Source organism: Octopus bimaculoides, chromosome 4 (assembly GCF_046866305.1).
Source record: "Octopus bimaculoides isolate indiv1 chromosome 4, ASM4686630v1, whole genome shotgun sequence".
NCBI classification, from domain to species: domain Eukaryota; kingdom Metazoa; phylum Mollusca; class Cephalopoda; order Octopoda; family Octopodidae; genus Octopus; species Octopus bimaculoides.
The window spans coordinates 91456969-91529057 of NC_142931.1; the positions used below are offsets into that span (position 1 = coordinate 91456969).

General features: G+C 35.3%; 2 protein-coding genes across 7 annotated transcripts in view; one reads left to right on the top strand and one right to left on the bottom strand.

The window, feature by feature from the left end:
* Positions 1 to 25691: 25691 nt before the first annotated feature.
* Positions 25692 to 43727, top strand: LOC106875728 (small ribosomal subunit protein eS8). Its single transcript, XM_014923974.3, has 6 exons — positions 25692 to 27280; positions 28405 to 28511; positions 28619 to 28718; positions 38618 to 38793; positions 42647 to 42776; positions 43474 to 43727. The coding sequence occupies exons 1-6, from the start codon at positions 27277 to 27279 to the stop codon at positions 43581 to 43583; spliced, it is 627 nt and encodes a 208-aa protein (XP_014779460.1). The 5' UTR covers positions 25692 to 27276; the 3' UTR covers positions 43584 to 43727.
* Positions 43728 to 54740: 11013 nt separating this feature from the next.
* The window catches only part of LOC106875727 (uncharacterized), a 95289-nt gene continuing 77940 nt past the window's right edge, over positions 54741 to 72089 (bottom strand). For all 6 annotated transcript variants that reach the window (XM_052967234.2, XM_052967233.2, XM_052967232.2 and 3 more), the window contains 8 exons: positions 69508 to 71774; positions 68237 to 68502; positions 62818 to 63002; positions 60549 to 60641; positions 59699 to 59808; positions 59455 to 59563; positions 58168 to 58485; positions 54741 to 55721 (listed from right to left, as the gene is read on the bottom strand). In XM_052967234.2, coding sequence (XP_052823194.1) covers positions 55642 to 55721; positions 58168 to 58485; positions 59455 to 59563; positions 59699 to 59808; positions 60549 to 60641; positions 62818 to 63002; positions 68237 to 68502; positions 69508 to 71774 — 3428 coding nt within the window. In that variant the 3' untranslated portion in view covers positions 54741 to 55641. The remainder of the gene's footprint in view (positions 55722 to 58167; positions 58486 to 59454; positions 59564 to 59698; positions 59809 to 60548; positions 60642 to 62817; positions 63003 to 68236; positions 68503 to 69507; positions 71775 to 72089) is intronic.

Genomic DNA, 72089 nt, shown 5'->3' on the forward strand with positions numbered 1-72089 from the left:
TGACATTTTAAATTTGGACGCATGCCTACATGTGTTTAAAAGTTCGCGTCTTTGGTTTAGCGCCTTCTTATCCTGGAACAAGATATTCATTTTTTCCAATAAACAAAGATCACATTTCAATGGTCTCTTATGGGCACCGTACCTGTAAGGCGATGCTTTGCCTAAAATGCTCCATGTCACGCTGAAAGGCTGGGCTTCATTCTCCTTTAAATGCCAGACGTATTTTGCCAGGCTCGTTTTTGTTCTATTTTCAGGGTACCTAAAAGAATTTTTATGTGAATACAGTCTGGTTTTGAAAGAATTTTCTGTAGCCCCCGTATATGTTCTATAATCATGCGAGCCTTCTATCTGGACTTTGGCCCTATATACGATGCCTTTTTCTAGACATGGAGGATTTTAAGCAAAGCATCGCCTTACAGGCACGGTGCCCATCTTTCAGTTTCCGTCTACCAAATCCACTCACAAGGCTTTGGTCGGCCCGAGGCTATAGTAGAAGACACTTACCCAAGGTGCCACGCAGTGGGAATGAACCCGGAACCATGTGGTTGGTAAGCAAGCTACTTACCACACAGCCACTCCTGTTCCCTGACGATCCGTTGGGGTTGAGCTTCTATGTGCATTTGGGACATCTGTCACAGGACTTCAAACACTCACAATGAGGAAACGCGCGTAAGAACTTTAATACAAACTTGTGTATAAGATTATTTTTCCTGGATTTGCTCTGTAGCTCATAACTAATAATATTACTTAGTATAGGAGTTACTTCACAATTGTACAGAAAGCAGACTGGATTATGAAAAATCTACGTGGAGCACTAAGCATAAGATCTACTTGCACACACAATTTCTAATGTGTGTGTGTGTGTGTGAGGAGAGTCATATTGTCTTACTGCCTTATTATCTAACCCACTCGCCAGTTCAATTTCTACTCATTTATCATTTATATTTTTTCTTCCAAAATTTTCATTGTTTTTGGAACCTTATCAATGGATGTTGATTCTGTCCGTTATTGGAGCTGCATTCTTTTTTGTCTGTTTGTGCGCATGTGTGTGCGTCAGCGTGCATGTGTGCTTGTGTTTGCACATATGTGCGTATGTATGTATGCATGTATGTATGTGTACGTATGCGCGTGTGTATGTTTTCTGCATATTCATGTGTTTGTGTGTGCATGTTTGTCTATGTGTATGGGAAATATATTTGTGTATGTACCTGTGTCTCCTTGTGTGTGTGTGTTTGAGTGTGTCTATGAGCATGGGTTATTGTGACTATATACGTGTGTCTGTTATGTATGGATGTATCTCCATGTGTTTTTGTGTGTATGCATATGGTCAGGTGTTTTCGTCTCCTTCTGTATGTGTATGAGCACGCGCGTGTGTGTGTATTTGTATGTGTGGTTGTGTGTGTGAGTGTGTGTGTGTGTGTATGTGTGTGTGTGTGTGTGTGCTTATCTATCCGTATTACCTATGTACCTATCTATCAACTTACCTATGTATCTATGTGTTTACCTACCTATATATATATGTATAATTAATTTCTTTTTTTTTAAAACGGAGGAAAAAGACAAGATAAAAACAACAATGCGAGGACGTAACACATGCAAAGTATTAATAAGACGCTCAGAGAAGGAAAAGAGTGGTTGTTTTACATTTCCAGCATAGCTCTTCTTCAGAAACAGGAGACATCGGAAATTCGAAAGGAAATGGAAGAAGAATGGAAAAAAATCGCCAACAGTCCATGTGTAGTTACATTTTTGAAATGACCGGAAGTAGATGGACAAAGAGAAAGTGCTTTCTGGGACAGGAGAGTGTGAAGAATCGTTGGTGTGTGTGTGTGTGTGTGTGTGGTGGTATGTGTTTGTGTGATAGCGTATGTGTGTATGGTAGCGTGTGTGTGTATAGTAGCATGTGTGTGTGATTTGAAAACAAATATAAAAACACTTTACCTGTCACTTGTTAGTTTAACATATGTCGTTGGACATATTGTAAAAGTTTTGACAGAGCATACAATAGTTAATTCACTAAAGTATATGAGTTAAGTGATAGGTAAAAATTGAAGAACAAAGTATTAAAATTTGCTGTTCCCTTCAGTAAACACATTCTCTCTCACCCACCTTGTTCCTGTCTCTCAATCTCATTCCCTCTCTTTGTCTTGAGCGTAGGCTCAAAATGTAAAAGACTTTCTCACCTCCCTGAGCATCAAACTAATACACCTGCATGTTTTTTGTACACCTGTCTTTGTCTTTTGTTTTTCTGTAAATTTCAACTATATATATATATATATATATATATATATATATATATATATATATATATATATATATATATATATTGTTGTTGTACTTGGGGATGGTCATATTGCCAGTTTAGCCAATAAAAACACACGCACTGTATATTTGGTGTTAATTTGCTTCAGCTTTATATTACATTACATTACATTAATCCTATTTCGGCCAGAGTTCTTTAGAAGGGCCCTAGACAAACTTAAGCTAAGAATTAAGGTTGTTGAAAGGCCAGGCAACCCTATCAAATCCCTTATCAGTAGAACATACCCGTTCTAGTAGAACCCCCTGCACTGATAGGAACCCCTTGCACTGATAGGAACCCCCTGCACTGATAGGAACCCCCTGCACTGATAGGAACCCCCTGCACTGATAGGAACTGTACTGTATGTAGATTTAGCCCACAAATAAACTGTAAAACCAGAAATGTGGTCTATAGTATAAGATGTACAGAGGGACGATGCAGTAACAAGACAACGGCGTATGTAGGCGAAACAGCACGGAGCATAGGGGAGTGGGCAAATGAACATTGGAGGGAACTTAAGGAAGGGAAGAGCTCATCAGTTCTGTACCAGCACGCTGAGCAAGAACACGGAGGCTCACTCAACAACGTAGAAATTAAAATCTTATTCACACATAGCAGAGACACAGCACTTAGACAAATTACAGAAGCTACACACATAATAGAAGATAAACCTAGCCTGAATAGGAAACTGGAATGGAATACTAACACACACCCCTAACAAACCACAACATATGACAATAAATTCCTCATAAACCAATAACAATATGAACAAAATATAATACAATACAATACATAGATAAACAAATGGAATTAAATACTACATACGTTAACAAAATTAAATTAAATACAAAAAAAAAGTAGGTATAAACACATGAACAAATAAATAAATAAAGACAAAAACAAATGAACATGTATTAACAGAGGATATAGATAATACAGGCACTCCCCATACACACACATGCACTTACAAAACATAGACACACATTGAGGGATACGCATGTGTAGACACATACAAAAGGAATACAAAATACAAAATGGCTGATAGTTAGCAAGGTGGGACACACATAAGAAAGAAGAAAGCAAAGGACCACTGATGAGGTCACAGAAGTGTGACGAAAGAACTCTGGCCGAAATAGTATTAATGTAATGTAATGTAATATAAAGCTGAAGCAAATTAACACCAAATATACAGTGCGTGTGTTTTTATTGGCTAAACTGGGAATATGACCATCCCCAAGTACAACAACATCTGTTTCAACGCACGATTTCACATCAAAAATCTTGCAAAACAATATATATATATATATATATATATATATATATATTATTTTATTTAATAGAGTTCCAACTCTGTCTGTTTTTTATGTTTTTTATTTATATTCTTGTAAAATTTATGTGGGATATAGAATATGGAATATATAATATATAATATAAAAAAAGATGGATGGTACAATGAAATGAAGTATTGAATGTCTTATTGAATATATGGAATATGTCTTATTGAATATATGAAATATTGAGTGTTCAATATAAAGGATTAAATATATAAATATATAAAGGCGAATACGTATTTTCTATACCTTGTGGTATTTCATCATGGCCGGTATGACAGACTGTAACAGACTGTATATATATAAATATGTATATCATATGTATGTATAGTAATGTATCATATTTAATATATACACACTGTCGGTAGGCCATTTACTGCAGTATTTGTCCTGTAAGAGGAAACATTAACCGATATTCAAGTCAACATAATCATTTTCTGAAAGTTACACCTTCTCTGTAAAAGTTTAACTCCCCTGAAACTCAAAAATAAAGCTTATAGCTTTAAGCTGAAGCTAAACATTTTTTTTTTTTTAAGTGAGAGAAAAAGAGAAGTGATTATAAGATAATGAATCACTAGCAGAAATAGTAAAAGAAATGTTTGTCCAAAGAAAGAAAAGAATAAAGCTTTTAGCACTTACTGTGCATACATTATGAATTTTCCAACTGAACTGAATGACAAAGTGAACATGAAACAGAATTTCTCTAAACAAGAATTGAAAAACCTAAATAATCTACAAAAAGACATTGAAATTACAATTAAAGTAATCAATAAAAGTAATGCTGTTATTACCATGGATACAAATTATTATAAAGTATTTGTACTTAAAATGTTAAAAAACAATTATGATGAAAAAAGAAAAAGCAACAGACAATTATAAACAGTCAAATATAATGGGAAATCTACAGACTTTATTTAATATTACCACAAATATTTAACTCCTAAAGAATTTGAATATATAAGCAACTTCAGATGCAAAACCAACAATTTCTATAGCTAGCCCAAAATACTCAAAAACAGAACTATAATTGACACTTGTAAAAACTCTAAAACCAAATACATCAAAATAACATCTTCGGGTGAGTTAAAATTAAGACTGATTATAGAAGACACTGTATGTGAAACAGGCTAAATATTTTTTTAAAATTAATTGTGGTTCTACATAGAATATATACAAAGTTTTATTCAAAGGGATCTAAAATTACTTAACCCCTTACAATGAACCAAATACAATTATTGTTACTATTGTTGTTATTAATTTATTCACTATAATCCTGCACGTCTATGGAGCCAGTGCAATCAAACACCAATTTGAGTTGCCAGAACACATGAAGAAGACTACATTGTTGACGGATTGAGATTCATATTACAAAACAATTATTTCATATTTTATGACTTAGCTTACTGACAACTGTGTGGTAGATAACCATGAGAAGAAATGCATCATGAATCTACATATATTTGGAAACACATTTTACACATATCTTAAAAGCAACTAGAAAAGATATCTTGATCAGTGTTTCCTTTTATGGCAGGATAATCTTGACAAATTTATGGAATTTAAAAATCTTGTTAACAGCATAAACAGATTTATGGAATTGAAAAGTCTTGTTAACAGCATAGACAGATTAACAGAATTGAAAAATCTTGTTAAAAGCATAAACTATAACTTTAAATTGACATTGGATTTTAAGCAGAAGGAATTACCATTTGAGGCATATGAAAACAGGAGGAAAGACAGAAACGGATACCTACTATAAGCCTGTGAATTCAAAGCCATGTCTTCTCTTCATATCATATCATCCTATCGAATCCTACAGAATGTGGTCAATGATAGAAGAATTTGTAAAACTTATTCCAAAAGCATTTCCAAAAAATCTAATTACAAATGAAATCAAAAGGATAAAATGTATACATATTCAAGAACTAAGGATGGTAAAAATTGAGAATAAACTTTTCCCACATACATCAACAATTAACTGTAGAAATGCTGAATATTTTAGAATACATATATAAAAATTTATTGTATATGAAGATCAAGAAATCAAAAAGTTCTGGAATATCAATACATCATCAAAAGTGAAAGGTAATGCAAAACATTGAAAAATATACTAACTTAGGCAAAAGTTCATAACAAGTTTCAAAACACATAGTTAAACAAATTACAGTACACTTCAATAATGAGGAAATTTTTTTTAATTCTGTTAAATGAACAACATCTACCTAATTTTAAAGTATTACCAATTTATAAATACTTAGATCCAATTATAGATCAACAACTGTGAATAACTTGCTAAAAAGAACATTTTTAGGCAAGGACAAATGTTACACACTGTAACACTTCTTGGAATGGGTAGGTAAGATATTAAAAAGCAAACTATTAATTTTCTTAAGTCCAAAAGTATAAACCAACTGAGATCAAATGTAAAAATAGGGACAGGACAAATGGGTTGTGCATTTTCATCTTCAATCATATAACTTATAGAGAATATTTCACCTAATTATAAATGTATGCAATTGTGTGTGTGTGTGTGTGTGTGTGTGTGTGTGTGTGTGTGTGTGTGTGTATTTGTGTTTGTAAAAACATGAATGCAGAGGTTCTGTGTTAGCATGAAGAAGATAAAATCGAACATTATAAAAGGGAATATTAAATATTTTAGTACTATACTTTCAATAAAAAGAAGAGTATTAAAATATATAATATTTATTAAGCTGAATATTCAAATTTCATAATGCTAATTTCTCTTCTCCACTTGTCAAACAAAATTTGAATTATGAAATTGGAAACCGTTAAAATTAATAACCAGAAAATGAAAATTATTGTTTGTTTTTTGTGGGGTTTTTTTAATCCTGAAAGCTCATTAGAAGAAGTCTGCAACAAGACGGATGAAATAGCTAAGCAGAATAAGGAAAAACATCAATAAAATTGGAAACATTGATGTATTAGTTAAACAGAAAAGGAAAACGCAAAGCTAAAACTAGAAACAAAAATTTTTTCTTTACAGATTTTCATGGAGAGTCTACCTTATAAAAATTACATAACAACTTTTCCGATTTATGTAAACATATACTCAGGATGTTTTTACATGAGTTCGAGTTGTTTTCAGTCTACTTTATTTTTTAAGTAAAGAGGAATGTACAGTATCAATGTGTGTGTGTGTGTGTGTGTGTGTCTGTCTGTATGTCTGTATGTATGTATGTATGTATGTCTGTCTGTCTGTCTGTCTGTGTCTGTGTGTGTCTGTGCCTCTGTGTGTGTGTACATATAGCTTTTTCTACTGTTTCCAAATGAAAATAAAGATTTACCATTGCCACTATTTTACTCTAATCTCCAAACATATTTCAAAAATATGGTAGTAAATTTCTACTTTGTGTTGACCAATGAGTGCTTGTGCAAGTAAATTCTCATTTTAGATTTATTTTTTGTTAACCCTATGTAAGATTTTGGCTGCAAACCATCACCATTCAATTTTATCTTGGTACAGTATACCAATGAAGTGGCAAAACAACTTCCTTTAAGCAGGCAGTTAATAGAATATCTGCACTTTCATCTACTCTCGCTTTTGATATAACTGTTCCTTGACATGTTTAGCTTTAATTAAATTAATAGAACTTCTGAAATTTTTGGCAACAAAAGTAAAAACTATAATATAATTTCCATTTTAGATCTTAAGACACCTATGTTCTTTATTGAAACAAAACGTTTAAGTGAGACCAACTTAGGAAACTTCTGGGTTATATCTATTCTAACATTATATCACAGAATTTTTCTCTTTCTATTTCTATATTTAGGAGATGCAAACTGAGATAAATATTCTATCCTTCCTAAAAATCCACTTCTACTAAATATTTCATTCTGAAAATGTGAATCTTTTGCAAAAATATCTGTATCTGAGGCTAGTCATGATACACACATGCACACATGCACACACACACACACACACACACACATGTATACACACATACACACGCGCGTGCGCTGGCAAATTCACTTACAAGTGTCTTCTAATAGAGGACACTTGCCCAAGACCAATAAATATCTTGCCCGAGTTTGTGACTGTGCAATCAACAGCATAATCAGGTTAGCTAATGAACTTAAAGAGAGGTATGAAATAAGAGCTGATACAGATCCTCTCCCCAAGGAACATTGGTAAAATCTATTTATCAGAAAAACAAAATAAAAATATGGATCAGTTTCATTGAGAAGATAGTACATGGGTACTTGGCAAGAAAAATACAAACCATAGAAGTGATTGAATATGTCAAGAGTTTGACATAGAGTACCAACAAATTTCTGACATCCCACTTTGAATGTTACATCCATGCAATCCAAGAACAAGAGAACCCCACTAAATACCTACAGCATAAAAAGCTGAAACATTTAACAGGCATAGTAGGCTGTGCAAGACCAAGACTGAAGACATCAACTACATTATTTTCCAACTGCGAGAGAATGATGAGGTGGCCAGAACAGTTTGGAACAGAATAACAAAACAGAAAATACCTACAGAGGAAGCTAACTATATTGAGACTGATGTGTCAAAAGAATTTGCGTATAACTTAAAAATTAAAACAGCCACCATATTAAAATACAACTGGCAGATATTGTTGTGTGGGACCACAAGGAAAAGATATGCTCTGTTGCCCTCCAGACACCAATGGGTGGCACCCATGCCAACATCGTCTCCGATGGCACGTAAAAGCACTCACTACACTCTCTGAGTGGTTGGCGTTAGGAAGGGCATCCAGCTGTAGAAACTCTGCCAAATGCTGTGCGTGAGAAGACCTGGCAAGCCAAGCGAGACCTAAATCTAAGACCTCATCCAGTCCACTTATGCGTACCTTCCTTCATTGGACACTAAACTCCACTTGCGAAGACCTGTTGAGGCAAGTGAAATCGAAATCGAGTTAAATTTGATGACTGGCACACATGCCAACGTCGTCTCCCTCATTGGACATAAAACTCAGCTTGGGAAGACTTATTGGGGCAAGCGAAAGCGAAATTGTGATGGCACCTGTGCCCAGTGTCGCCTTTCTGGCACTTGTGCCCGTGGCATGCGTAAAGACTTTGGAGCGAGATCGTTGCTGGTGCCCCTGGACTGGCTCTTGTGTGGGTGGTACATAAAATACACCATTTTGAATGTGGCCGTTGCCAGTACCGCCTGACTGGCCTTCGTGCAGGTGGCACGTAAAAAGCACCCACTATACTCTCTGAGTGGTTGGCATTAGGAAGGGCATCCAGCTGTAGAAACTCTGCCAAATCAGATTGGAGCCTGGTGTAGCCATCTGGTTTCACCAGTCCTCAGTCAAATCGTCCAACCCATGCTAGCATGGAAAGCGGACGTTAAACGACGATGATGATGATGATGATGAAGACAAAGAGGACATCTACGGACTATTGATAAAGAGTTTGCAAATCCTGTACCCAAGATATACTTTCAGCTTTATACCTATTATTATTCGAACAACAGGATACATACCAACATGAAGGAGAAAAGTATGGCTGAACTTGGGATCTTGGGGAGATAATGCAAATCCTTAATTCATACACAACAAATAATCACAATATGTGAGACTTATAAAAATCTACAAGATCTTCTTAAGATTTAAAGGATGATGAACAAAACAAGATACTTTCTTTCACAACCTCGCTATCAAGCATGGCCAATCAAAATTTATTCTAAAATAAAAAAGGAAGTGAATATACAAACATACATACATGTAAATAAATGTATGTATGTGTGTGCTGGTGTCGTGTGTAGTGTATGTGTGTGTGTGTGATATCTTGTTTCTTATTTACATCAAATTACTTTACGTGTCATGTTATGAGGAAGGGTTTGTTATTTCAAGTAATAACCATTTCTCGGCAATGTTCGAATTTGTTTAAACAAACTTGATATACAGGTTTGGAGAGAGGATGGATGTTGTGAGAGAGATCATGAAGGCATTTGTGTAAACAATCTATACTGACATGTAGATTCTTCTGGCATTGACCGGTGATTCAGTTGTTTTTTTCAATGCCACATCAATCTTCTGATCAAAAACATTCCAAATATAGGCATTCCATCTTTTTATAGGTATTTAGGACTACATTATTCAATGCTTTCCTTTCCTTTCTTTGAAAACAGTAGTGTTATTTGAGGGAGATGCTATTACTAGCAGTTACCCACCAACTAATTCATGTTCCTCTTGTTACCTCCCCTTCACTTTCTCACTACATTTAATCTATTTATTCAACACTCAATAAACATTTCGTCTTTCTCCTCATCCTCATGGCAAAACAATTTAATCCTCTTTGCAAGCATATTTTACTTCTACAACTGACACTTCTCTCTACTACTAAACTACTTACCACATCCACAAACCCATCAAACCCATCTTCCTCATTCTTCCACTCATCATTTTTTTCCTGGATCTTGCTCCTTTAAAAAACCCATACTAAATATTTTGCCTAGTTATTCCTATCCTTTGGATTTCTTTCCCGCCCAGCATTTTACTTTTTTTTTTTTTTGCATAGCCACCAATTCAAACTACACATCAACTATCTATACTGACAAAAATATGGCCACCTTCATATTGTGACAAATATCCTTCATATTGTGACAAATCAATTTTTTTTAATCCCCCAGGGAAGATTGTTTTAACATCCATCTAATTGTGAAGCATTTGCTTAGTAATTCAGTGATTCAAACTCAAAATTTCCTGTCAAGATTCTCTTATATTGTAGGTCAAAAATGCATATAATCATTTTTTAAATCCATTCTAGTTTTCTTTTCTGCTCAGCATCGCATTACATATCTAAATATTGTTTATAATAGAGCAGTTTAGTAGATTTTCTGATATCTCTTGGTCAACTCATTTGATATTTCTTTTATTGGGGTTCCAATTTAATCTGAAGTGGAGAATTATTAAACCAGCAGAACATAAGTCAAGGGAGAAGTCTTTCTATAATTGTTACACCTGCTAGAATAGCAGCCAAATTTCCATCAAATCACAGTATTTCTCAAATGGCGGTCCAAAAAGTGTGATATAGATATTTAAAAGTATAATTTAAAGTTTTAGAAATTTTATATGAATGGATATCTTGAAAAAGGTGTTATTCGTAATTTCATCACATACAGTTATGAATTATAAAGCAAGGTAAGTTATAATTTTCTGTATGCGTTTAGTTTTTTTAATATCTCATGCACAACACAGTGTGAATCAGAAGTAGAGAACTAACTATTAATTATATAATTCTACAGTTCACTCTCGTGGCTAAGGTTGTCATATTTAAATTCATTTCAGTGTCTTTTGTTGTTGATTTTAACACAAAGTGAACTGGTAATGTTTTTATTTGATCTCCAAAGTACCACGAAGTTAGAAAGATTCAGAACCACTGGCCTAAAAATTTGACAAAATAAAACAAGTTGGATAATGGAGTCCTAGAAAGAAAGGGTGGTCATGTTTGGAATGCTTTTAATCATAGATCTGCTTGATCAGGCTTGTGCTAGGGGAAAACAAGGGCCTCGAAAACTTAATTTTTGTTTCGTCTTGTCTTGTTTTTATAGAAGTGGCATTCATCAATAATAATGTGGATCTTTCGTTCGAATAATATATCTGAATTAAGCAACACAAATAAAATTTCTTGCTATTTGATTTTCCTGCTTCTAGTATTTGTTATGAACATTCTACGAATAGCCATAATACGAGAGACAGCAAACTCCAACAACAGGGAAATAACTCTTTTCCGTATAAGGGGAACTAACTCAGTCCTATGCCTTTCCCTAAATTACCTCTGAAATTTTCATTGGCATGAATTATTCGAAATACACACACACACACACATACACACAATATATATATGTGTGTATGTGTTTCTTTTGCAAGATTCTTCATGCGAAATCGTGTGTTACAACAGATATTGTTATATGTGGTGATAGTCATCTTTTGCCAATTAAACACATGCCCTATTTATCTTCACTTCAGCTTTATTTTTATTATTTCAGTTTCTTTGTCAAAACGCTTCCAAATAGAATAAGCATTACAAGAGGAAACATGTGAGATAAAGAGTCGTCGATGAGGTCACAGAATATGTGACAAAGGAGATTTGACACAAAGAAACTAAAATGATAATAATAATAAAGCTGAAGTGAAGACGAAATAGTGCATACATTGAATTGGCAAAATATGATCATCTCCAAGTATAACAATATTCTTTACTTATTTCATTTGACTGTGGCCATGCTGGGGCACAGCCTTGAAGGGTTTTAGTCAAACAAATCAACATGAGGACTTTTTTTTTTTTTTTTGAAGCCTAGAACTTATTCTATCAGCCTTTTTTGCCAAACTGCTAAGTTATGGGAACGTAAACATACCACCACCAGTTGTCAAGTGGTTGTGGGGGACAAACACAGACACACACATGCACACACACACACACACACACACACACACACACACACACACACATATATATTGCTACAAAGGTAAAGGTGATGCATTAGATATGGATAACTACAGAGGTATCAATTATTGGATCAGGTAATGAAAGTCATGGAGAGGGTTATAGCCCAATTAATTAGGGAGAGAGTTAGTTTAGACCAGATGTAGTTTGGGTTTGTGCCAGGGAAAAACACCACTGATGCTATATTTCTGGTAAGACAACTGCAGGAGAAATACCTAGCCAAAGATAGACCTCTGTACCTAACTTTCATTGACATGGAGAAAGCCTTGTCTGGTGGTCAATGCAGAAACAAGAGATAGATGAGTGGTTAGTGAGCGCTGTACAAGCCATGTACAGTGATGCTGTCAGTAAGGTGAGGGTTGGCAACAAGTATAGTGAAGAATTCCAGGTAGGGGTAGGAGTCCACCAAGGATCAGTCCTCTGCCCTTCTTATTCATCATAGTCCTTCATGACCACTGAAGAGTTATAATCACTCTTAGTAGATTCTATTAAGCCTAATTCCAACACTCCTTGACTTCCTGCTCAAGAATTTTTAACTTGGCTGGGTGCATTCTGTAAGGCTGTTGTTTAATCAGCTTTCTATCAGTCAACTCAATATCATGCATCACAACTGTAATGTGCCCTAGATTGTCTGAAAATATTTCATCAAAGTCACTAAACAAACCAGTCAACTCCTCACTCTGCTCTGGAAGTAAACCTGTTACTATAGGTTCAGTAGAAGAATTGTCTACTTTGTAATCTGAATTAATGGACGAACCAAGTTCACTATCTTCCTGATTTTCCTCATCAACTTATTTGTCCTTAACCAGTATAACAACATTAAATGGAATGGTTTTAACCTGTTGACATGACAAACTTGTTGCCTCTTTCTATGATCTGGAGTTTCAATCACATAATCCAAATTGTTAAGTTGTTTAACAAGGTCCAGAAAATCTAGCCTTCAAGGGACTACCTGATACAGGAAGTAGAGCTAACACCTTACGATCAAGAAGAAAACTACACTTTTGAGATTATCATCATATCTCTGCTTCCTTTGTTTCTGACTAGACTCTAAGTTGACATGTGCAGTGTTAACTGCGGAACACAATTTCTCCTTAAACTCAAAAATATAGTCAATCAGATTACACTCAGGTGCAATGTTATCACTGTTCAACCAACTATCTTTTAGTACTAGTAAGGGTCCTTGCATGCAATGGGCATAGATCATGTCAAAGCTAGAGACCCCTAAAGTTTCCATGGGAACTTCCCTAGACGCGAACAATACTAGAGGGACATCATGATCCCAATCCTCCTCATGTTCCAAACAATAAGTCTGCAACATACTTTTCAACACTTGGTGGTAACGTTCTAAGGCTCCCTGTGCTTGTGGATGATATGCTGTAGAATGAAGCTGTTTGATCCCTAACTTATACATCAATATCTGGAACACACTTGACATGAAATTAGATCCCTAATCTAACTGAATTTCCTTTGGGAAACCAAAATGGGTGAAAAACTTCACTAAAGCATCAGCTACAGTAGTTGCAGAAACTTCTTTCAACGGAATTGCCTCTGGATACCTAGTCACCTGATCCAATACAGTTAATAAGTAGCGATATCCTGACTGTGTTCTGGGCAATGGACCAACCACATCAATAATAATCCTAGAAAAGGGTTCTTTTACAGCCAGAATGGGCTTTAAGGGTGCCTTGTCAATGGTTGCATTGGGTTTTCCCACTAACTGACATGTTTTACTCGTTCTACAATAACTAGCAACATCAGAAGATAAACTTGACCAATAAAAGTGCTGTAAAATTCTATACTTGGTTTTTCAAACACCTAAGTGACCAGCCAATGGAATATCATGTGCCAGATTCATAATATCCTTTGGGACTACAAATGATATTGTAGCTTGCCAATGATCAGATGCTGGGACATCATGTGGCCTCCACTTCCTCATTAAAACACCATCATGAAGATAAAAACATATTGGCAACTTCTCTGCTTCTTTCTCTGAGAAAGCTCTTGTATAAAGCTTGCTTAAATTGCAATCCTCTTTCTGCTTAAGGATTAAAGTTTTCTTGTCTGCTTTGAATTCAGCTTCACTAGGATAAGTAGGCTCCTCACTACCAGAATTCAGATCCACAAGGAAAGTATTAGACAAAGCTATGTTAACATCATTAACTGAACTAATATTAGATTCCTCCTTACTGGGACTAACACTAGCTTCACTATTAATAGGCTTGGTCTGGGACCTAGTCACTGCACATTCAGGAAATATTCCTGGATACAATGTCTCTAACTTTTCTGTCTCGTGATCAGTCTCAGGTTTAGACTGCACAATAGGAACTGCATAAACTTTATCACCTGCAATATCATTGCCTAACAAAAGATCCACACCATCAATAGGTAAAGTAGTAACTAATCCAACAGTAACTGGACCTACTACATATTTACAATCTAAGTGAACTTGATACAAAGGAATGGAATTGTAGTAACGCCGTGCGCATGCGTAGTCTCACGCATGCGTGGAATTCAACATCCAAGCTTTCCCGCTTTATTCTATCTCTTTCACGGCTGGCCGGCATGGAGCATGGACATGTCAAGCTATCTCTCTCCATCTTTCGAACTCACGCCACACAGCTCACATCAACATTCCGGCATCTCAGCAACCATGTTCTCACACACAGAAGGCGTCTCAACAAACAAGATTAAAGCTGCATATTTTCCACCATTAATAAATATTGTTATGTTGATAGTTTGGAGTTCTGCGTTTCGTTCAATTCTAATTTAATATAGGAAATTGAGTGTACACCTAATGGTGTATAACCAATTTCCCACAAACTGGTGACCCCGACTAAAGAACGAACGCGGCCATGGATTCTGGACTACCAACCAATAATACTATACGAGACGTAAAATTCATTTTTACACAGCGTCGTCTACTTGCTAAAAATAGCAGCAACATGCTCGTCACATGCGAACAATTTCACTCGCAACCCATAGTCTTGGGTTAAAAAAAAAACAAAAAAAAATCTCATCAAGGTCGACGCTAATGGTCGTACAGTGTGTCTGTCGACTGTCTGTAAAAGCGTACCTTTTCGAACACCACTGTCAACATTACCACCACACATACAGAACAACCAGTTTTACATTGACGACATCAACTACTACTACCAACTACAAGCATTCCCCCGATGTCGCCAACAGTTTCAACAGGACATCATTACCACCACACATACAGAACACAGCTATATTACAGTTCCTGCGCCGACGTCTTCTCCATCAATGTACTGTCTACCACAATGTCGTGCGCCAACAACCCCACCACCAGGGACACACCAGATCAACACACTCGGTTTTATCTTCACTGTATGAGTGGAATTTTCCCCTCACGCACAACAGTCAGAGCTAGCCGACTAGGATATTTAGTACCAGGTAACAGGTCGAAACTCGCATCGATGCTCAACTACAGCTCTGCCAACTGACCACGACTTCCTGTGTACGGACATTCAACTTGTGTAATTCTTTTACGAACTGGATATATAGTTTTTTGTCTCTACAGACACTTTTAATATGTTCTGTGTTTTTCTCACACACACTTGTGCACTCATATATTTTCTTTCCTTTCAGTACATTGCATGCATGTATCACACGAGTGTACATTTCATTTCTTTCATTTTTCTTTGTGTGTGTTTGTGCTACATCTTGTGGGTGGTTTTCAGTGGCCATCCTGCCTCAGGCGTTCCAACAGAATTTTATATTATCGTGCATTCTGCACTGGCAAGGGAGCCCTGTAGTAATGCCGTGCGCATGCATAGTCTCACGCATGCGTGGAATTCAACATCCAAGCTTTCCCGCTTTATTCTGTCTCTTTCTTGCTGGCCAGCGATTGAGCATGGACGTGTCTAGCTGTCTTCTCTCCATCTTTCGAACTCACGCTAGACAGCTCACATCAACATACCAACGTCCCAACAACCATGTTCTCACACACAGAAGGCGTCTCAACAACCAAGAGTAAAGCTGTATATTTTCCACCATAAATAAATATTGTTGAGTTGATAGTTTGGAGTTTTGCGTTCCGTTCAATTCTAATTTAATATAGGAGATTGGGTGTACACCTAATGGTGTATAACCAATTTCCCACAGAATCATATCCTACAGTAACATCCTTAATTAATACTTCCTTTTCTAAAGATGTCAGCATGCTAATAGGTATAGCATCATGCTTCAAGAGAGTTTGTTTGGCACCAGTGTTTCTAAAAAGTGTAACAGACTTAGGGGTAGATGAACTATCAGAAGTAGCAGTAATACTAGAACTATCCACAACTGAAGTCATAATTAAATCTGCATCAGCAGCATCAGAAACACCCACATCTGGGATCCAACTTAATCTTAAATAAAGCCCCTGTGTCCAAAAAACACTTAAAACCTGATGGCACAGCTAACTCTACAGAACCTACAACATTTGACAAATCACAACACTTAAAAGCTGCTTCAGGAACAGCTCAATCCCTAGACTGACCTGCTTGAGCTGCCTCCTTAGCCCTAAACTTTCTACAATCAGCAATTAACTGTCTGGGAATCTTACAGTAATGGCAGGATTTAGAAGAAGCACTATACTGAAGCCTTCTGCTGTATCTGACCTACTTCTGTTTTCTGAGTAACACCATCTGACTTGATAAACTGTTTTTTATTTTCATTCTTTTGTTGACACTTACCATGATTCAATGCATACTCATAGGCAAGTTTTGCTGCTTCAGCTAAAGTATTAATCTGCCTTTCAGCTACAAAAACTCTCACGTCATAGGGAGACTTATTCAGGAACTCTTCTATCAACATCAACTCTTCCAACTGACTGAAAGTATCAACTTTTTTTAGACCTAAGCCACTTACCCCACATGACATTTTTTCCTAGCGAATTCCATGTGAGAATTTTTCCAAGCATGCCTAAACTTTTGTCAGTACACTTCAGCTACTTGTTCATGACAATCTAATATCTTCTATTTAACTGAGTCATAATCTTTGCAATCAGCTACACTTATAGCAGAATAAACCTCTAAACCTTTCCCAGTAAGTTGAATTTGGAGTAGTATTGACCACTTAGTTTTAGGCCATTTCAATAACTCAGCTGTTTTCTCAAAAGCTAAGAAATAATTATCCAAATCACTATCCTGGAATCTCGGAACAAATTTACTAGCACTAGCAATGTTAAAGCATTTAGATGAAGTAACAACATCAGCCTCCTCAGACTCAGAATCAATTTGATTCGGTTTTAATTTTAGTTCTAACACTTGAAGTTCATGCGCCTGCTTCTCTTTACCGGCGGCACTTTTTTCTTGTTCTAAACTAATTTGCAGCCTTAACTTTTCAAGTTCATAAGCTATCATTCTTTCACTAGCTGATAATTGAGGGACAGCTGAATCAGAGTTTGTCTCATCACCGATGGCAGACATTTTACCCTCAACAATTAGGGCCTGTTTCACATGGGAAAAAATTACATTTTTAAAATTACTTGCAGATACCTCTAAACTTTGATTAACTGCTGCAGTTCCCTCAAAGTGATGGTATCTTTCAGCAGTAAGGCTTCCACCGTGGTGCACCCCATCCACGACTACTGTAGTTTACAATATGGTAAGACACCAGTTAAAACAGGTTTACATATAATATCACAATGGTGATATTTGACAAAAGGCTCTTTAACAATTTACAAAAAAAATTTTTTTTTTAAGAAAAAATTGGTGTGTACAACTTTTACTCTTTTACTTCTTTCGGTCATTTGACTGCGGCCATGCTGGAGCACCGCCTTTAGTCAAGCAAATCGACCCCAGGACTTATTCTTTGTAAACCTAGTACTTATTCAATCGATCTCTTTTGCTGAACCGCTAAGTTACAGGGATGTAAACACACCAGCATTGGTTATCAAGCGATGTTGGGGGGACAAACACAGACACACAAATACACACACACATATATATATATATACATATACATATATACGACGGGCTTCTTTCAGTTTCTGTCAACCAAATCCACTCACAAGGCTTTGGTCGGCCTGTGGCTATAGAAGAAAACACTTGCCTAAGGTGCCACACAGTGGGTTGGTAAGCAATCTACTCACCACACAGCCACTCCGAATCCCAGACGAACCCCCAATATGTTACGACCTGGTGGCCATAACCTGAATTTACAGAATCAACGAGGATAGGGTGAACCCAAAACAACACACCATGAAATTTTTTGTAAAATATTATTAACAATTGTCAGCATGGAAAAAAAACAGCCTACATATAAAACAAATATAAACACGAACAAAAAAACCAATGCCACACCAAACGTGCAGTCAAAATATTTACAAAGGTAATATATTGGCTTCACCAACTTGATTTCACAAACTTGGATCCATAACTCTGGATTCACAATTTTTGGTTTCACCAAAATTGGCCTCACACAGAACCTGGACTCACAAATTTGGTTTTTCAAAAAGATGGATTCCAAAAATTTGGATTTCATAAAATCTAGATTTCCATTTTAGTACAAATTCAGTTTTCAAACCTTGGATTTCGAACCTTGGACCCAGATGTGACACGGAAATTATTTTAAATTTGACAAAAGTTCTGGCGAATTCCTGGAGCATAAAATAAATCCCAGGAAGTTTTAAATGAATAGCATGAGACCTTTTGGTCTCTTCTGGCCTTCCTTTAGAATTCCTGTTGTTTTAGATTGATGTATAGATGTATGTATATATGTAAGTATACAGTAAAGTGTTAATATGTATGCATAATATCATCATCATCATCATCATTTAACATCCGCTTTCCATGCTAGTATGGGTTGGATGATCTGACTGAGGACTGGCAAACCAGATGGCTGCACCAGGCTCCAATCTGATCTGGCAGAGTTTCTACAGCTGGATGCCCTTCCTAACTCCAACCACTCCGAGAGTGTAGTAGTTGCTTTTATGTGCCACCAGCACGAGGACCAGTTAAGTGGTACTGGCAACGGCCACGCTCAAATGGTGTTTTTTATGTGCCACCTGCACAGGAGCCAGTCCAGCGGCACTGGCAACAACCTCACTCGAATGTTTTTTCACATGCCACCAGCACAAGTGCCAGTAAGGCAACGTTGGGAATGATCATGCTCAAATGATGCTATTTACATGCCACCAGCACGGAAGCCAGGCAGCTGCTCTGGCAATGATCATGCTTGGATGGTGCTGTTAGCGCTCCACTGGCATGGGCGCCAGTCATCGAATTTGGTTCAATTACGATTTAGATTTCACTTGCCCCAACAGGTCTTTGCAAGCAGAGTTTAGTGTCCAATGAAGGAAAGGTGCACATAAGTGGGCTGGCTACACCCCTGGCAAAGGCAATGGATTATGGTCTCACTTGGCTTGCCAGGTCTTCTCACGCTCAGCATATTTCCAAAGGTCTCGGTCACTAGTCATTGCCTCTGTGACGCCTAATGTTTGAAGGTCATGCTTCACCACCTCATCTCAGGTCTTCCTGAGTCTACCTCTTACACAGGTTCCCTCAACCGCTTGGGTGTGGCACTTTTTCACACAGCTATCCTCATCCATTCTCACCACATGACCATACCAGTGCAATCGTCTCTCTTGCACACCACAACTGATGCTTCTTAGGTACAACTTTTCTCTGAAGTTACTTACACTCTGTCAAGTATGCACACTGACATTACACATCCATCGGAGCATATTGGCTTCATTTCTTGTGAGCTTACGCATGTTCTCAGCAGTCAAGGCCCATGTTTCACTGCCATGTAGCATGCATAGCTGTTCATACACATGCATCATACACTCTGCTTTTTACTCTGAGCGAGAGGCCCGTTGTCACCAGCAGAGGTAAGAGCTCTCTGAACTTTGCCCAGGCTATTCTTATTCTAGCAGCTACACTTTCAGCGCACCCTCCACCGCTACTGACTTGGTCACCTAGGTAATGGAAGCTATCAACTACTTCTAGTTTTTCTCCCTGGAATGTGGCAGAAGTTGTTCTCTGTAGTTTTTCAGTGTTTATTGCTCCTGAGCATCTGCCACATACAAAAACTAACTTCCTAGTTAACCTTCCTTTGATATTGCTGCACCTCTTATGTGTCCATAGCTTACACTGGGTACATCTTATAGAGTTTCTACTTACGCCTTTTCTACAGATCGAGCAGGGCCATCTACCTGAAGGGGTTTGTGGTTTGTCTACCTTCCTATTAGGACTTTGGTTTTAGCTAGGTTGACTCTAGGGCCCTTCGATTTTAATCCTTGCTTCTACATCTGAAACTTCTCCTCTAGTTCTGATAGTGACTCAGCAATTAGAGCAAGGTCATCAGAATAGAGGAGCTCCCAGGGGCATCCTGTCTTGAATTCCTCTGTTATTGCCTGGAGGACTATGATAAATAGGAGGGGGCTAAGGACAGAACCTTTGTGGACCCCTACCTCTACCCGGAATTCTTCACTGTACTCATTGCCAACCCTCACCTTACTGACAGCATCCCTGTGCATGGCTTTCACAGCTCTCACTAACCATTCATCTATCCCTAGTTTCCTCATTGACCACCAGATCAGGGATCAGGGGACCCTGTCAAAGGCTTTCTCCATGTCAGCGAAAGCCAGGTACACAGGTTTATCTTTGGCTAGGTATCTCTCCTGCAGCTGTCTTGCCAGAAATATAGCATCAGTGGTACTTTTCCCTGGCACGAACCCAAACTGCATCTCATCTAAACAGACTCTCTTCCTAATTAGTTGGGCTATGACCCTCTCTGTGACTTTCATTACCTGATATAACAACTTGATACTTCTGTAATTATTTGTATCTAAAGTGTCACCTTTACCTTTGTAGCAGTTGACTATGGTGCTGCTACACCAGTCATTGGGTATGACTCCTTCATGTATCACCTGGTTAACAATACAGGTGATTAGGCTGTAGCCGACACTGCCAGATATTTTGAGCATCTCTGCAGTGATTCCTGATGGGCCAGGGGTCTTTTCCTGTCTTCATACTCTTAATTGCTTTATCTACCATGGTACTGTCAACTCGAATCGCTGGTCCTTCTGTTGGGTTGACATTCAGCAGACTCTCTTCCTCCCATTCATTCTCTTTATTGAGCAATTTATCATAGTGGCATCTCCAGACCTCTTTCTTTGCAGCTTCATTTAGTGCAAGCATACCATCATCCATGCGCACACATTTCTCTCCTACGACATCACGATTCTCTCTCACATACTGTCTTGCAACACAAAATACCTCAAGTCTTTGGTCCTCACGGTGCAGAACATTGGCAAATTTTTTCTTATCTGCTTCCCCTCTAGCTAAATAAACCTGTCTCCTAACTTCCCTTCTGGCAGTCTGATACAATTCCCTGTTACCACCGTTCTTTCAGTCCTTCCAAGCCTGTTTCTTTTCTCCAATAGCCCTGTCAACAACATTGTTCCACCACCACATTATTTTGGGTCAAGAGGGGACTTTGCACCATCCACAGATCTGGTCAGTGGCCCTCAGCAGGTTGTCACATAGAAACCTCCAGTTGTCTTCTACATCATGTGAAGCTATATCCCCTTCTATTTCGTCAAAGGCTCCAAGTAATACGTCTCTAAATCTCTGTCCATTTGCAGGAACTTTAAGCTTCCAGACCCTTCTCCATGCTGGTCATCTTCTGGGCAACCACTTTGCCCTGATCCTGAAGTCACTAACTACTAGTCTATGTTGTAGGGTACGTTCTTCGCCTGGGTTAAGTTTTGGCATTTATAAGCAGCCATCTTTCCCTTTGCCTGGCGAGGATGTAGTCAATTTGGCTAGTGCGTCTGCCAGAACGGTAGGTGACTAGGTGACTGGCAGGTTTCCTTAAGTTAGTATTGCAAACCATAAGGTCATTTGCATTGCAGAACTCCAGCAGCCTGGTTCCCTCCTCATTGCGAGAACCAAAACCATAGCCTCCATGTTCACCATAGAAGCCCCCTGCATGTTGTCCAACATGTCCATTGAAGTTACCAGCCACAAAGAGAAGGTCCCTGTCATTCGTCATTATAAAAATGTGTTAGTGTCATCTAATTTCTGAATAGTTTTGCTGTAGTTTGTTTATATGATTTGATTTCTTTATCCATCAGTTTCTACTAAGATAGAGATACAAGTAAAATTAGAGAAACAAAAATTAAATTTTGGAAACAGCCTAAAGGGAGATAATTGAAAAAGACTTGAAAGTCAATGTAAGAACATAATCATGTAAAGTTAAGTAAATATAACAAATAATCCAGAATCCTTGTCCAGTACCGGATTGATCCGAAAATCTAATCAGTTCATGCTAGTCACAAGGCCAAACGTCCCTGAAAGTTTCGTCCAAATCTATCCAGCGGTTCTTGAGATATTTTGTCCATGGACAAAGAAATACACATGCACAACTGAAAACAATACCTCCGCCTTTGCTAAGGTGGAGTTAATAGCGAGTATTTTCTTGCATTTAATAACTGACAAGTAATGAACATTATTGTGCACTGTCCTAGTACACCTCACTTTGCTTTATACTGCTGTATAACTGAAGCTTTCCATCATATGTTTCAGACAAGACAGTAAAACAAGAAACATATTTCAGTTTGATCAGCTATCACATGACAAATGTCTGTAACCCAATCCTAGACTTGGATGAAACTGAATTTCATCAGTTTACTGCATAGCTGTTCTCCACATTAGTAAATAAGCTTTGTTGTTGTTTTTTCTTTAATACTCCAAGAAGGTAGAACAGTCCTTTAAACCCTTCTAGACCTTCAAGTTTGATAAGGTAGATCATTGGGATGGACATTCAGCTTGATCTTCCATTGGTCAGTTTCTGTGATCAAAATTTGAGCAAAGAAGGAATCATAGAAATTCACAGCTCTGAAGAGGAGTGATAGGACAGTGTTTAATGGAACTGGAGATGAGAGACACTAAAGATAACAAGAGGTAAGCAAGCAGAGATATTAGGATGGGTATGTGATTTGCTAGTTCAGAAGTAGCTGACACTCTTCATAGATGTAAAATACAAATTACTGGTAGTGAAATAATCGTTGTATGTCAACAAGTTAACATTTGCTTAGCATTTGGGTGATTTGGAGGGGGGGGGGGGTTGTTAATGTTATCTCAAATATTTGTGTAATTAACCATAGTGCAACTCTAATATATTGGCAGTAGTCTAACTTGTGGGTAATTTATATCCTTTTGAGGGCCAGGAAATATCAAGGATGAAGTACTTATCTTTGAAGTGAAAGCCTGATATTCAGGATTTCACTTTGACAATGTTACAGGCGCATGATTTACAGTGACTTTGATGGTTTGAACTATTAGTTGTTACCAATTTGAAATGGTAACTTGTATATTTATATGTTATGTGTTGCAATTGTATTTAGATAATGTAGAGACAGGATTGCCATGTCTCATTAAATGTTTTTAAATCTATATTCACAGAAGTAATGAATGTTTTGCAAGAGATAATTTAACTTGTGTGTGTATGATGCTTTGAATGCAAGTATACTGAAGTAGCTAAGAGTGACAGTTTACATGTTATTTATGCACAAAAAACAAGTATTTGAAAGATATAACTGAATGTTGAGGTACATCATAGTTGACAAACTGTGGGTTTAAAAGAGAGAGAGAGAGCCCTGTAAAAATTAATTTTTTAAATGCCAAGACAAGAAGGAGCAATCTGAGAATTTTCAATCTAAGAGATGAGTTATGTGTACCATGTGCCAGACTTGATTAAAGTTTTTCTGGAAGAGTGTGAATGTGATCAGGTTGGGATATTTTAATCATAGGAATTCACCCAAATATTGGTTTATATGGCTGATATTATCACTCATATTAATATCCTGAGGAAATGTTTTTAAGGAAATGGGATTATATTGAAGGCTTAAGGGAAGTTAAATAACTTCAGAGATAAGTTACCTGTTAGGTGTTGTAGGATAGAAAGAAGGAGTTTGTCATGTTTCATTTTACATGAAAAGACAATTGATGGTGTTGGATCCACATCTCTAAAATGTATGAAGAAATTGGCTCTTATTTGGAAATGATGTCAAAACTGTTTGATGAATATTTTACTGCTGACAACCAGGAAATTTCAGAAAAATTGATTATGAACCCATATTTCTACAATTTGGAGAAAATGTCAGATAATGATGAACTGAAGAAAGATCTTATTTACTTACAAAAATGTCAAGCCCTTGAATTGCAATTTCAAGCAAAGCTTTGAAGAAATTTTGATGTTCAACACTGGATATGCTGCCAAGTCTTTGAGGTAAAGCACTTTGTGTCCTCATTCTATTTGTGATAACATAACTTATATGAATCTGAATTCAATCCTCTCTTGCCAAGACAAGATTTTAGAAGTACCTGAATCCACAGCCCAACCAGCAGATCAGTCAGTAAGAAACTTCCACTTCTCAGTGAAGTTAATAATGTGAGGCAGCCACAAAGAAGTTCTTGAATTTTATTTTCACAATTGTGATTAATTGTATTATTTACTTTTTTTTTTCTTTTGCTAATCACACAATTTACATTTGAGTTTTATGTACTAAATTGGAAGCTTACTTTTTTAGCTCAGTTTGTTCACCCCCTTTCCTGTATTTTTTCATTTAAAAAAATGTTATTTGAAAATTAACTTTCTTTTATCTTCAAATGTGATATTACTTTTGTGAGGAGTATCAAAGTTCAAGTATTGTAGAAGCTAAAAAGAAAGGGTAAAGATCCCCTTCAGTCATGAATGGTCATGGGATTGCACCTAGAAAGTTAAAACCCCAGAACCACATGTCTGGGCAAGGTTGTTTATGGAAGACCAGCAATTGCCCATGCATACCAGCCTACCCTCCTCACACCATCGATGTTATCTAAGGGAAAGGCAAAGGCCATACAATTTGGCAGCAATGATGTTGTAATTCATTTCTACAGCTGAGTAAACTGGAGCAATGTGAAATAAAGTGTCTTGCTCAAGAACACAACATACAACCCAGTCCAGGCATTGAACTCACTACCTTATGGTTGCGAGCATGACACTCTAACCACTGAGTCATGCACCTTCACTGGGGTGGGAAGAGGTTCAATAAATAGAGTATCATTCCAGGACAGAAGGTTCGCACAATTCCTAGAGCATTAGACAGCATAACTTGCAATATCTACTTCAGCTCTTTGAGTTCTGAGTTCAAACCCTACCTTGTGAAAAAAAAAAAAATATTGACACTTGCAACCAACAGTTAGTAATGAAAAAAAGAAAAGAAAAACCTAATGGTTATATTTTATGTAGGACTTTGGAAGTTTTGCAGTGTCTACATTCATGACTACAGAGCTGATGCATTCTGCAAATAACAATTGCATTTTTTGTTTTGCATATTGTTTCTAGAACTGAATTTCTTGATGTATTTCTCCTATATTTTTTATATGATTGGGAGCTTTGCTCTCTCCAAGGTGTGCATGCTTAAGTTTTGCTATCAGTGCACACCAAAGAAATTAATGTATACAAAAGATTAAGAATTGTTGCCTAAAAAATGTAGTAGTTAATAATCATATTTATTTCGTTTATACATACTTTTGTCATACACATACTTTATGCATACCTACAATGAAAAATAGTAGAGTAGTGAAGGGAGATTTAGGAAATTCCAACAGGTCAAACTGACTTATCTAGTGACTCCGTCACTAGTTAAAAACATATAGTGTCTATTTTTACCTATTTCTTTTCTAGAGGAATTATCACCCCAGAATTTTATTAGGGTAGGTTTGAAATAAATTTATATTCACTCATATACTTTATGGTGTATTATGTAATTATTTATTTATTATATTTTTATGTATCATTAGCAGCGCCAAATGATTCTTAAATAACAGAAATTCCCAGGGCATTATCAACTAATAAACAGAAATGGCAAAATTCTGGTTTAGACACCTCATAGCTTTTTTATTTTTTTAAATTTTCAGAAAATCTTTTGCGAATTTGTGGGAATTCATACGATTATGCAATTTTTTTTTTTACCCACCCCGCCCCATTTCTAATATATCATAAAATTTCTACTCTTTTTCGATTTGACATTTGTTTCTGTTTATAATTTTAAAATAATTTTTGTAATCCAAATTCAAAAAGTTCAAGATATTCGCGCATACGCATGGCCTATTATAGATTCTGGATCGAAGCAAACCATGTAACCAGTATTAACTTTGTTAGCTTTTGGTATTTTCAAAAACGGTTTTGCAAATTTGTATTCTATACAATGGACCTCGCACGATTTTGCAAAAAACATTCGGGGATTAAATTCCCCACTCCCACAGATCCTCAAATTAGACTTAACCCATATCGATTGGAGAACCTGAAGTCATTGCTGGCATTTATCCAGTGATTTTAAAAAAAGTTATGTAAAAGATATTTTAATAGCATACTTTTTGGTTAGTAAATGTTTTTTTTTTCTTCTAACACACACACATTCACTTGGTAGGTAGTGTGTAAAAATCTAAATTACACGTTGTTTTTTTGTTTTTTTTAAATCCCAGAAATGGATCACCTTTGGACGCATCACCATTCAATTACAGATTTATGTGGAGAAAAATATTCGAAAACATCAATACATGTCAGAGTAGCAGAGAAACGAGGAAGGTAATCGTGGGATGTGCTAGAAACACCAGCCAAATCTCCCTTTTGAAATTATATGAAAAGGGAGATTTGGCTGTTGTTTCTAGCACATCCCACGACTACCTTCCTCGTTTCTCTGTCACTCTGACAGAAATAAATGGCAGATTCGAACTGTCCGTATTTTAAAACTATGATTTTTTTTAATCGAGAGAAAGTGGAAATTTTATGATTTTAGGGCAGAGAGTTTGGATAATTAAACAAATTTCTTTTTGCACGATCGTTTGAATTGCAGTGTTTAGAACAGACATTCGCAAAAATTTTCAGAAAATTCCAAAAATAAAAATGTTATGGGATGCATTAACCAGGATACCGCCAGGGAAACTTATTTATAATTATTATATTCATTCATATTTACATGAAATTTTAACGATATTTCGATTTAATTTCGTTTCATGCAATAAATATGGGTTTCCTCTCAATTTATAACAAGACTTCGTAAACATTTTTCAATAACGTCACATGGTACAACCGGACATGACCTTTTACCAAATCTCATTTCCGTTTGGCTAATCTCGAACAAGCGAATTGTTCAACGTGATCACATGAGAGGTTCCTTTTACTTCTTACTCCATTATGGGTGAGTATCTGTTTTTCTTATCCTTTTAATATCCAGCAGAATCCTACATATGTTTTTGAATATATAACTGGTAAACTTGATATTGTTGAATTATAATCTTAAAGATATAATTCTTTTTTAATATTTAGTTTTTCTATATATATTTAAGGTAGTTTTTTAAAAAAAATTCATTACGAGTAATGCTTTTTCGATTAATGCCTCATGATCTTATCTAAGGCGGAAAATATTTGTGTGTGTACATAGCACTGGATTTTGGCATCTCAAGAAAAACGTTTTTTATTGTACTCGTACACACGTGTTTGTAACTATTTCAAGAATTGGCCGATTCTAATTATACATTGTTTTCGACAATGTCTTCGTTAAAAAAAGGGGGGCGCACATGGCGGTTTGATGAATTTTGCAATACTAGCTTGAAGTAGAATTGTGTTGGCAGTGTAACGACATCAGATCAATGGCTGACTTGATCAAATACACAAATCCAACAGTGAATTATAGGTTCGTGTATATCACCTCGTTTTGTCAATAATCTGAAGAAATAATTCACCTAATATTAAACCATCTTTATCAGCATGTAAGTTAGTAATTTTTTGTATTACCACTAATATGTAAAATAAATTTCTCGTACACAAACATCGGTACTCTTTCGTTTTAAACAGCATAGTTGTCAAACTCGATCAAATATGCTGTTTGTAATGAAAGAATACCCAAACATCGTGTTTTAGTTGGTGAAATTTTAGTCAATTTTCCGACCACAACTACTTTTAATGATCTATAATAGCAATGTGCTCTAGTGGAAGTATGTTTCGACTATCTAGCGCGCATCGGGATAGTACCTAATTATGTAGGAATCCAAAAAAAATGCATTTTTCTGAGAGTTATGATCATTCAAAGTTGGGGGGGGGGGTCTGTAGTCATGCCCGAAACAAATGAACGCTGTGTGGGCATAATGACACCCTAACACTAACAAGTGTGCGCTGCAAGAACATCGTTACGTAGATACATCGGGACCTCTGTATTTAGTAGTGTCCTTTATGCTCTGAAAAGGCTGCAGGAATAACTTTTTAAATTTTCACAATATCGCTGCTGCAAGTACTGAAATCAGCTCAATTTCCTCAATTTTTCAGGTATCAGTCGTGCGAATTGGCACAAGCGAAAAGCGACTGGGGGTCGTAAGGTTCAAATCCGCAAGAAGCGGAATTATGAACTTGGCAGACCGGCTGCAATGACAAAGGTAAGCAGAGCTTGTGTAAAATGAAAATTTGTAGCTGTCGTTATTCGACCGTGTTAATATGTTGTTGGTCCTACTAACAACGTATATTCTATGTGATTATATTCTAGCTGGGGTCCAGAAGAGTTCACACAGTAAGAACTAGAGGTGGCAACAGAAAATTCCGAGCTCTTAGACTAGACACAGGCAACTTTGCTTGGGGATCTGAAAGTAAGTATAATTTTCAATATTCTGCTTGGATAAGGACGGGAGCTGGCAGTGTCGTTATTGCGCCGGGCATCTCATTTCATCTGTCTTTACTTTTCTGAGTCGAAAACGTCTCGGGAGAATAAGTATGCTTTAATGGGTTGTGTTTTCCTTCTATTTTATGTTTCAGCCTTGAGGCTGTGGCCATGCTGGGGTTACATTTTGGTTCAATATTAAAATGTAATTCTGTATTATAGTGTGAAACTATAGTTGATGGCTTAGTCGTCATTATTGTTTGGAGCTTTTTAAAGGTTTAGTGCTGTTTCTTTTTGTGTTATTCTGACTACTTTTATATAACTGAGTGAAAACCTGTTCTTTTTTTTTAATTAAAACATTCAGAAATTAGCAATATTAGTAGTTTACTTCCAAACCACATGGTTCCGGTTTCAAGTCCTCTCCACCCTGCCCCTATTTGTCAGCGCGCATTTTTTTCTTCATAGTCGTTTACTACACATTGTTTTACACCTATACACTTCTTTTTTCATTTTTGTGACCGGGTATTAAAGTTGGGTTTTCGGATCCTCTGAGTTAGAACCTGAATATTCCAAGTCCTCTTCCCCAACCCCGTTCATCTGCGCGCTCTTTTTCCCTTTTTTTTTTTTTTCATATTTGTTTGCTACACTTTGTTTTAGACCTATTACACGTTTTTTCCCTCAATTTTGTGACTGGGTGTTAAACTAGAGATTAACCTTTTTGCTAACTTGTCTTTGTATATATATTTATCAAGTATGTCAGGCATAATTTGTTCAGAATATCGATTTTCGGGCTGATGCAGTTTCACACCTCTCCTTAAAAAAATGCATTTTTTCTAAAACAGCTATAAGTGCAGAGAATTATTTTTATACTGAAAGCCTCCGTTTTGGTAATTCTGTTTGTACTTGTAGTTTTAGATCACATGTTGGTAATTTTGCAGGTGGTCTATTTTCATTTACTTTTCTGATGATATTTTGCTAGGTGTGTGAATGTGCTGTTTTATTTTAGATATTTGATTTTATTGTAATCAATTTTAAGGATTTTTTCCCTTTTCCTGAACTCTCTTTGTCTGGAATTCTTGATTCTTTTTTTAAGTGTCTGATATAAAATTTGATCAACATAAGTCATTGTTTGTGTGGTGAAGTTAGTGCTAAACTTTTTTTTTAATTAGGTGGTATCCTTAGGTTCAGAGTGGCCTAGTCCATTGTGTACTAAAATGGGCTTTACTAAGATACCAGGTAGTGGTGTAAAACTACTTGCCAATTAAACTGTTTTGTGCTCAGAATACTAAGAAGCTGAACAAAAAGTTCAAGACCTTTTGATCTGATGTTTTCTAGTTATGCTAATCTGCTTACCATATTGGATTGGTTTAACCCTTTCGTTACCAAAGCCGCCCGAAAAAAATTTTGGTTCATGTGACCAAGCTGCCCGTAATCACCTATTCATATTTAAATGAGAATATCCGAGCAAATCTCGTTAGCACATTCGTGAAAACTCGTGATTATTTGTGTAAACAGTTCAGCTATAGTTTTGTACGACGATCAACATGTTTTTTTTAAATTCTGTGAATTTGTTCCTGTTGTGTTTTCAAAATTTGTAATCCTGACAAAAAAATGGATACGAATTTTATTCTGTCAAGCAGCGAGTCAGAATTCGAAGGATTCTCCGTTAAAGACCTTGATAAATCTAACTCTGTAACCGAAAAAAAAAAGCACGTGGTATTTGATAATGAATCTGAGGTTTCATTTTCCGAAAATGAAAGCAGTGAATCCGAGAGCTCCGATGATAGCGATAAAGAGAATGGGCACTATCATGCTATTAGCTGTCAGAAGTGAAAGTGCTCACTGATAGTGAAGTATCTGTCTGTTGCTGGCCTGTCGATTCTTTGGCTACTGACAGCTAATACCATGACTGGCCGGAGCGAGCTATATGTCTGTCTGTCTATCTATCTATCTATTACTCGAAAGTTCGCGCGTCCGCGCTAGGTAGTCGTGAGTGGTCGATCCTATTATTTTTAAAATTCAAACTTCATTTGTTTTCTATTTTGATAAATTCTCTCTGTTGAAAATTATATTTTTATATTTTAAATAATTTGCAATTTCAGGAAATATGTTTTTATATTAAATTTGTGTTTTCTACTCGTAATAGATAGATAGAGAGAGAGACACAGACAGACATATAGCTCGCTCCGGCCAGTCATGGTATTAGCTGTCAGTAGCCAAAGAATCGACAGGCAGACAGACAGATACTTCACTAGCAGTGAGCACTTTCACTTCTGACAGCTAATAGCATGATAGTGCCAGAGAATGAATTAGTACCTGAATGGAATGAAAATTTAAAAACTCCTTTCATTTATTTTTCTGAAGAAACTGGACCAAGTCACAGTCTTACCCAGGAGAGTAAAGCTTTAGACTATTTCTTTTTGCTTTTTCCGATGTGCCTATTTGAATTGATTACGGCGGAAACAAACCGTTACGCTAAATGTAAACAAAGCGTAAAAAAGGATAGTTTGAGGTTTCCCATAAACTTGAATGAAATTAAAGCCTATTTTGCCATAAATATTATTATGGGCATTAGAAAGTTACCTAGAGTAACAAATTACTGGAGTAGTGATGAACCCTTTGGCGACGAATACGTCTCAAGTATAATGACGAGGATACGGTTTTTAAAATTGACTCAATATCTACATGTAATAGACACGAGCAGTACGTGGAAAACCAGACTTTGATCCCTTATTTAAAATAAGACCCCTCATTGACTGTTCAAAGCACATATAAAACAGTTTATAGATAAGGATATGGTGGGCTATAAAGGCCGAGTGCGTTTTCAACAGTATATGCCAGGAAAGCGCACAAAATGGGGGATCAAAGTTTGGAAAAGATTTGTGAATCAAATACTGGGTACTGCTCTGGATTTTAATTTTATACTGGCAAAAGAGACAGTAATAAATCCAGTAATGTGCACAACTCTTCTATAATAATATTTTGTTGTATACCCAATTGAATATTAGCTAATGACCCATTTTCTATAGCGATGTTTGAACAAAAATTTAAATAATTTTATATTTTGTTGAATTTACCTGTAATTAAAGTCACTTTGTGACAAAAATTTTGGTATAGAATTGGTTGAGAACCTTTCGTAAATTTATCTTCCAAAAATCACATTAATATGTTTGATAAATAAAAAAGTTAGAGTTGTTTAATGAAACCAGCCTAAATTTATGATTATGTTAGAAATTAATTGAAACACATAAGGGGTGTAATTTGGTTAGAAATATGGTAACGAAAGAGTTAAGGTCCTGATTTCATACACTAGTAGGGGTTTTGACTTTTTTTTTTATAACCAGTCATTTTTTGGAGAAAAAGATTACAAGTTTAGAGAGTTAATCTTATCCAACCAACCCATACACACCATTGCTTCACTAATGGAAGCTGCCATTTCTGTTTTTGGAACATGACTAATCTGAAATGCACCATTGATCTATTTCAATCTGTGCAGTTTTATAATAAGTTCTCTGTACATGTGGCTGTTATAATCAACTGTGGTGTAATGGTTTACTGCCAGCTCCTTTAGAAAAGAAGCATATATGTGTCAGTTTCTATACAGGCACAAATTTGATGCAGCCTGTCTTCTATTTGCATCAATCAACAGTGGGTAGTACTATTTCATGTTTTACATTCAGCTTCTTCTGTTGGAAATAGCTTACTGCATCCTCTAGGCTTTTAGATTTTCCCACAATCTTCTCAAATGTTCCATTGGCTGCTATGACATATCAATTTGTGTCATGTTGAAGGAATGTTTCCGATGGCTAAGATTGCAAAATATTTCCATCTATCCTGCCACTGTTTGACATAAATGCTGTTCCATGTCCTAATAACTTAGTGGTTCAGCAAAGGAGGTTCATACAGTAAATACCAAACATTGAAAAGTAATCTGCAGATGATGAAATCTTTCACGATGGTCTTCATTACTCTTTGCTGCTGAAGTTATCCAGACCTGATGCAGTATTGCTTTATCAAGCTTTCACAAATGAATGTGTTGAGTCAGAAAGTATATTAATTTTGCTTCATTGACAAGATTTCACCATAATTGGGAAATGTAACAGTCTTGGATATGGAGGATTACATTTCTTGAATAATTAGTGGAAATATGAGTTTTTGCTTCTTTTTTTTTTTTTTTTTTTTTTTTCCCCCTTCAATTTTTGAAAATTTTCAAATTTGATATGTAGATGTGATTTTTTTTTAATGCTGAACTTGCTTGCTTGTTACAGAGGCTTGAAGTTTGATAAATTTTACAGTCAGAAAATAAGATTTGGGAGCTGGCATTTTTATGTGCAATGACATTACAACAAAGGGCACTGTCATGGTATTAGCTGTCAGAAGTGAAAGTAGAACTGACAAGGAACGTTACTGCTGGTTTGAGTTGATTCTTTGGCTACTGACTAGCCGGAGCTATCTATCTGTCTGTCTATCTCACTATCTCTCTCTCTCTCTCTATATATATATATATATCTATCACTTGTTCACCTCTGTGACTGTAGAATTTATCAAATTAGAAAACGCAAATTTAATATAAAAATATATTTTCTGAAATTGCAAATTATTTAAAATATAAGAATATAATTTTCAGCAGAGAGAATTTATCAAAATAGAAAACAAATGAAGTTTAAAAATAATAGGATCGAGGACTGCGCGTTCGGGACCGCTCTGTGTGTTTTCAAACGCATGGCTATAGGTGTCAAATTTGTTCCAATAACTTTCGAGTGATAGATACAGAGAGAGACAGACAGATAGCTAGCTCTGGCCAGTCATGGTATTAGCTGTCAGTAGCCAAAGAATCAACTCAAACCAGCAGTAACGTTCCTTGTCAGATTTTTCTACTTTGTCACTTCTGACAGTGCCCAACAAAGCATTAAACAACGGAAGTTCTTAAGATTTTTCTAAAAAAAATTTTCACCACAGCCTTTGAATTGATGTAAGATGGGTGTGTTTTTATGAAAAAAATTTGAAAATTTATATTTTTACACCTTGACCATCCCATTTGGTGTCAAATTTCACCAATTTTGTGGAAACTACACATGGGAGAAGCAAGAGGGTTGGTGTTAGGAAGGGTATCTGGTTGTAAAGACCCTACCAAGGCAGACATTGAAGCATGGTATAGTCTTCTACCACGCCAGCATGAAAAACAGATGTTAACTGATGAGTAGCATACAAAACTACATCAATATACCAAATTTGAAATCACTTGGAACAAAATTGAAGTGAAAGGCAAACAGAAAATATCTGAAATATGCTAGTGAATTAGTTTATAATAGATAAGCTTGTAATATTTTCAAATGAATATTGAAAGTAATCTGCAGATGATGAAATCTTTCACGATGGTCTTCATTACTTTTTGCTGCTGAAGTTATCCAGACCTGATGCAGTATTGCTTCATATAGCTTTCTGAAATGAATGTATGGAGTTAGAATACCTAGCATGTGTGTGTAGTTTCTGAGAAAGTATATAATTTTGCTTCACTGACAAGAGTTCATCTTAATTGTCTGAAAAATGTGTTATTGTATGTTCATTGTAAACAAACATGTATATCACCTATTATCTTTGGAATCCTTTCATTGTCACATTCACTATTAAATTTTTACTAAGTGTAAATTGAAATATCTGATTCAAGCATTGTTGTTGAGACTGTTAGATACCACAATTTTGTAAAAATAAATTATTTCATAATATGTTAAGTATACATCAGGATGTATGGTAATTAGTGGAAATATTCTAGTGAATAAGTTTGATGGCTTCAATACTTTTGTTACCATATTTCTAACCAAAATGTGTTTCAATTAATTTCTAACATAATCATAAATTTAGTCTGGTTTCATTAAACAACTCTAACGTTTTTATTTATCAACATATTAATGTTATTTTTGGAAGATAATTTAATGAAAGGTTCTCAATCAGTTTTATACCATAATTTTTGTCACAAAGTGACTCTAATTACAGGTAAATTCAACAAAATATAAAATTATTAAAATTTTTGTTCAAACATCGCTATAGAAATTGGGTTATTAGCTAATACTCAATTAAATATACAACAAAATTTTATTATAGAAGAGTTGTGCACATTACTGGATTCGTCAGGTGAATTTAAACACAGAAAGACAGGTGTACCATAAAGGTATAAGTAAAATGAAAGACTGGAATCTGTCTGAAGAAAACTAGAAAATAAAATACACATACACCATCAACTAGATTAAATAAGCTCTCCCACATACGTAGATACAATAATGATTTACAAAAGAAATTAAACAAAATTTGTCACTCTACATAATGCACATTGGAAAGTTGTTTCAACAGCCCTTCCACTAGGAGCTTTCCTTTTTTGATGAAGGCATTCGCGACACTGCTTTTTGTGACCCTGGGTTTTTTTTCTAATTTATGGAGATCGGCTGAATTCAGAGGGATATCCCCTTGGCAGGCTTTGCTTTTTTTTTTCTCCCAGCAGTTTTTTTTTTTTTTTTTTTTTTTTAGGAATAACCAGCTCTTAGTTGTGTTGCTGCATCTGCACAGAACTGCAGATGGTCGCATAGCTTTCAAGCCTGTCCCGATTTGGTATATAGTATAAACGCATTAGTAATACTCATATTTACTATATACCAAACCAGGTATCGCCACCATCGATTCCCTGATCTGCCAACTGGATAATAAGGCATCATCTGATTCAGCCAATCTACACCACCTATGTACCTGTTATAATAGACGTTCACAAATGGCGTGCCATTTTCATCCACATGTGGCTGTGCACAGGTAGACAAAATTAATCTGCCTCTTATCTCTGTATGTGGTCGCTAGCAAATTTCCTTTCTGCTGTTGAATTATTTCACCTTTTTTTTTTAATTTTGCTTTTTTTATATCCAACGGCAGTCCTTTTCTACTAGCGATCACTGTAGCTCATGAATGTGTTGCCACAGTATCTAAATTCTCCGCAAGTTTGGCCGAACTGAAAAATCAGTCAAAAATTAATATACGGCCCTGGTTATGGTATGGAAGTGATAAATTCCAGACCACATCATACCCTAGGTCATGCTGACTTCTATAATTGTCTCTTTTGCCAGTATAAAATTCAAATCCAGAGCAGTACCCAGTATTTGATTCACAAATCTTCCAAACTTTGATCCCCCATTTTGTGGGCTTTCCTGGCATATACTGCCGGAAGCGTACTCTTCCTTTATACCCCACCATGCCCTCATCGACGGATAAGTATCTCAGGCTTGTGAAATGTTTTATATGTGTTTTGAACACAGTCAATGAGGGGTCTTATTTAAATATAGGATCAAAGTCTGGTTCTCCATGTACTGGTGTACTGCTTGTGTCTCTATGTAAATACTGAGTCAATTTCAAAAATCGTGTCCTCGTCATTATACTCAAGACATATTCATCTCCTCAGTAATTTATTATTCTGGGTAACTTTCTAATGCCCATGATAATATTTATAGCAAAATATCCTTCAATTTCATTTAAGTGGGGAACCACAAACTGTCCTTTCTTACGCTTTGTTTACTTTTTGGGGGCGGTTTGATAACTAAAAGGTTAGACATGAGATGGTGACTTAATTGGTATGGTTTATAATAGATGAGCTTGTTATGTTTTTATATGAATGTTGAAAGTAATCTGCAGATGATGAAATCTTTCACGATGGTCTTCATTACTCTTTGCTGCTGAAGTTATCCAGACCTGATGCAGTATTGCTTTATATAGCTTTCGTGTGAAGTGAGCAAGTATATAATTTTGCTTCACAGACAAGATTCCATCATGATTGAGATATGTAACATTGTGTGTTCATTGTAAACAAAGAGGTATACCACCTATCATCGTGTTGACAGGTACACTAGTCAATTTATATTCTTCTCTCTTTTGGAATCACTTGCCATTTTCGCTAAATTTTTTCCATTAATGTAAATTGAAACGTCTGATTTTAGCAAAGTCTGCTTGTCACTAGGATACAACACATTTTTAAAAAATAAATCGTTTCATAATGCATTAGAAATTCATTGGGATATATGGTCTTAGATGTTGATACAATTCTTGAATAATTAGTGGAAATTCAGGATCTTTTCTGTTTGCCTTCAATTTTTGAAAATCTTCAAATTTGGTATATAAATGTAATTCAAACTGAATTTGGTTCACATCTGAAATATGCTAGTAAATTAGTTTAATGACTTCAGTGCATTTATTAACATGATATGGTAATGTAATTGGTTAAGTTTATAATAGATAAGCTTGTAATATTTTCAAATGAATATTGAAAGTAATCTGCAGATGATGAAATCTTTCACGATGGTCTTCATTACACTTTGCTGCTGAAGTTATCCAGACCTGATGCAGTATATTGCTTCATATAGCTTTCTGAAATGAATGTATGGAGTTGGAGTACCTAGCATGTGTGTGTAGTTTCTGAAAAAGTTTATAATTTTGCTTCACTGACAAGAGTTCATCTTAATTGTCTGAAAAATGTGTTATTGTATGTTCATTGTAAACAAACAAGTATACCACCAATCATCAAAAATAAGTGTTATCAGGTTCACTAGTCAATTTATATTCCCTCTTGGGAATCATTTGTCACATTCACTACTAAATTTTTACTATTGAGTGTAAATTGAAACGTCTGATTCAAGTAAAGTCTACCCATTATTGTTGAGTCTGTTGGATGCCAAATCTGAAGTCTATAATTTGTAAGAGTTAAAGCATCTTATATTTTGTAAAAATAAATTATGTATACATTGCGATGTATAGTCTTTGGATGTGGAGGATACAATTCTTGACTAATTAGAAGTAATATTCTAGTGAATTAGTTTGATGGCTTCAATGCTTTTTTTCTTAAAAAAACAAGAGATGGTAACTTAATTGGTAAGTTTTATAATAGATGAGCTTATGAATATTGAAAGTAATCTGCAGATGATGAAATAGTTCACGATGGTCTTCATTACTCTTTGCTGCTGAAGTTATCCAGACCTGATGCAGTATTGCTTTACATGATCTTAATCCTTGCGCATTCAGATTACTTTGAATTAATCGTGCATTATCTTGCAACTTCGAAATTTCAATGATTGTTTATTTTAAGAATGGCATTGGTTTTAACCCTTTGGCATTTAAACTAACCAGTATCTGGTTTAACACCTACTCTACAATTTCATTCTATAAGTAATCACATCATCAGAATGTCACTGTTACTTGATAATGCATAATTAATTAAAAAGTGTGAATAAATGGGCATTGCATTGACTGTAATCTGAAGGTAGAATATTATGGTTAGTTTAAATGTTGGAGTTATGGATTAAGTTTGAAGGGGGTGTTAAGATATCGCATTGTTTACCAAATGATATTTTTTTAGTTCTATGAAAAGTGAATATAGGTTCTGTGTGGTATTGATCATATTATAGTTTATATAAACAGTTCAGTTTCACATATTGCATCACCTTAACATTTTGGTTACTTTGTCAAATGTAATGCTTATTTATCTTTGAATTAATCATGCATTATCTCGAAGCTTTGAAATGTCAGTGATGTGATTTATTTTTAGAATATTGTTGGGTAGGTTTAAGAGGCCAGATCTGGCTGGTTTTAAACAAAACAAGTAGAATATTTGGATTAATATGGCCAGTTTAAATGCTAAAGGATTAAATGGGAAAGATTGCCAAAGTATGTAAGATGTGGTTTTGAATAATTAGGATACAGATTTATCCATTTGTTCTGTGATACAAACTTGTTTTAAAGTTATTTAATTTCATATCTTCCATCAAAATTTCTCAATTTATATTCTCAATACAGCCTCATAATAAAGCATTTGCGTTTTTGATAATTTAATTAGTGTGTTTAAAAAATCTCCTTAATTTGCAGGCATCACCCGCAAAAGCAGAATTATAGATGTTGTATACAATGCCAGTAATAATGAGCTGGTGAGAATGAAAACTTTGGTAAAAAGTTGCATTGTAACAATTGATGGTACTCCTTTCCGACAATGGTATGAAGCTCATTATGCTCTGCCTCTGGGTAGGAAAAAAGGCGTGAAATTGGTAAGTAATCTTGTACTCTGAACTTCAAAATTAAAATGTGGTTGTCATCTATAGTGTTGCGATTTGTAACAACAGTTGAGTTACATGACTGCACTTATATCAAACATTGATATAGTTTTGCATGGTGATGAAAAAATTGGATTAATGGTTTTAGCTAGTGCATTACAACCATTTACAGTTATGTAATTTTATGCCTATCAGAAGTCACAACTGACTTTTCATTATTGTTTACCTACATGTTGACAATATATGAACGTTACAAAAACTTGAATGTCTTGAAAAGTATTCAAGTGAAGGATGGGGTTTCTCACTTGTGTTAGGCATTTAAAAGTTTTCATACCTGAACAAAATCCAACTATACTGTAATAAATAGTATCTCAAATACTTCACCTGTTTTGTCTTGGTGTCAATACATGAGCTTGCAGAGATAGAAATCTACTGCCACAATGCCATTTATTCCTTCACTTAAGGCGAGTACTTTCTGTATTTTGAATGTGCGTCCTGTTTTTCAAAGTGGCAAACTTGATACTGTGGCTCACCATTCTATGCTGGTATTTCTGGAATATGCAAGTGTACTTGTCAAAGGTTGCTGTTAATCAGTGTTGATGACGGAATCAGTCATCACACCCAGCAATATAAAAACAAAACTTTATTTATGAAAAAATCTGTATAGCAACTGGGGTCAAAATCAAAATTTGATTATGACCTTTGGGATCTTGTAATTAGTAAGGACAGTTTTTACATACCTGCATTGTTGCATATCACAGCTGACTGTACAGGGAATTGTAGTATTCATTTGGAAAGAGATTGCGTGATGAATAATTAAGCCATCTTTCGGCTGAAATTTAATGTTGTACAATTTTTGAAATTCTGATAATCTCTTTCCAATAAAGACTTAGGGTAAGTTAATTGACTATTTGAATCTGGAATTTTTTTTTTTTTTTTTCCCCTTTTATTTAATTTCAACAAAACAAGTGGGTGTTCTTGGCTTGCTTTGCTTAGTTCATTTTCAAAGAATCAGTTTTTATATTTTGTCATTAATTAGATATGTGTAACTAGTGACGGCAGTAAGGCCTGTCATTTTCATTCGCTAGTTAAAATAAATTACTTATACACAGAGCAGGATTTATTGTGGTGTCTCGTCTTAGATCTTGTGACTTCATGTATTTTTGTATTTATTTTGCAGATAGTTTCTATAACACTCTTACTGCTTGTGATTTTCAGATCCTATCATGATTTATTCTCTGTGTTCAATTTGTAGTGGTTCAATAAATTGCTGGTTTTTTTTAAATCAAAAATGTTGTTATATCAGTGAATTGAGCATGTTTGGAACAGAACTGATGACATAAGTATTACACTGGTTTTTGGATGGAGACTTTATGATGATTTTTTTAAAGCCATCTTTCGGCTGAACCAGAATGATGTATAATTTTCCAAATTCTGATGGTCCCTTCCAAATAGTTTAAAATTTTATGCTAGAGGAAGAACTTGGTAGTCACTTTATATTGTCCTCAGTTCCCTGTGTTGCATTGTTATTAAAATGGGAATTTGTTTAGAAGTCAACTGGATATAAATTAGATTCTATTTTTATATTGTTACAAGAGAGCTTTTGTGTTTTGTGGCCAATGAGGTTGTCTTCAAATTAGGGGGAGAAATCATCTTTGTTTATACAAATACGTGTTTGAAATGTCTGTATTTTGCCAAAAGCAGAATGATGAACATATAAACTGTAATTGCTAGTTGTATAGTCATGATGCCAGTATGTCATAGTTACACTGACTGCTTTTTGGTATATTTTTCTGAAACATTTCTTCCACATTTGACTTAGTTTGTTTGAACAAGAAAAAGTTTTGTCATGCTTTGTTTATTCAAATACAGTTTGCTTGCCAAAAGTAGAATGATGAATATATATATATATATGCTAAATGTTTGGTCTGATACCAGTATGTCATAGTTACTTAGGCTGTGTTTGGTATGTTTTTGTTACCATATTTCTAACCAAATTACACCCCTTATGTGTTTCAATTAATTTCTAACATAATCATAAATTTAGTCTGGTTTCATTAAACAACTCTAACGTTTTTATTTATCAACATATTAATGTTATTTTGTGGAAGATAATTTAACGAAAGGTTCTCAACCAATTCTATACCAAAATTTTTGTCACAAAGTGACTCTAATTACAGGTAAATTCAACAAAATATAAAATTATTTAATTTTTGTTCAAACATTGCTATAGAAAATGGGTTATTAGCTAATATTCAATTGGGTATGCAACAAAATATTATAGAAGAGTTGTGCACATTACTGGATTCATTACTGTCTCTTTTGCCAGTATAACATTCAAATCCAGAGCAGTACCCACTATTTGATTCACAAATCTTCCAAACGTGGGCTTTCCTGGCATATATTGTCGAAAACGCACTCTGCCTTTATAGCCCACCATATCCTCATCTATAAACTGTTTTATATGTGTTTTGAACACAGTCAATGAGGGGTCTTATTATAAATAAGGGATCAAAGTCTGGTTTTCCACGTACTGCTCGTGTCTATTACATGTAGATATTGAGTTAATTTTAAAAACCGTATCCTCATCATTATACTTGAGACATATTCGTCTCCAAAGGGTTCATCACTACTCCAGTAATTTGTTATTCTAGGTAACTTTCTAATGCCCATAATATTTATGGCAAAATATGCCTTAATTTCATTCAAGTTTGTGGGAAACCACAAACTATCCTTTTTTACGCTTTGTTTACATTCAGCGTAACAGCTTGTTTCTGCCGTAATCAATTCAAATAGGCACATCGGAAAAAGCAAAAAGAAATAGTCTAAAGCTTTACTCTCTTGGGTAAGACTGTGACTTGGTCCAGTTTCTTCAGAAAAATCACTGAAAGAAGGAGTTTTTAAATTTTCACTCGCTTCAGGTACTACTTCATTCTCTTTATCGCTATCATCGGAGCTCTCGGATTCACTGCTTTCATTTTCGGAAAATGAAAGATTCATTATCAAATACCACGTGCTTTTTTTTTTTCTTTTTTTTTTTTTTGCAGTTACAGAGTTAGATTTATCAAGGTCTTCAACGGAAGATCCTTCGAGTTCTGACTCTGCTTGACAGAATAAAATTCGTAACCATTTTTTTGTCAGGATTACAAATTTTGAAAACACAACAGGATTACAAATATTGAAAAAAATCTCTCAAAATTCACAAAATTAAAAAAACACGTCGATCGTCATACAAAACTATAGCTGAACTGTTTACACAAATATTCACGTGTTTTCACGAATGTACTAACGAGATTTGCTTGGATATTCTCATTTAAATATGAATAGGTGATTACGGGTGGTTTTGGGCGGTTTGGTAACGAAAGGGTTAAACCAGAAAAGTTTGTGCTTTGTTTAGACAAATACAATTTTATTTGCCAAAAGCAGAATGATGACCATATATATGCTGTAGTAGCTAAATGTTTAGCTATGGTGCCAGTATGTCATAGTTACACTGACTGCATTTGGTATAATTCTTGATGTTTTTCCTCTCCTCCTCTTCCTCAGTTGGTCTTTATTCAGGATGGGTGCAGAGTAAGCTTCCTCCAGAAATATTACCTTTTCATTCAACTTTAAGATAGATGTTGAGGACTCCATTGAATCTAGATAGCAACAGATTTTTTTTTTTTTCTGCATAATTATTCTGAAATATTGTTCACACATTTATTATGGAGGGTTGTGCATATCATTACTTCACCATTTTTCTAATGTCTGGGTGGTGATTTTCCATGTGATGTTTGGTAGAAATCTGTTTTGTGTATAATGATTGTGACCTGGTTTAATGTATATTTTGTTAAAACCTTTATAGACAGAACAAGAAGAATCTGTTCTTAACAAAGTGCGTTCACGGAAAAATCAAAGAAAATACACATTACGGCGAAAGACAGCTAAAGTTGAACCAGCTCTTCAAGAAGAATTCATGACTGGTCGATTATTAGGTAAGTATTATTTTGCATGTTTCGGTCATTGAGTTGCAACTATGCTGCAGTGCCTCATTCAAGAGTTCTTTTTAGTCGAACAAACTCCACTGCTTATCAGTCTCTTACATTTTTATTTTGACTGAGTTGCTGATTTACTGGAGCATAAGCAAATGCATATACGTGTGCATATGCATGTTTTGTATAGTGACATTGCTGTGTTTGGTATCATGTATCTATACAGCAACTGAGGTCAAAACAAATCTAATTGTTAGCATTAGAGTTTTGTGAAAGGGTAATTGTGTTAAGTACTTGCACTGATGCAAATCACAGCTGACTGACTATGGAGAATTGGGGTATATTTGTTTGGGATAGAGATTCTATGATGAATAATTAAGCCATCTTTCGGCTGAAATTTAATGTTGTACAAATTTCAAAATTCTGATAATCTCTTTCCAATTATGAATTATGCTAAGTTAATTGATAGAGAATTTGAATGAATTAGAAGTGTGGTATATCTGCATGAGTAGTTATGCTTGACATAACCTGATTTAACTTTGAAGAATTTTGATTATATAGATACGTGTTTCACTATAAATTTGTGTAGTGCCATTGATAGAGCATTTTGTAAAACGATTTGTTGAACAATCTAAATTAGGAAATGTAGTGGGGGGTTTTTTTCTGTTTATTAAAGGTTTTTTTTTATTATTCTTTGCAGCAAAAATCACTTCACGACCAGGTCAATATGGTAAATCCGATGGTATTGTACTTGAAGGAAAAGAACTTGAATTTTATATGAGGAAGATCAAGGCGAAGAAAGGGAAATAGTTGTCTCGAGTGGAATGTTGCCTATATTTATGGGAAATCAGGGTATTCCTTGATCTCCTGCTGTGAAAGTGGTCATTCTTTCTGTTGGAATGTCTGTCAGAGATATTACAAAAATTGGGCAAATAAAGCACAATTGTTAAGTGATATGATTCTCTTGTAATTATTTGGTATCAGTATTCCTTTAACCCCTTAGTGTTTTAACTGGTTGAAACTGGCCAGATCTGCCTCCTCATACTTATCCTACAATGTTAACACTTTCATTACTGTATTTCTAACCAAAATATACCCCTTATGTATTTCAATTATTTCTAAAATAGTCATAAATTTGAACTGGTTTCATTAAAAAAACATATTTCTCAACATGTTAACCCTTTCGTTACCAAACCGCCCGAAAAAAAATTTGGTTCATGTGACCAAGCTGCCCAAAACCGCCCGTAATCACCTATTCATATTTAAATGAGAATATCCAAGCAAATCTCATTAGTACATTCGTGAAAATACGTGATTATTTGTGTAAACAGTTCAGCAATAGTTTTGTACGACGGTCAACGTGTTTTTTTAATTTTGTGAATTTTGGGAGATTTTTTTCCAAATTTGTTCCTGTTGTGTTTTCAAAATTTGTAATCCTGACAAAAAAATGGATACGAATTTTATTCTGTCAAGCAGCGAGTCAGAATTCGAAGGATTTTCCGTTGAAGACCTTGATAAATCTAACTCTGTAACCGAAAAAAAAAAGCACGTGGTATTTGATAATGAATCTGAGGTTTCATTTTCCGAAAATGAAAGCAGTGAATCCGAGAGCTCCGATGATAGCGATAAAGAGAATGAATTAGTACCTGAATGGAGTGAAAATTTAAAAACTCCTTCTTTCAGTGATTTTTCTGAAGAAACTGGACCAAGTCACAGTCTTACCCAGGAGAGTAAAGCTTTAGACTATTTCTTTTTGCTTTTTCCGATGTGCCTATTTGAATTGATTACGGCGGAAACAAACCGTTACGCTAAATGTAAACAAAGCGTAGTTTGAGGTTTCCCATAAACTTGAATGAAATTAAAGCATATTTTGCCATAAATATTATTATGGGCATTAGAAAGTTACCTAGAATAACAAATTACTGGAGTAGTGATGAACCCTTTGGCGACGAATATGTCTCAAGTATAATGACGAGGATACGGTTTTTAAAATTGACTCAATATCTACATGTAAGAGAACGAGCAGTACACCAGTACGTGGAAAACCAGACTTTGATCCCTTATTTAAAATAAGACCCCTCATTGACTGTGTTCAAAGCACATATAAAACAGTTTATAGATAAGGATATGGTAGGCTATAAAGGCCGAGAGCGTTTTCAACAGTATATGCCAGGAAAGTGCACAAAATGGGGGATCAAAGATTTGTGAATCAAATACTGGGTATTGCTCTGGATTTTAATTTTATACTGGCAAAAGAGACAGTAACAAATCCAGTAATGTGCACAACTCTTCTATAATAATATTTTGTTGTATACCCAATTGAATATTAGCTAATGACCCATTTTCTATAGCGATGTTTGAACAAAAATTTTAATAATTTTATATTTTGTTGAATTTACCTGTAATTAAAGTCACTTTGTGACAAAAATTTTGGTATAGAATTGGTTGAGAACCTTTCGTTAATTTATCCTCCAAAAATCACATTAATATGTTGATAAATAAAAAAGTTTGAGTTGTTTAATGAAACCAGCCTAAATTTATGATTATGTTAGAAATTAATTGAAACACATAAGGGTGTAATTTGGTTAGAAATATGGTAATGAAAGGGTTAAGGTGATCTTTGGAAGAAAATTTAACGAAAGGTTCTCAACCGATTCCATTCCATAATTTTGGTCTCTAATTACTGTTAAATTCAACAAAATATAGAATTAAGTTTTGTTCAAACATCACTATAGAAAGCAGGTTATTTACTAATATTCAATTAGGTATGCAACAAAATTTTACTATAGCGGAATTGTGCACATTACTGGAGTTATTGGCTGAATTTAAACGCAAAAGACAGGGTATAAATAGAACGAAATACTGGAAGTTGTCTGAAGAAACCTAGAAAATAAAATGCACACCATCAACTGGATGAAATAGACTCTCCCACAGAAACATACAATAATGATTTACAAAAGAAATTAATCATAATTCGTGACTCACCTTACAAGCAAACTAAAATTAGAGATAAAGACAATAAAAATGAAGTAAATTTGAAAATATTTATAAAATCAAATCTTACAATATTCCTGTCATGAAAACTTGTAAAGCACCCTGCTCTACATAATGCAACCTTGTAGGATGCACATTAGAAAGCTGTTTCACTTCCACTGGGGCCTTTTTTTTTTTTTATGTTGGCATTTGTGACGATCGGCTGAATTCAGAGGCATATTCTTCTGGCAGGTTTTGATTTCCATCCCAACTTTTTTTTCTTTCTTTCTTTGTGGAATGACCAGCTCTCAACTGTGTTGCTATATCTGCTCGGAACTGCATATTTGAGCGGATCCTGATTTGGTATATAGTATAAATGCATTAACAATACTCATATTTACTATACACCAAACCAGGTTATCACCGCCATTTCATTCCCCTGTCTGCCAACTGGATAGTAAGACATCAGCTGATCTACACTACCCAGGTACCTATTATAATCCAGGTTCACAAATGCCATTTTCATCCACATGTGGTTGTGCATGGGTAGATAGAAACTTGATCTGCTTCTTATCTCGATGTGGTCGCTGGCAGATTTCCTCTCTGCCGTTGAATTGTTTCACTTTTTTTTATATCCACACAGCATCTAAATTCTCTACAAGTTTGACCAAACTGGAAAACCAGTCGAAAAAATCATATATGACACTGGTTATGGTATAGAAATGATGAATTCCAGACCACATCATATCATAGGCTGTGCTGACTTACTCGGCCTTTATAGCCTACCATACCCTCTTCAATGGTTTGTAAAATGTTTCATGTGTTTTGTACACAGTCAATGAGGAGTTGTATTTTAAATAAAATACGGATCAAAGTATTGGTTCTCCACTTACTGCTCATATCTCACACATGTAAATACTGTCCTCATTATAGTTGAGACATACTCCGTCTCCAAAGGATTCATTGCTACTCCAGTAATTTATAATTCTGGGTAGCTTTCTAAAGCCCATATTAATATTCATGGCAAATTATGCTCCAATTTCATCTACGTTTGTGGGGAACCATAAGCTATCCTTTTCTTCACAAGTTAATATATCATGTTGGAAACTATAACTCATTTGTTTATGAAGTGGAATCACGTGTTTTCATGGCTGTAATAACAAGATATGCGCTGATATTCTCATTTAAATATGAATGTGATTACGGGCGGTTTTGTAAAGAAATTGTTAATCTAAAAGTAAATTATTCATAAAAGTCTTGAAGCTATGAGATAATACATAGTTAATTCAAAACTGAATAAATAAGCATTGCATCTAACAGAGTAATCTGAATGCTAAAGGGTTAAGGCAGTGATTCTCAGCTGGGATCCATGAAAAAATTTTGCCATAGATGTATTTATTGCAAGAAACGACTGTTTCTTTAACGTTTTGCGTGGTTCAACTTGCACAATACTCCAGGAAAAACAGTAAATTTTAGAAGAAGTATGTATAAAACTAGTTTTTAACCCATTAGTATTCAGGTTAGTTCGTGAGTGTAATGCTTATTTATTCACATTGTCTTGAATTAATCATGCATTATCTTAGCTTTGACATTTCAATGGTGTGATTGCTTATTTTTAGAATGACATTTTAGGGTAGGTGTGAGAGGCCATATGTGGCCAGTGTGAATACTAATGAGTTAAATATCAAATTACTTTGAGTGTCGACTACACTATCCATGACCTGTTGGGTCACCTGGAAAGTCTGCATTTCCCAACAAAGTAGTTTCATGGGTTTTTCTTTTCACATGCTTTCAACATGACATTCAAATCATGCATAAATGGCTCCTTTCCCCGGGAAAGGAAAGATTTGGCTGCTATTTCTTGCATGCCCTGTTACCATGTAACAGGTATTTCGGGTCCTTTATCACAAATAGCTGTTACTTGGTAGCAGGGCATGCTAAATAACAGCCAAATCTTTGGAGCTGAATGCACTTAGGAAAACATTTTTCTAATTGTATTCCCTTGGGACAATCTTTTGCTTTGACTCTCAGAACTTTCAGCTTGTTTTGTTCGTTAATTTCCGTAAAAAAAATTTTTGTAAGTGACGATGTAGAGAGTGCCATTTGCACACGTTCACTCTCTCTTGCACATGTACATACAAAGATCTATGCATATGTACATGTACATACATCTTTCACTTTAAAATAAATAGGAAATTTATGAAAATTGACGAACTCCAGAGAGTCAAAGTGAAAGGTCCCCATTCGCTTGGGAAAAAAACCATTAAAATATTGTGTTTAAAGAAAGCTAAAATATAAATACTTACTATACAAACTTACATTTTTGAAATCACACTCAGTTACACAATATTTCTAAATGATTACAATGTTGTGTATGTCAAGTCGTCTTTTTTTTTTTTTTTTTTTTTCTTAGTGCAAAGACTGGATATGTGTCGCAGATAGTGAACATGTGTTTGTGTTGATTGATATGCCATGATATTCACTGTGTGTGTTAACGTCATGGAAGCCATGTTTTTCACATCAAGAAATAAGACAAAAATTGTGTTTAATCGTTTTCATCAATAGAGGTCCAAATATCAAAAATTTGTACTGCATCGCTGAAGATGAATATGCAAAAACAAAACATTAAGATAAACTATACTATTTCTGAGATATTTCGGTTACACACAAGCATCTCTAGAGTTTTAAGTAGTATTATAAGTAAAAAAAATAAATTTTTTTAATGGTTGTGAACCACTGCTTTAAAGGGCCAGCAAATTAAGTGTATAAGATGCAAATATTAGATATGTATGAGCTGCCTTGCTACAGTTTGAGATGTACATATATCGCAAGGTGAGAATAGTCAGAACTTGTACTAATCTGATGACTTCTGGTTTAGTAACAACTATATGTATTTAGCCATTCAATATGAAAAGGTTTAAGCCTTTTAGCATGCAGATTATTCTGTCAAATGTAATGCTTATTTATTCATGTTTTGGATTAATATTAAGGCTTCAAGTTTTCTGTGCGATTGTTTATTTTTAGAATACCAATGTAGGATAAGTGTAAGAGACCAGATCTGGCCAGTTTAAATACTAAGGGATTAGGCAGCATTATTGCTATTATAGAATTGTCAGAGATACAACTACGAGTTTCTATTCTGGAATAAATATCTTGTTTGTGAAATGACTAGTTCTGCTTATCTTATAAAATATTTAATTTCCAGAATCAAATGGGAAATGTTCCCAGCCCAATTTCAGAGGCAACCTGTGTATGTAAGGAGTGGCACATTCATGTGAAAATTAGAATGACAGTTTTTGATGATGTGAAGTAATTTAAGAAGTTTGGGACCAAGAAAGTGATTTCTAGACAAGATGAAGTATGGATTTCCTCTCCTGTAAAGAGCTGTATTCTTAAGAGACAAAGTGAAAGACAATGATAGAAATGATGTCACTCCACACTTTACTGCTCTGAAAATTTCTCCTCAATGGCTTTCAGGTCGCTTTCCAACTTCGATACATTTTCACATATGTTCCTGGTGAAGCTAAGTTTTATTGCATGATCCAAGCTAAATGTCGGGAAGGGTTTTCTTTCCCCCTAAGGTTGATGAAAAGTTGGGTAACATATGCAGCCTTAATGATGAGGCTAAGTACTGCTTTTATTCTGGAATAAGCATCTCATTTGTGAAATGACAAGTTTTGTTTATCTTATAAAATATTTAATTTCCAGAATGAAATGGGAAATGTTGCCAGCCCAATTTCAGAGACAGCCTTGTGTTGGTGCATTATATAAAAACAGCTATTTGAGTTATTTTGAATTCTGTAAAGTTAAATTCATAGTTACTCCATGTCCTAAACAACCATATATATGCGGCAGTACCTTTTGTTTTGAACAACTCTGATCATGAATAAATTGTGCTTTGTATATATATAGATATATATAAAGCATGATTTATTCGTGATCAGAGGCGTTCATAAACCGAGGTACTATTGTATTAAATGAATATGAGAGAGACAGGAGATAAAGTAAGATTTATTCATGATCAAAGTTGTTCAAAAACTGATGTTCTACTATATATATATATTTATTCGAGATTTTTTTTTTTTTTTTCACTCTCCACTTAAAATGGCAAACCAATGACATTGAATCAGTATTGCGTCTATTCATCATTGCAATATTTGGAACTACATCAGTTGGAGGAAGTGCACTATTGTTGATCAGAAGTTTTTGAGTCAACAAGGAAGATTGTAGCTAGAATATTCCTGAAATTAGACCTCTTTTAGGGAAAATAAAGATATAAAGCTTAATATAATTGACTACCTAATTCTAAATATGTGGTTAGAATGCATGTCTGTAGGTCCAATTCATAGATAGTTACCCTGAATCTTGAACAACTGGAAGCTATGGCAACAGTATAATATATTGATTAGCAAATAATTGCCATTGACATGAATGTATTTTGAATATCAAAATTTCAGTTTATTGTAAAGATTCAAATACAAAGATCATTCCCAAGATGTATCTTCCTTTTCACCAGGGGTTATAGTTTTAATACCCAAACCTAATTTAGCATGTCAATCTTCTGCAAATATTTGGAGAACTAATTTTTAATCTATAGATTTCTGTTATTTCATGAACATTTGACATTTATTAAATGTTTCAAGTAAAAGATAGTCTTTGCATTCTACATAATTGGGAACTGCTGGCCTACACCATATAGTAAAAATATGAAAAGAGAGAGAAAATGCAGAAAAAGAATAATTAAGCATTGAGATTAGTCTGTCAAGTGTAATGCTTATTTTATTTACATTGTTTTGAATTTGTCATGCATCATCTCACGGCTTTGAGATTTTGATGCAACTTTTTTAGAATAAGGATATGTGAATACTATAAAACAAGTAAAATATTGGGTTTGATGTGGCTAGCTTAAATGCTAAGGGTTAATAAAAATGTTTCTTGGATACTGTATTCAACATTCATCTGGCTGACTCTTTTTGCCATAATTTTCCCTTATATTGTTTTCTTCCCCCAACACCACTTCGTGGGGTTCAGCCTCGCTAGATTGGTTTTTCACCATTTCTCAACTCTTCTCCAACTAGGTTCCTTTTAACTGACTGAGTGCATGGTACTTTTGTAACCAACTCTCATATTACATACCCTAGGACCAGCATACTCAGTTTACTCTTTTTCACTGTACATTTAATTCTTCTTGTGCCTAGTTTTACTCATTTCATTTGTGCTCCATATGTGTTATATCAATGGAGAAAGCTTTCTACACTTCTTTTCAATCTTCTCGTATTCAATGCTTGTTTCTCTACCTCACAATATTATTTTTCTTCTATAAGCTTCAAACATTCTACTCTTAACCCAGAGAATTAAAGCTTCCTGAGCTTTTTTCTACCCAGTTTTCATAAAACAAACGTCTCCACTTTGTACTGCAAGCAAAGTTGTTTATCAATCCATATCAAGCGTTCCCATTTCACTGACAGCAGTAAGATCTTTCTTCTTCTCCCCTAAGACTTTTGTCTAAGTTAACTGATTCTTTCTGTCAACTATCTCATTGGCATACCTATTTTAGCACAGATTAGTTTAAATTATTGGTATGGGCTTGGTGAACTGTAAGTGGCTGAGTCCTGCTGTGCATGCTAAATTTCTTAGTGAACTTGTTTGACAGCATTCCTGTACATAACTCATAAAAATCATCTCATTATCATTTTGAATCTGGGTTTTATCCCCATTAATGGGGGTGGCCGGATCTACCTCAATGCCATAGCAACTGCCCTTTTACCATCTTGCCCAGCTTTGGGCATCCTCCTTTCTCAAGCCAACCCTCCCAATCTCTTCCTCCACATTTTCCTCGGTCTACCTCGCTTTCGCTGTCCATTTATTTCAGACTCTAGCACCCACTTCAGAACATGCTCCTCATCCCTCCTCAATGGATGCCCATACCACTGCATTCCATTCCTATCAAGTCCTCAGTCCTTCTCAAAATTGCCATCTCTCTCAAACACCATGTCTCACTCCCATATAGCATTTCTCCCTCAATCCCTCCATTGTCTCACTCATCAGTACCTCCATTAGCAGTTCCTCTCTTGCACTCTGTTACCACATCAACCACTATTGAAAACAACACAGATCCCTGATGCACACCAACTTTCACTGCAAACTTCTGACAGCTCTGATCCAATTATCACTCGTCTTTACCAACTCATCTCTGCTCTCACTATTACCTGTAGTACACCTCTTTTCTTCAATGCCCACTCAATCACTTTCCTTGGAACCCTATCAAATGCCTTCTTGGATCAACGAAGCACATGTACAACTCCTCCCCCTTATCTCGGTATTCCTTCTGCAATCTCCTTACAATGAACAATGCATTTATTGTCCCCCTTCCTGACATAAAATCAAATTGCATCTCATCCACCCCTTTCTGAATTCTCCTCTCCACCATCTTCATTGCATGCTCCAATAACTTCACTCCTCTATACGCCCCACAACTCATTGCATCCCTCTTCCATCCAGCATGCCCTGGCAGTGCTCCATCCTCACAACAATCCCTATCTCTCCATTGCAGTTATTTCCACACTTACCAGCTGCCTTTCCTGTTTTCATTTCCTTCATTGCCTCCACTACTTCTTCCCAACTAACCCTCTCCACTGGCCCATTCACCACAGCAACTTCTACCCTCTGATCCCATTCATAATTCCCTCCATATGCTCCTTCCAAACTCTTCCCCTGTCCTTCTCAATAAAATTCAACCTTCCGTCACTCTCCTTCATGCATCTTCCTCCTTCAACATCTCTTCCATCATTTTGAAAAATGAATTGATTTAATAAACCTAAACACTATCTGGGTTCTCATCCAGCCCGCTCAGCCTACTTCCTCTTAGATCTCACAACCACCCTCTGCACATTTCTTCATGTTATTATACCTGGTTTAAAAGACTTCCTCAAATCCGGTGCATCAATGCTTACCAACTCCCCAACTCTTTCCCTTGTTTCTTCTTCCTTCAGTTTCCACACCTTTCTCCTCTCAACCGTTCCCTTTCTCACATGCTTTTTAACTTTCCCCTTATCCAAGTGAGCAACCACCAACCTGTACTGCAACTCACTTGGCACTGTCATCTACACCTTGTGAGATGCTTGTTAAAGGCCTTCTCCTGATCAACAAATGTTAATTATAGTGTCTCATGCATCTTCTAACAATCTTCCTAATTAGTTGTACTATAATTCTGTTACTTTCATAACTTACTCCATCTGTTTGCTATCTCTAAAGTATACCCCTTAGAGCATCTACTTTGTTCTACTAGCAGTTAACGATCCACTCATGACTCCTCTGCTATCTGATCAACTATACAAATGATAGCCAAAGTATCTTCAGCCTCTCAGCATTATCCTTGCTAGTCCATCTGCTTATCCTTTATATCTTTAAATGTTCTTTTAATTATATAGTTGTCGAGCACCTTGCTCTCTCTGAAATCAGTGTAGATCCTCTCCAACACACTCCTTAATCAGCAACCTTTTGAGGTAACATTTCCATACCTCTTCAACATCATGATTCATACTAACACTACTCTGCACTCCCAAAATAGTGACCAACTTCTTACTTTCCACTTCTCTATTAAGCATATGTGAGTGGTAAGTTGTCGGACATTTCCTGAAATAAGATGTTGCAAATGGTTAGGTCATTTTATATCACATGGCCTAGCTTGCTCTCCTGTATCATAACTATAGTTATCATGATGTTCCTCAAAAAATTGCATTGAGCTCACCACCATAATAATGAGATCATAAAACATTGGACTGACTCCTGTGCAGGTGGCACATAAAAAACACCACTTGAGAGTGGCCATTGCCAGAACTGCCAGACTGGCCCTTGTGCCGGTGGCACATAAAAAGTACCCACTACACTCTTGGAGTGGTTGGCATTAGGAAGGGCATCCAGTTGTAGAAACTCTGCCAGATCAGATTGGAGTCTGGTTCGCCAGTCCCCAGTCAAATCGTCCAACCCATGCTAGCATGGAAAGCGGACGTTAAGTCAGTCCTAAGGTACAGGGATTGCAGTTACTGATGAAATTTCATTATAGTCACTAATTGATTACCTCAGTATTTTTGTTCTAAGAATATAGTTCATCAACTCCAGGAATGTTACTCACCAAGGACTCTTCTCTAGCATTTGTACAATCTCCCCAGATTTATCTTTCAACATTGATGATAGTAACCCTGAAATTTTGTATCTGATGGGAAGGGTGGTGGTGTAATTATTAGGTGATCAAGTTTTCACATGTTAACATCTAGAGCATCTCATTTGCACTTGTAGCAGTTGATGATACAAAATAAGTATTAGGCCCTGTATAAGAGTTTTTCATTGATATTTTTTTTCTATACTCCGCCTGTCAACTAAATGCATTATATACACATGGAAATGGTTAAGAAAGAAGGGTTGTCAAGAAATCAGAGTGTAACTTATCTGAATAGGCCAGGTCACTGGCTATGGCTGAGTTAGTAGACCCAGCAATAATTTACTTTTAATTATTTGATATCTACACTGACATTGTAAATGTGTACTTTGCTCCAAAATGAATTCTAGATTAGTCTTAGTCACCAAATTTTAGTTGAGTATTCTTTGCCTTGGTAATTAACATCTATAAGCTGATTTGCTGTGTGCCTGAAACAGGTAGCCCCAAATCAGCTCTGATGGAGTAGATTTTTGATCAAAGGAGTTCAGGTGTAATTATTGCTAATATATTGTCGAAGCTTCAAACAAATAAGTGAGTAAATTAAATAGAAGACCTCGCATTTGAGATGATGCTTGCATTAGAATACCAGATTCTACCTCTGTTGAAAAGTTCATGGCCAAAGCATCTGTCCAGCAATAATTAAAATTCGAGAATAAATGACATGAAGTAAGAAATCCCAATTTTATAACACAACCATACATTTACAGTAGAACAATAACAAACGACCAAAAAGCATCAAAAACCAATGTAAAGAAAGAAAATGCAGGAGCATATCGTAATAATTACATAAAAGCTTTACTGGTCACCAGTTTTGTCAGTACAATAAATTCTGATTTACTTATACATTTTGTGCCAAATCAGTTGTGTTCATAGGTATGTCTGTATGTTTAATTTGTATGTAATGTGTATTTACATACATAAAATCTTACATCTATCAAATACAGTAGTTTCAGTAAAAAGACTCAATCCCTATATTTCAAAGAATTAAAATAGCAATTAGCATATTCCCCTATGTCTAGTTAATAAATCAGAATTAATGTGGCATAAGAGCTGCATACTCAGCAAGTATTCAATATATGGCAGTCAATTTGCAATATTTTACAATGTGCAAAAATAAAATTAAATCAAAAAAAAAAAAAAATTCAATATAATAATTTAAATTTTTCATACAAAGGATATCTAAACAAAATTATAATTCTAATAAAAAATACTAAAATACCAGTAATCTCACTCTTTCACAATTAACAATTAATTTCACATCTCTCCCCATTTTCAATGATACTTACATGTAAGTTTTCAAACTAATTTTGTCCACTTATAATTTTATAACTTCTGTAACCTTATGAATGTTTGAAAATTTTTTCCATAGCAAAGTTCCTCAAGTTTTCCTTAGCCTTTTTACACTTTGAAAACCAAAAGGATGGCTTGGACAGTTATTGGTACCGGTCCCACTTTGGTGTAAATCATGACTTATGCTGTTACTTTCACTCAAGCCACATGCACACACTTGTGTTAACTTGCACACCTTAGTGAGATCAGTTGCACAAACATAAAGAGTCATTCACTCAATGCCTGGATGAAAAAAAAAAATTAAACAAATATATGTTTATGTGAAAAATATCTCTGTGAGCATCTCTTAATTTTCCTTTTTTTTTTTTTTTTATATTACATTCACCTTCAGAATCGCATTTTGTGTATCTTTAATATTCTTCCAAGTCGCTGTTTGGCAGTGGCAAATCCCTTCTTAGGTTTCTTGGCTAATTGATGAAAGAGAAAAAGAGAAATATGTCAATGAATGAATTCAATAAATATTTAAGTAAATTTTCATTATATTGAAGGTGAAATCCTTATTGTATTTTGATTCCTATAATTGTTCAGTCCTGGTTGAACAACTCTTATTTCAATCACAGGTTGGCCACCTCTAATGTGGCATCTTAGGAATTAACCTAATTTGACAAATTATATCTGTGTGTTTGTGCCCCCTACCCCTTTCTTTCTCATGTTAAGTGTGCAGAAGTTGGTGTATTCATTGAATATGAACAGAGAAAGAAATTACTTGTTAAATAGAGACATAAAGAGAAATAGCTACAAGATTACATAAACCTATGTAATGTAACAGAAAAGTAATAGTATCATTTTATCAGTGTGGAGTTAATATTTGTGTGTGTGTGTGTGTGTATATATATATATATATATATGTATATATATATGAATATATATTAATAATCTAGAGAAGAACCACCAAAATGCAATTCAAACAATGAAGATCAGACACCATCTAGAAAAACGTACTCTACAAAATACTAATTTAAAAATCTATACATATCATCATCGTTTAACGTCCGCTTTCCATGCTAGCATGGGTTGGACGATTTGACTGAGGACTGGTGAAACCAGATGGCAACACCAGGCTCCAATCTAAATTTGGCAGAGTTTCTACAGCTGGATGCCCTTCCTAATGCCAACCACATATTTAAATAATTTGAGAAAACTAATTTCCAAATCAATCAGGTACAACCCTTCAGTATTACATGCATCTGCATATCGTACCTTGGGGTCTTATTTATCATATATTTATCTAGAAATATACAAAGTATTTAATAAAAGTCAATAATAATTCAGTTTTTGGGGGGTTAATAGATATGAGGGTATTCTATTTCAGATAATACAAAAAAAAAAAAAAAAACCTATTGAGTATATCTGAAAGTAAACTCATGATATCCATTTGCACATCACGAAATAATACTTGAAGGACATGACCATTATACTAGCAGGGTATATACTATACTTCCTTAATTATCTCCTACTTTAGTTAACACTAAATTAATTAAATATGAAGGAACTACACATGTTTCAGTATTGGAAGATTACAATATATATACATACACAATCATTGGAAATGAATTACAATTTATAACATTGCTATTATGGGAAATTGTTGCTCTGCTTTACAAGCAGTCTCCAGGAATAAATAAATTCATATATTGAAGCATTACTGTGTGTGTGTGTATATGTATATATATATATATATATATATATATATATATATATATATATATATATATATATATATATATATATATATCATTGGCTTATTCTGCACATTGTTTGATGCTCTGAACATCCCTGTTTTCTGGCCTATCCTGGTTATGTATTTCATCATTTTGTTTACAATCACTATGAAGAGACAAATTAAGGTAAGAAAAACTCCTCTATTGATTTTTGACTGTAAGGGGTCATCCTTGTAGGTCCATTTTACCCATGCTTGTATGAGATGAACAGATTTTCTTGGATTTTCTCCAGTACCTTATCTCCTCACTTGTTGCAGCCATTTGTCATCCCCTTTGTGAGAATCAGTTTCTTGAGATTAGTTTAAATACTTCTTCAGTCTTCTTATTTTCACATTACATCTGATTCATCTTATGCCCAGTTTTTCTCTCACCTCATCTGTGCGCTGTTCTTCATGCACTGTGGAGCTTGCTTTCTTCATTGCCAGTGCCCCTGGACTGGCTCTGGTGCGGGTGGCACGTAAAATACACCATTTTGAGCGTGGCCATTGCCAGTACCGCCTGACTGGCCTTCATGCTGGTGGCACGTAAAAGCACCCGCTACACTCTCGGAGTGGTTGGTGTTAGGAAGGGCATCCAGCTGTAGAAACTCTGCCAAATCAGATTGGAGCCTGTTGTAGCCATCTGGTTTCACCAGTCCTCAGTCAAATCGTCCAACCCATGCTAGCATGGAAAGTGGACGTTAAACGATGATGAGATATATATATATATATATATATATATATATAATGTCTATGTTTCAAGTTGTGTCCTTTCATGCCAAGAAGTTAACTTTGTTATTCACTAAAATAAGGAGTCAATCTGATTGACTTGAAGTCTTGAAAATGGTACCCCAACATGGCCAGAGTTAAATTATTGAAACCACTTAAAATGTGTGAAAATTATCAATATTTAGAAACTAACTTAGTGTCTAGGAAATATTTCAGTTATCAGCAAAATATGCCTGCAGGGTTGGCTGATGTTACTAAACCCTTGATCCAGAACCAGAATTCTTGACATTAAGGGATGTAATGGTACTTAAATTCGATTGGCTCTTGTATTGTTAATGGTAAAGTCTAACTTGGCTATAAGAAACAAAAAAAAATTGAAAAATTTCAGAACCGAGATAATTTTATTAAAAATTAGCATCACTTACGTTTAGATGGACAACCTAGAGGTGAAGAAAATGGTCGAGGTTGGAGAGACCCTCCACTCGATCCAATGACGCCACCATTACTACTAGTAATGCCACTGCTGGTTCCTGGAACTGCTATTGTACTTGGGGTTCCTGGGGCCACAGCTCCTTTTGGTGGCATACTTGTAACATTAGCTGGTGAGAAACTGCTGTCTGAAGCTGCTGATGTACTTGCCACAGCTGGTAATACTGTTGTTGCTGTTGCTGTTGCTGTTGCTGTTGTTAGTGTTGTTGTTGTTGTTGTTGTTGTTGTTGTTGTTGTAGATGACACTGTTGATGCTTTTAAAGAGAAATAAATTAGGCTACTGTAGCTTTTAAAAAGATTTACAAATGAATACGTACATAAGTAGGAATCAGACATCAGTAAACAATTAGATGATAAAACAATCCAAACAAGCATTGAAGAAAAGATACAACTTAGAATTGCTTTAGCAATAATAAAAAAAAACAATTGTCTAGAAGAGCAAATAAAAGAAAGTAGAGTAGAATTCTGATTTCAAGCATTGTGACCCTGTCAGCAGTTACAATGTTAATGAGTTATACACAGAATCAGTTAGTAGTAGGAGCTGCTAGATGCTAGAGGTAACAGGTAGTTTCTGGTGTGGATGTAATCTAAATAGAGCTGATGTTGTAATAAAAGTATAGAAGTTGAATTGTGAAAGGGATAGAAAAGGTTCAATAAGTTAATACCTATACAAGAATCAAAAGGTTCCTTCATCAAGTCAAAAAGAAGATTGATGAAGTATGTGTAAGAAGCATAACATTGCAAGACAATGCAACATGGGTACTGAATGTTGAAAATCTGTAAAGGATGTTGAGAAATAAGTATGATTTGATACATTTGCAAAAAAATTTGAGTGCAAATGGCTGGCCATTAAATGCATAACTGATATATACAGAAGACAAAACTACATGAGTATGAACATGTAATGTGAACAGATGACAAGTGTTGCATGCCAACAAGACTGAAGATGATGTGGAAAGAAGTGATATAGTCTTGTAAATAAATTGATAAAGAGTCAGGATGAGTAACAATGCTATTTTTCAGACCTATTCAACCTACACTTGCATAGAGAAACAGACCCCAAAATAAGGCTGGTAGTGACAATAAGGATAACATACTGAATTTAATCAGTTTTGAGACTAAATTAAGGCACCGACAAAGTGTGTAATTAAATACAGCTACACATATTGAGAAGTTACAATAAAATTTTAAATCCTCATTGTCACAAATTCAAACAAGATTACCTGGTGATAAATTGTGAGAAGCTGAATGCCCAGGAGACATTGAAGGCTGGATGTCTTCAGGAGATTCTTCAGTTTTTAATCTTTTACGGTTACCTTTTTTAGATTTTGCCTGAAAAAAAAATGGAACCAGGGAAATTAATCAAAATTGTTATAATTACATGAACTACTTTGTTTCTATAAATTCATGTAATATCCACTTTGCCTCTATATACATGTAAGCACACACAATTTATCAACAACTTACAATAGTTTCATATTTTGCTGCTGTTGCTGCCAATGTGCTTTCCATTGATTCCCTTCGAGCATTATCACGTGCTACTCGTTCCCGCTTTTCACCAGATACTTGAACACGTGCTGAAATAGAAATGAAATATTTTCCATTAAATTGAGAGGAAAATTATGATGACAACATTCCTAATGTTGCAATATTTTAATCATCACCCTATACTTTGATTAACACTTCACAACAAACGTTAGATGTATAAACTGAGTGATTTAGACTTTTGACATATTTTGAAATATAGTCAATCTTTATGCTTTCATTTGAATACAAGATACTTTCGTTTACCAATTTTTGACTCTTCAAGTTTTGATTACCATAATCAAAAGCAGAAAGTTTGAGAAAGATTTTTTATATCAGCGTCTTCTTTTTATAAACAATTAATGTACTAAAAGCATATCCTCAGAGATCACTTGGATTAATTTTGGATTTATGTTTTCATTGTAAGGTCCATAATAATCATGACTATAGATTGAGTGAGTGTCAATGATTCATGCACCAACATGTTCACAAGCTCTTAGATACTCAGTTTCTCTATATTCTCCTTCCTCTTCTCAAGGAGCTAAATGCATATACTCTTCCCACATGTCAGTTAAAACACTTCTCCCAGCCTCTCCTAATGAGAACTTACAACGTTCAGAAAATCTCTAACCACCAATGCATTTTCACAAACATTTGGCCAGTTGGGAAAAGAAGAATCTGCAAATACCCAATTCCTTATAGGCATTTAAAAGAAAATATTTTAGCCAGAATTTTTAAAGTGTAAAGACGAAAGAGTTTTAAAAGAAAAAAACTTGAGAAAAAAATGTAACACCTTTTGGATTCCACGTTTCATCTTTTTTCTGCTTGCCTCTAGGTTTAAATATATGTGGATCTTCATCATCAGATATGTCTAAAGATGGATAAACTAGAAAGGAAATAAAATAGCAGAAAATATAATGAGTAAAGATATACATAGAACTCATTACAGCTTTAAATTAAAGTGAAGTTCTGTAATTGCTGCATGTACAAGGTTACTTCAAAAACTGTAAATTCCAAATCCTTTGCGAATCTCAAGATTTTTCACAATTTTTTGGCTGATCTCATGATTCACATAAGGCTGACCAAAACCTTATGAAGGAAATTTAGTAAACTGAAACAGTGTGGAAAGAAACCTAAGGGACCATTCCTGTTACTAGGGAATAGACTTAATCTGTCACCCAGTTTGACACCATCATTTGACTCTAAGATGCTTTTAGCAAAGTCCAGTGTTGCAGGCATTTGGGCCTAGTCTTTGATCTGAGGATAACGTTCCCCTTTGGAGGCCCTGAGAAAGATTGTGGATAGTAAAAATAAGTTTTTACTATATTTTTGTAACACTATCACACTAGTATCAAGTTTAGATATTTCTGTGAGATAACAATTCTGCTGTTTCTTAATAATCAATACATTACTAACCAATAGCACCTAAGCTATCAAATTTGTATTAGACAGACACAACTCTGTAAAAAGAAGCAAATCATTAGATTACTAAACCTTACTTTGATAACAAATCAAGAAGTTCTTAAAATTAGTGATGGCATTGCTGGGCCATTGTTTACAAAATTAATTTGTAAAATGATCCCGGCTATTGATCCCGGCTATACATATTAAATATGATTTTACACATGCATAGATGCATGATTTTTTCATATTTTGCATCATGTAAATATATATCATGAAAAATAATATTTATTTTCCCAGAAAGATAGATAATTATGGCAGTGTTCTTTCTATCACTTTCAACATTATCCTGTGGAGCTAGACTATCCCCACTAAATACTTTTCCTCTCTATCCATATCAACTTTAATAGATGGAAACATGCAAAGTGTATCCTATCTACAAAAAGAGGAGCCCATATTTACCCAACCTATTGCCTCACTTTCAATATCTCAGCTTTGATGAATATTCATGAATAATTACATCTTTTGTTACCATAAGTTTTTTGTCTTTCACAATAACTAGCAATACAGTTTTGGTAGATCAACCTTTATCCTACATCAAACAAGTGATTTTTTCAACAAAAGTAATGTTGTTATCTTTGATATCTGGAAAACTCAAGAACATCTAATGAAACGGCTCATCTGTGAGCTACAATGAACTCTCATTACTTGGATTACCAGTTACTTGACAGATTACTCTATCATAGTTGATATACAGAAAAGTCATGCTTCAATCCAAATTCTATTAACAGAAACAACTTTAATGAATGAAAATCCTGAAAACAACATCAATTATGACAACCAAGTTTCTTTCAAGAACACCACATCTAAAAAATACTCAAAACTATATCATCTTTATTCATAAAAAAATTTACAACTAAAATCTTCACAATTTCTATAAATGCTTGGTTTCAAAACTCTGATGATCATCTCAAGGTGGCTACATCATCATCATCGTTTAACATCCGCTTTCCATGCTAGCATGGGTTGGATGATTTGACTGAAGACTATATTTATAAATCAAATTGCAATTGAAACACTAAGCTTTCACTTTAGAGTCAAAACTACCTTAACTCAAACTAGAATACTGCTTTCGTATCTGAGACAGAATAACTGTTATATGCACAAATATTCTAGACTACACACCTACAAATGCCTACCAACATTGTTAAACTTTTACTTACTATAACACCAGAGCCACTAACATACTGACAAATCATGCTCTCGTTATGTGTATCATACCCTTACTATAACAGTTCCTGCTCTTCTGAACTAGTAATTAGTATACCACTATCAACCAAATTCATCTTCCTTACATCATACCCATCGTCTTGCTACTAAAACCCTCCACTAAACACTTTGCCCCAACTATCACTGCTTGAAATGCAACATTCTGCAACTCTCTGTATGTCTACATTTTCCCTATTCACTATGGGAAACCACAATGACCTCACCAGCCATAAAGGCCTTACAAAAACAATGAGTACAAGCCTTCCTCTGCAGGTTAAAATGCTAAAACGAAAATAAGTATACATTTTGGCAATATGTTTCATGGTTTTGGTGTTTGTTTTATAATTTTTGACCAATTTCTCATTTTTAACTTTTACAAAGTGTATACTTACTGTATTCATCATCTTTATAGCAAACTCCCAATTGCTCTTCTTCATCAGGTTGTGGACCTGACCATTGTTTACGACCTTTACCAGTACCTAAAGCAGCACCTCCTGAAAACAACTGTGGGCTCCCCATACGACTCATAGATAGCATGCCTTGAATGGCATCCCGCATTGTCGGTGATGGAGCACTGCTAAATAAAGAAATACAAAAAATGTCATATTTAATTAAACATATTTTGATGATTTAAGCAAGTGAATATTTGTAATGCCCACTGAAAATATATTAACTAAATTTAACTATTTACACTCAAAAACGATTTTAATATTGCTAATCAGTGAAAAGTAGTATTTTTCAAAATTTAGACTCAAGCTAAACTTTAGTATTTACTTACTTGAAAAGTCTTTCCATTACAATTGTTTACAAATAAAAAAAAGTACAGTAGAGTAGTAAATCATTTTAATAACTGAAGTAGCAAAGAAAAATTATCTAGTACTTAGGTATATAAAATCATGAGATTTAGCAGGCAGATCACAAATGATTAAGAAAACTAATACAACTAGGGTCATTTTATGCTGTCATCTTTCAATTAAAAAACTTCTTATATTTTTTAAAATGGAAAATTTGTTTGTAAGTTTTAAAATTTTCTCAATGCAGGCCTACCATATGTATTCACAAAGCTAGAAATGGCAACGAACAGAATGCAGATCAAATATTGAACTGCCATCCACAAAAAATCAACACATCTATATATATAAAGATGAGAATGTGTGTCTGTTTGTGTGAATCCCTAAAACTTGAGAACTACACAAACAATTTCATTCAAATTTTACACATGCCTTACTTAGGGTCCAGGTAGTGTTTTAGGCCCAAAAAGTTTTAACTTCTTCCTTAGTGCGAGGCCAGTGCAATATCACATCTCCTCCACTATTGCAGTATTACATGTCAAAAGTGAAACAATAACATCTCTCTATTGTAAATTCAGTTTCACTTGAATACTGAAACTATTAAAGTGAAACTATTATCTCACATATATACAGGCATACATACATATATACATACTTACATATATATAATATATATAAGGCTATATATATATATATATATGTATATATATATATATATATATATATGTATATATATATATATATATATATATATATATATATATATATATATATATATGTATATGTATATACACACATGTATGTATGTATACATCTGCACAAATATATATATATATATATATAGAGATGTATATATATACATGTATATATATAGCTGTATATGTATAGATGTACATGTATATGTCTAGATGTCTATATATAGATGTACATGTAATATGTACACATATATATACACATATATACATGCATATATACACTCATACACACACACACACACACACACACACAGGTGCAGATGTGGCTGTGTGGTAAGAAACTTCGTTCAAAAACACATGGTTCTGGGTACAGTCCCACTGTGTGGTGACTTGGCATGTGTCTTCTGCTATAGCCTCAAACCAACCAAAGCCTTGAGAGTGGATTTTGTAGACAGAAACTGAAGGAAATCAATCGTATATATATATATATATATATATATATATATATATATATATATATGTATGTATATATGTAAGTGTATATGTGTGTCTTTCTCTCTGTTTCTCCCTCATCACGACTTCACAACTGGTGTTCGTTTATTTACATCCCCATAACTTACTGGTTTGACAAGGAGAAACTGATAGAATAAGTACCAGGCTTATCAAAATAAAAAAAAAGCACCAAGCAGTGTCTCATAGTTTTCTTTGCCCACTCAGTTATATCTATCAATCTATCTTTTTGTGCGTGTGTGCATATATATATATATCATCATCATCATCCTCATCGTTTAACGTCCGCTTTCCATGCTAGCATGGGTTGGACGATTTGACTGAGGACTGGTGAAACCGGATGGCAACACCAGGCTCCAATCTAAATTTGGCAGAGTTTCTACAGCTGGATGCCCTTCCTAACGCCAACCACTCAGAGAGTGTAGTAGGTGCTTTTACGTGTCACCTGCACGAAGGCCAGTCAGGCGATACTGGCAACGGCCACGCTCAAAATGGTGTCTTTTATGTGCCACCCACACAAGCCAGTCCAGGGGCACTGGCAACAATCTTGCTCGAAAATCCTACGAAGGCCAGTCAGGCGGTACTGGCAACGGCCACGCTCAAAATGGTGCATCTTATGTGCCACCCGCACAAGAGCCAGTCCAGGGGCACTGGCAACAATCTTACTTGGCTTGCCGGGTCTTCTCACGCACAGCACATTTCCAAAGGTCTCGGTCAGTAGTCATCGCCTTGGTGAGGCCCAATGTACGAAGGTCTTGCCTCACCACCTCAGCCCAGGTCTTCCTGGGCCTACCTCTTCCACGGGTTCCCTCAACTGTTAGGGTGTGGCACTTTTTCACGCAGCTATCCTCATCCATTCTCACCACATGTCCATACCAGCGCAATCGTCTCTCTTGCACACCACAACTGATGCTTCTAATGTTCAGCTTTTCTCTCAAGATACTTACACTCTGACGGGTATTCACATTGACATTACACATCCAACGGAGCATACTGGCTTCATTCCTTGCGAGCTTACGCATATCCTCAGCAGTTACAGCCCATGTTTCACTGCCATGTAGCATGGCTGTTCGTACACATGCGTCATACAGTCTGCCTTTTACTCTGAGTGAGAGTCCCTTTGTCGCCAGCAGAGGTAATAGCTCTCTAAACTTTGCCCAGGCTATTCTTATTCTAGCAGCTACACTTTCAGCGCACCCACCCCCACTACTAACATGGTCGCCCAGATAGCGGAAGCTATCGACTACCTCTAGTTTTTCACCCTGGAATGAGATAGAAGTTGTTTCCTGTTTGTTTACAGTCTTTATTGCACCTGAACATCTGCCACATACAAAAACTAACTTCCTAGTTAACCTGCCTTTGATGTTGCTGCACCTCTTATGTGTCCATAGCTTGCACCGGGTACATCTTATAGAGTTACTACCTACTCCTTTTCTACATACTGAGCAGGGCCATCTACCTGAAGGGGTTTGTGTTTTATCTACCTTCCTACTTATTAGGATTTTGGTTTTAGCTAAGGCCCTTCAATTCTAGACCTTGCTTCCACACCTGAAACTTCTCCTCTAGTTCTGATAGTGACTCCGCAATTAGGGCAAGGTCATCAGCATAGAGGAGCTCCCAGGGGCAACCTGTCTTGAACTCCTCTGTGATTGCCTGGAGGACTATGATAAATAGGAGGGGGCTGAGGACGGAACCTTGGTGGACCACTACCTCTACCCGGAATTCATTGCTGTACTCATTTCCAACCCTCACCTTACTTGCAGCATCTCTGTACATGGCTCGCACAGCTCTCACTAACCATTCTTCTATCCCAAGTTTCCTCATTGACCACCAGATCAGGGATCGGGGGACCCTGTCAAAGGCTTTCTCCATGTCAACGAAAGCCAGGTACAGAGGTTTATCCTTGGCTAGGTATTTCTCCTGCAGCTGTCTTACTAGAAATATGGCATCAGTAGTGCTTTTACCTGGCACGAACCCAAACTGCATCTCATCTAAATTGATTCGCTCCCTAATTAGTTGGGCTATGACCCTCTCTGTAACTTTCATGACCTGATCTAACAGCTTGATACCTCTGTAATTATTTGTATCTAAAGCATCACCTTTACCTTTGTAGCAGTTGACTATGATGCTGCTACACCAGTCATTGGGTATGACTCCTTCGTGTAACACCTGGTTCGTAATACGGGTGACTAGGCTGTAGCCAACACTGCCAGATATTTTGAGCATCTCTGCAGTGATTCCTGATGGGCCGGGGGCTTTCCCTGTCTTCATACTCTTAATTGCTTTATCTACCCTGGTACTATCAACTCGGATATCTGGTCCCTTTATTGGGTCAATATACGGCAGGCTCTCTTCCTCCCATTCATTCTCTTTATTAAGCAATCTATCGTAGTGGCATCTCCAGACCTCTTTCTTTGCAGCCTCATTTAGTGCAAGCGTACCATCATCCATGCGAACACATTTCTCTCCTACGACATCACTATTCTCTCTCCTACACTGTCTTGCAACACGAAATACCTCGAGTCTTTGGTTTTCACGGCGCAGAACATTGACAAATCTTTTCTTATCTGCTTCCCCTCTGGCTAAATAAACCTGTCGCCTAGCCTCCCTTCTGGCACATTGGTACAATTCCCTGCTACCACCGTTCTTCCAGTCCTTCCAAGCCTGTTTCTTTTGTCTAATAGCCCTGTCTACCTCCTTGTTCCACCACCACGTTACTCTGGGTCGAGAGGGGACCTTACACCAGCCACAGATCTGGTCGGTGGCTTTCAACAGGTTGTCCCGCAGAAATCTCCAATTGTCTTCCACGTTGTATGATGCTATATCCCCTTCTATTTCGTCAAATGCTTCAAGTAACTTGCCTCTAAGTCTCTGTCCATTTGCAGGGTCTTTAAGCTTCCACACCCTTATATATATATATTATAGACACACACACACACACACACACATGTATGTATATGTGTATATTCATATCTATTATATAAAAGTCAATGTCTTTGTGTGTGTTCATGTGTTACTTATATATTCGAAAACTACTGCACCGATCCTAATGAAATTTGGAACACAAAATCCAAGCCTACGAAGAAGGGTAATGCTGTGTGTTTCATACAATTTCATGGACCAAAATTACTGAATGGATCCTTATGATATTTGGAGCTTAGATTCAATGCATAAGGGCAGGTATAATGCAGTATGTCTCCTTTCAACTGGTTCAACTGTTTCTTGCAATACCAGAACATCAAACATGTCGTATAGAATTTCCATCGGTTCTCCCCGCCTTAGTTTTTCTAATGTAAATCTTTTTTCCATTTGGTTTAGATGTCTCTTATGTTCCCATGTATGCCCTTTTACCATATATGTTATTCTTCCTAAATGTCTAGTTTTTTTCCTTCTTCCCAACTTTGCCATTTTTATATTTTTTAAAAAACACTGTCACCTAAATTGAAATACTTCATTTTATTTTCAGTATTTCTCTGTATTTTTTGTTTTCTTCCCAGTAGTAGTTTATCAAATACTGACTGGACTTTCCTAGCAAACATTAGTTCAGCCGGCAACATACCTGACTCTGTGTTGGAGCTACTTTCATTACTTCTGAGAGGTAGTTGTTGTAAGAAGCTGAGGTACATAGGGAGGACATGATAAACGGGGAAAGGAAATGCTGGCATTGTTTCAGTTACTTATATATACTTAAAGAAAGTCTATTATGATAAATAGTAATCATTTTGTAAATACAATGTTGTGAGAGGGGTCTGATTATAGTGTGAAAATTAAGACAATCATACTTATTGAAATATGACAAGTATATGAATACTTACACATCCTCATCCACTTGGAAATCAGTTTCTGTTCCATAGCCACTGGCCTCCAAAATGTCTGCAATGCCACAGTTGAGCCCACCCCTTATAGTAGGCATATTCATTCTCTTAGACTGCTCAGTTTCTGTTACAGACAAGTCTTTCTTACCCCCTTCTTCTTCAGCAATTTTTGCTTGCATTGCAAGCTGTTTTGCATGTAGTTCAGCTTTCAGACTGATTATTGTCTCTGGTTTACATGTAGAATCCAACATCGTATTTGCCGATGTCTGGAAATAAAAGATTCCATCCGAATTAACAATTTACTTTCAAATATTTACAACAATATTTTATCTTAATTAAAATTAAACAGAATTAAGTAAAAGACAAAAAAGTTAATCACCCAGATATAATAATCAAGGATTGGAAAAAAAAAAACACCTGCTTACCGATAGACATTGCAGTCCTTTCTAACTAATATATTGCCCCAAAAGAAGCTAAGAAATTGCTGAAGTACAAAGACCTCAGAATTTAAGCATTCAAGATGTGGGGTATGAAGGTGAAAACAATACCAGTAATAACTGGAGCATTGGGCATGATAAAAAAACATGAACAAAAATGTAGAACCTATAACTGGACCCTCAATACTATACACTATCCAAAAAATAGCCCTACTAGGAACAGCCCACATCCTACACAAGACACTATCAATTCAATAATACAACCCAAACAAAACAATCCACAAACACAAGACACTCTATACAGCAAATATCCAATAAAATAAACAACCACTAGCAAGCTAGATACCTGACAGATGAACACGACTCATAGTACACACACAACACAAACACTAATACAACAAAAGACTGCACCAGACCCCATAACAAAAAAAACTGATGCAATACAATACCGGGAAGAGTATGCACTCTCCCAACAACAAAAAAGAACATGTAATGCTGCACACACTCCAGCAACATGAAAGTGTAGCAGGTGATACAGTAGAAATTTGCCTGAAGCTACCAAATGTTGAATAGTAATAATAATAATAATAAAGAATATCAGCTATATAAAGTATATTGTAGATGCATACACACACAAAAAAAAAGTTGAATCTATATTTGTCAAATAGATTATATTCAATTTCTGCCTTCAATTTTAAGCAGACTAAATTTTAATCAATATAAATCTAACATAATTATCCAATTAAAAAATTATGCAGGCAAACATTTAGTCTTTTTATGAGTTCATACAAGCCATAACTTCTGTATAGTAATAATTTGTAACAAACTTCTTACTTTGTTTCCAGCGACTAGATCAGTAGATTGCTTTAACTTCCCCGCTGGACTGCTGGGCACCTTCTCTTTCACAGGTAACTTCTCCATATGTTTTGTTGTTGGTAATGATGAAGCAGGATGATCAACTTCTTTATCTTTTGCTTGGCTATCAAGTGGTTTTAATGTGCTGAGTCGAGCTTTACTTAAAAGACTTTCACTCTTCAGGATGCTGGCCAACTGATCGACTTTGATATCAACGAGTGTTCGACTGACCTCCTCTTTCTTTTCTTCAGATTTGCTGATTTCCTTACTGTTTGGCACTTCTTCACATATTGCTAATTTACCACATGACTGCTCTACTGGATCTACACTCATTTTTTTAATTAACGATGCTTCAGATTTTGGACTATTAATTAACATGGATTTATCTTTTGGTGTTAATGGTTCTTTATTGTTCATAAATGCTTCAGTTAATGGATCAGGTTTAGTTTCCAATAATGATTGAGAATCTGGCCTGTTGTTTAGTAAAGACAATGAGTTATTATTGTGGGATGTTACTAATGATAGTGGATCAGGTCTGCATGATTTCAATGAAGGAGAATCGGGATTTTGGGGGCTCAGCAATGAAGAGTCTGATTTTGTAATTTTTAAAGAAAGTGGATCTGGCTTTTGGGGTAAAAGGGATAATGGGTCTGGTTTTTTAGGTATTAAAGATAGAGGGTCTTGTTTTTTAGAAGGAATTAAGGACAATGGATCAGGTTTTTTAGGTACTAAAGACAGTGGATCTGGTTTTTTGGGTAAAAGAAATAGTGTTTCTGATTTCTTGGATGCTGAAGACAAAGAATCTTTTTTGGGAGATGTTAATGGTGATGAATCTGTTTTTTTCTGTATTAAAGACAATGGGTCTGGTCTTGTAGATGTTAATGATAATGGGTCTGATTTGGAGTGTTTTGATGATGATAATGTTGATGATAATGATGATAATGATGATGATGAAGATGAGGAGGAAGCGGACAATGACAACAAAGGACCAGATTTTTTGTACAAAGGTGAAAATGGATCTGATTGTGGAGATTTTAAAGGTGAATTTTGTTTTGATGAAGAATGATCTTGTCTAGTCAATGTCAATGATTGTGAATCTGATCTAGATGAAGTCAAAGATTGAAGATTTGCTCGAATAGCCATTAAAGATTGTAGATCAGGTTGAGGTGATGTTAATGGTTTTCTTTCATGCTGAGGTGATGTCATCAATGGTAAATCAGACCATGCCATTTTCAAGGAATCAGTCTGATTTGAGGTTACAGATGAAATATTTTGCTGATCAGATTTCTCCAACTGTGGATCCTTTTTAAGATTTAGAAATAAAGGATCAATCTTACTTTTATTCCCTGCAGATTCATTCTTTGACTTTTTTCCAGGTTCTATCTTCAGTTTTTTAGTTTCAGTTTCTTCAAGACGAGAACATTTCTCAATTTCTATTGACTCAGGAATTGCTTTATTTCCTTTTAAGTTATCTTTTGCCTTTCTAGGAGCTACCTTACTTTTAGTTTTTTTTTCTGTTGTATCTGTTTTCCCTCTTTTTGGTGTTTTTGTGTCTTGTAAATTTATAACCAACTGGTCATTATCAAAATCATCCAGAGATGTATTTTCCTTGACTTCCATTTCAAGATTAGCATTTTTACCCTTTTTTGAATTACCTTTACTTTTCAATTCTTCCTTCATTTTTTTTGTTACTCCTCGGCCCCTTTTAGATTCTCCTTTTGTTTTTTTGGGAGGAGTATCACTCTTAATTTCCAATAAAGGCTCAAATCTAGTCTCTAAAAATGGTAGTTCATATTTAGTGTCTAGCATTAAAGGTTCAATTTTAGTAGCTTCCATTGTTATATCTGGTTCTTTAGATTTGTTTTTCTTATTTGATAAATCTTTTGTTGTCTTAGAGTTAGTTTCATTCTTGACTTTTTTAGAAGTAGAATCCTCTTTGTTGATATTAGCTACTACTTCATCTTTTGATTTCTTAGCTGCTCCTCTCTTGGCTTTTGGTTCCCCTTTTTGCTTTTTACTTTTTGGTTCATCTTTTGTCTTCTCAATCGATAGGGTACTTTGATCTAAGTGCAAAAGAGGATCATTTCCAGCTCTTTGTAGTGAATAGTCTGCTTTAACTTTTATAGTCAGCGGGTCTGGTTTGAAAGTATTCATTACTTTTGGTTGAAGATTCAAACTTAATTTGGAGGCATCAGCAACTTCTATACCTTGCTCTTCTAGATTATAGCCAAGTGAATTTTTGTTATCTAAAACAAAAACGAATAACATATGAAACAGTAAAAACAGAAACCAAATGCTTCAATAAAAATATGTAATAGAAGTTGAGAAAGTTTTTGCATTTAAACCTGCCATATCCAGCCCAAATATTCTATTTGCTTTATGCTTAAACTGGCCTCTTGCACCTACCCTACAATGACATTCTAAAAATAAACAATCACATCATTAAAATCCTGAAGCTACAAGATAATGCATAATTAATTCAAAACAATGTGAATAAATAAGCATTACATTAACTGAGTAATCTGAATACTAACGGGTTAAAATAGCTTTACAGTTTTTAA

What these genes read in the sequence shown, in the direction of transcription:
- LOC106875728 (XM_014923974.3), top strand. An exon ending in CTTTGCTTGGGGATCTGAAA is followed by an intron (nt 28,719 to 38,617) that starts GTAAGTATAATT and finishes CTTAATTTGCAG; the next exon opens with GCATCACCCGCAAAAGCAGA. An exon ending in CATGACTGGTCGATTATTAG is followed by an intron (nt 42,777 to 43,473) that starts GTAAGTATTATT and finishes TATTCTTTGCAG; the next exon opens with CAAAAATCACTTCACGACCA.